At 41.3% G+C, this 72,089-nt stretch overlaps 3 protein-coding genes across 5 annotated transcripts in view; all 3 read right to left on the bottom strand.

The window, feature by feature from the left end:
* Nucleotides 1-11,622, bottom strand: part of RBM38 (RNA binding motif protein 38) — a 17,508-nt gene extending 5,886 nt beyond the window's left edge. The window contains exons 1-3 of the mRNA XM_072879262.1: nucleotides 11,240-11,622; nucleotides 10,349-10,472; nucleotides 9,686-9,740 (exon numbers count right to left, since the gene is read on the bottom strand). Of these exons, the coding sequence (XP_072735363.1) occupies nucleotides 9,686-9,740; nucleotides 10,349-10,472; nucleotides 11,240-11,407 (347 nt within the window). The 5' untranslated portion in view covers nucleotides 11,408-11,622. The remainder of the gene's footprint in view (nucleotides 1-9,685; nucleotides 9,741-10,348; nucleotides 10,473-11,239) is intronic.
* Nucleotides 11,623-26,494: 14,872 nt separating this feature from the next.
* On the bottom strand, nucleotides 26,495-35,987 carry RAE1 (ribonucleic acid export 1). Of its 3 annotated transcripts, none has more exons than XM_072879191.1 (13): nucleotides 35,850-35,987; nucleotides 35,109-35,205; nucleotides 34,854-34,958; nucleotides 33,928-34,020; nucleotides 33,412-33,498; nucleotides 32,369-32,455; nucleotides 32,032-32,103; nucleotides 31,341-31,448; nucleotides 30,882-30,988; nucleotides 30,721-30,796; nucleotides 29,986-30,180; nucleotides 28,278-28,363; nucleotides 26,502-27,706 (listed from the first exon to the last, which is right to left on the bottom strand). In XM_072879191.1, coding segments are annotated over exons 2-13 (1,107 nt in total). In that variant the 5' UTR covers nucleotides 35,199-35,205; nucleotides 35,850-35,987; the 3' UTR covers nucleotides 26,502-27,705. The 3 variants fall into 3 exon arrangements, with proteins under 3 accessions (XP_072735293.1, XP_072735292.1, XP_072735291.1); XM_072879190.1 differs by having other exon boundaries at nucleotides 26,509-27,373; XM_072879192.1 differs by having other exon boundaries at nucleotides 26,495-28,363; nucleotides 35,850-35,896.
* A 1,572-nt stretch (nucleotides 35,988-37,559) lies between these two features.
* SPO11 (SPO11 initiator of meiotic double strand breaks) lies at nucleotides 37,560-52,358 on the bottom strand. The gene is made up of 13 exons (XM_072879193.1): nucleotides 52,261-52,358; nucleotides 49,577-49,690; nucleotides 46,476-46,564; nucleotides 45,780-45,846; nucleotides 45,458-45,566; nucleotides 44,739-44,825; nucleotides 43,034-43,070; nucleotides 42,706-42,815; nucleotides 41,684-41,783; nucleotides 40,325-40,362; nucleotides 38,680-38,756; nucleotides 38,366-38,477; nucleotides 37,560-37,679 (listed from the first exon to the last, which is right to left on the bottom strand). Exons 1-13 carry the CDS (start codon nucleotides 52,356-52,358, stop codon nucleotides 37,560-37,562), a joined length of 1,158 nt encoding a protein of 385 aa, XP_072735294.1.
* Between the last annotated feature and the right edge of the window lie 19,731 nt (nucleotides 52,359-72,089).

Here is a 72,089-nt window from a genome sequence, read left to right on the forward strand (position 1 = left end):
GCAGCCCCAAGGGCAGCCAGGAAGAAGGGACCAGTCAGACGGCCATGTGTCCCATACCCCTTCCCAAACAGCAAGGAAGAGGAACAAGGTAGCGAGGCCCTATCCCTCGTTAGCAGCTCTATCTGGCAGAGCTCATCTCAGAGGCGTTTTATATATTTGATTATTTTAGGTCAGATTTACACCTAAAATGTGTTTGAGCTGCACCTTCTCAGCTCTCCCCCATCTTGCAGGACTTCCTACGCATGGGCCATGAGCAGCTCCTGCAAGCTGCAGGGGTCTGGGAGAGCAGCGAGCAGGAGTTCCTGACCCCTTGATCTCTGCCAGCCCTGGTGGGAGCTGGTTTTTCTGCTTCTGGGGAGGTGGGAGACAACTGCAACCCTCTTCAAGAGGGACACAGCATCGCCCAAACACTTGGGAAACAAGGAGGGGCACAGAGCTCTTGGCAGCCTCACAGAGATCAGCACACAAATGCCACCGCCACGACCAGCCTTTTATTCCTTGAAGAGTAAAAGAAACAGAGCCCTTTGTGTCTGCCAGTGAAGGCACAAATTCTGGCATTTGACCCCAGGAATTTGGCTTTCATTTCCACTACAGTTGACCCGTTAGCTGCTATAAGGGACACCCACACTCCCACAACACAGGATGGCAGGCGGTGCCGGGCTTCAGTGGGTAGGTGGTTCTGCAGAACAAGCTGAGCATAGCCACAGCTGTCCATGACAGCAACATGAAAACTGCCTCTGGTGAAGTAACACCTCCAACCACAGCCTGGATGACAGACTTGAATCATAGAATGGTTTGGATTGGAAGGCACCTTGAAGATCAGCTAGTTCCAACCCCCCTGCCACGGGCAGGGACACCTTCCACTAGACCAGGTTGCTCAAAGCCCCATCCAACCTGGCCTTGAACACTTCCAGGGATGGGGCATCCACAGCTTCTCTGGGCAGCCTGTTCCAGTGCCTCACCACCCTCATAGTGAAGAGTTTCTTCCTTATATCTAATCTAAATCTACGCTCTTTCAGCTTAAAGCCATTACCCTTGCCCTATCACTACATGCCCTTGTGAAGAGTCCCTCTCCAGCTTTCTTGTAGGGCCCTTCAGGTGCTGGAAGGCTGCTATAAGGTCTCCCCAGAGCCTTCCCTTTTCCAGGCTGAACATCCCCAACTCTCTCAGCCTGTCTTCATAGGAGAGGTGCTCCAGCCCCCTGATCATCTTCACAGCCCTCCTCTGGACTCGCTCCAACAGGTCCATGTCCTTCTTATGTTGGGGTCCCCAGGGCTGGACGCAGTACTGCAGGTGGGGTCTCACGAGAGTGGAGTAGATGGGCAGAATCACCTCCCTTGACCTGCTGGTCACGCTTTTGATGCAGCCCAGGATACTGTTGGCTTTCTGGGCTGCAAGCACACATTGCCGGCTCATGTTGAGCTTCTCATTAACCAACACCCCCAAGTCCTTCTCCTCGGGGCTGCTCTGAATCCATCCTCTGCCCAGCCTGTATTTGTGCTTGGGATTGCCCCAACCCATGTGCAGGACCTTGCACTTGGCCTTGTTGAACTTCATAGGTTTGCACAGGCCCACCTCTCAAGCCTGTCAAGGTCCCTCTGGATGGCATCCCTTCCCTCCAGCTTGTTGACCGCACCACACGGCTTGGTGTCGTCAGCAAACTTGCCGAGGGTGCACTCGATCCCGCTGTCTGTGTCACTGACAAAGATGTTAACCAGTGCTGGTCCCAATACCGACCCCTGAGGAACACCACTCGTCACTGGTTTCCATTTGGACATCACACCGTCAACCACAACTCTGAGTGCGAGCATCCAGCCAATTCCTTATCCACCGAGTGGCTCATCCATCAAATCCATGTCTCTCCAATGTAGAGACAAGGATGTCGCACGGGCCAGTGTCAGATGCTTTGCACAAGTCCAGGTAGATGACGTCAGCTGCTCTTCCCTCATCCACCAACGCTGTAACCCCATCGTAGGAGGCCACCAAGTTTGTCAGGCATGATTTGCCCTTAGAGAAGCCATGCTGGCTGTCACCAATCACCTCCTTATTTTCCATGTGCCTTAGCATAGTTTCCAGGAGGATCTGTGCCTGGCAAGATCATGGAGCAGAGGTGAGACTGACTGCTCTGTAGTTCCCCAGGTCTTCCTTTTTTCCCTTTTTAACAACAGGGGTTATGTTTCTCCTTTTCCAGTCAGTGGAAACTTCACTGGACTGCCATGACTTCTCAAATATGATGGATAGTGGCTTAGCAACTTCATCTGCCAGTTCTCGCAGGACCCATGGATGCATTTGAAGATGTATTTTGAAGTGGGTTCATGAGTGTAAGAGCACCAGACAGGAGCTGCTCTGGGAAGCACCCCAGCAACACCAAGGAAAGCAGCAGCAGTCCAGGAGCTCTACACTTGCATTAGCAGTGCTGCAATACCACCTCGGTGTTGGTGATGCACAGACACATCCTGATGTCACTCATGCCCCAAGAACATCATTCCTGAAGGACAATCCCAAGCCAGCAAGCACTCACCTTGTGGAGCCACTTTAAGCAAACCTGCAAGGAGTGGTGGCTGGCTTGGCAAGACGTATCATATGGGCCCCAGCCACAATGACAGGCTGTAGAAACAGGAGAAATTCAGGTCCTGTTCTCAAATCCAGATATAATGAGGGGGGGCTACAGGCTGGAGCACGGCCAGGGCAGTCCCTGCATGCCAAAAAGGACTCTTGCTCTGGGAGGAGATCACAGGGTTTATCCACCAACACTTTGGTGCAGATCATTCACTGTGCCCCGACCACTCCACCATCCATCAGCTTTCCCTGACACAGGCTGGGCTTCAACCACTGACATGACAAACCTCTGAGTCCTGAAACGTCCCTAACTAAAGCTGATTTAAACATGCATTGAAATGTCAATGGCTTCTGCCTCATCAGCCAGCTATCTCAGCCAGCTTGAAGTAAGACAAGGACGAACTCTGCTGCTCCGTGGTCCAGTACTTATCCTCACTGACACAAACACAAAATAGCAAACCAACCAACCCAATTTCTACTCATCTTGCAACTGATTTGCCTGTCTGTCTTCTACTCGTCCTCCTCTGGCCCTCTGGGAAGATGTACACAGTAGCCTGGGCAAACAGGGACATGACTGGGTTTCCTGCTTCCCTGTTGGGACCGGACATCACCACACCGGCAGCAGTGACCAAGGAACAACCTGCCGCAACAGACTGTCCCAGACTAGAATCAGTACAGGAGAAAAAGTGAGTATATTGCAGGATGCAGTGATAACCTCTGCTGGTTGCTGAGCCTACCAAAACCATTGCTTGAGAAATACAAATGCCAACTTAAGGGTACAAGAGCAATCCATGACTTCAATTTATTTTCATTTTGGCAGGAGAGAGAAAATTTAAGGAACAGGAGGCACCGCAGTAGCTGAGAACCTATCATAGCCCAGCAATGTCCTCATCTTACAGTGTTAGCACATCTTGACTTCCCGATGCAACAAACTAATGGCCCATAGCAGAGGAAGGTGGATCCCACAAAAACAAGTAAAAAGAAATGCCATCTACACCTTCCCCCATAGCCAGTGCAGAGGTGTGGGGAAAAAACCAAAATAAATAAATAAATAAGAGGTTGCAGACCAAAGATGAGAGTACATCTTCTCACAAAGATCTAATACTCTTGGTTAAGCTGAGAAAAAGTCTGAGATCAACGTGCTGAGCTCCACCACGAGTTAGCCAGGCTCAATAATTTACAGCTTTATCCTCTGCATCTTGCTTCCCCCACACCCAAAAGGAAAAAAAAAAAAATCCCAAACAAAGGCATGTTGAGCCAGACCAAAAATAGTTTTGGAGAAGCAGGCTGAAAAACACTCAGGTAGCAGGAGATAACATCTGCCTGAAACAAGAGCCATCTGGCACCAAGGAAAAAGCCACATGGAAGTTTATCCACAACCAGTCAGCTATCCAGAGAAGGACAAACCCCTCCCCTTTCGAGTTATCGGCACAGCCAAAACAGAAATGAACTGACAGCAGAAAAAGAAAATGCTTCACACCAGTGCACTACAGGAGCCCGAGTCCTTCAGCATCGGTGTGAGAAATCCAGGAGGACGCTAGATTCATCCTGTCCACACAGGAGGAGGAACAGAGGCTCTGACATTAACCCAGGCAGCCCCAGGAACTCTGCCTTTAACTAAGCTCTCCAATTTTCTTCTGCAATTTGGAGAAAACCAAAGGCTGCAGAAACAAATCTAAAGTCTTCTCAAGTAACTGACAAGTTTTGGCATAATATATATTGACTACTTTCAACTGGTTCCATTTTTTAACAGACTTTCTTTCTTTATACATGATCCCTTCCACTGACTTTTAATTAAAACCATCCACACAGTTGATTTATCAAAAACTCTTTCTTGGATAGATGAAGTATTTTGAAGCAGAATGCTTTAGCTATGGAAGAAGCCATGAAATATCTATTTTTGATAAAATAAAACCTACACTGATAAAACCAGTAATTTCTCAGCCAAGAAAGAAACCCCCTTTTAAGAGTTTTGGTGAGCTCTGCCACCAGTTGTACCTTCCTTGTCCCGGAGCGCCTAAGCCACCTCTCTCCACACCTCCCCGCAAGCCAGGACCACGTGGGGGCTGCGAGCCGGCCGCGGGATGGCTTTCCCAGCCTCCGCTGCTGCGGCTGGAGCAGAGCCAGCAGCAGCTCAGCTCTGACACAGGAGAGCTGAAATGCTCAAAGCCGGCAACAGGGAAATTGCAGGGGACAGCACGATCCTGTTTACAGGATTTGGAGATCGAGAAACAGGAGACTCAGTTTTAACTCGGAGGTCCGTGACTTTTCATCTTTTGTGATCATAGGGTATATTTAGCTCTGGTATGTAGCTTGCTCCCATCTGTGGGGAATGAGCTCTTCATATAAGTCATATTTAGAAGTGACCCAGTGTCCTTGCTACCAAATTATCAGCACAACAACTGTCTAGTTCCCTCGCTGGTGTCCTCAGCTCAGAGGCAGGCCAGTCAGAGCTGCATTTATCATTCAAATTACTGGGCATGTGTTTAATACTACAGAGTTAGGGACCAGTATGCCAACAGCTGCGCAAAGGAAAGATGAGATCAAGTACAAGCTGGACTGCTCTGAAAATTCAGACACAAGCATGAATCTGCCGCATTGGGACTAAGTGGCACCAGCCAGATCGGAATAGGAGAATTTTGCATCTGCCGCTCCCCAGCTCCTGCAACAAGGGGAAAGGACTTGGGTCTCTGCTGCTAAGGCGGCTGCTCTTGCGCTGGTGAGGATGAAGAGGAAATCCACTGAAGGCAATGGAATCACGCAGAGAAGACGGCACAACTCAAGTCATGTGCTGTAAAGACAAAGCTAGAGCCAGCTCAGCCTGGGTCTCCGTCACACACAGGCCTGTGCCCTGACTGCTCTGGAATGGCACAGGGCGTCCTTCACCAGGAGCCCGTCCCCTGCAAAAGGCCTAGTACTGCCTTGAGCTTAGCACAACATCTACGTAGCCAAGTGTAAGGTCAGCGTATCAGACCATGCTCACCTTTTGTATTGTTCTACAGGCCTATACTAGATGCAGGACATGAGCAAATTGTGCCCAAAACCAAAACAAATTGTATACCAAACCCTTGGGTCCGATATCTGCATTTGCCACCTTGAAGTAGATGTCTAAGAAAACTCACAAAGCCATCTGAGCTGCTTATAAATATATGTCTACTCTTAAAAAACAAGAAAAGGGAAGAGAAAAAAAAAAAAGGAGCACTCTCTGACTGGCACGCAGTAACCATGCCCGAGAACTAGCAGCTGAAGCCATTTGGAAAATGGATTTGAATGTTTCTTAGGAAATCCCTCCCCCCAAAGCTTTCATGTTATTGGCACACGATAAACAGCAGGTGCCGGGTGTGCCATCCCCATGGGAGCTGCTTGCGACCGGCAGAGCAGGCTGGGGTCCTGCAGCGGGCCAGCTTTTGGTACGTGGTGCGATAGGAAGTCGGAGCACGGGGGATGCCAGCTGACAGGGGCTGAGCAGAGCAAGGCCAGCGTGCGCCGTTTTATAAGCATAACCACAGAAAAGATGAAAGTTTGTTTCCTTTTATTTTTAACCCAATAGAGAAGTCTTAAGGATAAACAGCTGCAAGGGAGGGTGAGCTGACACAAAGAGGGACTTTCTTCACTTCCTAACTGCAGCAGCATCAATGCATGAAATTTCAAACTCAAAGAGATTTAACTCTTTCCAATGTTGCCCGAGACCAAACATGGGCCAGAGTCAGGGGGCCACCAAAATAAGCAACTACACAAGGATGGGCAACGGGGTCTCTGGAGCAACAACATCCAACTTGCAGATATGGAAAGAGCTGGATCCTGCTGCAAGAGACAGCTATATGTTTCCAAGAGCTCAGTCACTTACTCAGTCACTGGTAGATCTCCCACACAGATAGCTCCTTCGCTGAGGCACAGCCACAGGAATGCATCTGCCATACGCCGCTCGCGTCCAGAGCGGCAAGCACGGCTGCAAAGAGGAGAGCCAGGGAATCCCCGTTCCCTGCACAGGCTCAAGCCTGTCTCGAGCACTGGCATCCCAGAGGAGAGGACCAAAAGAGGGGCACTGAGCAGCTCTGCCACATCGCCATGGACTCCTGGTCAAGCGGTCTACACAGTTGCTCCTAGCAGCTTCCAAGAAGTTTCACATTTCTCAAAATGCCTTAAAAGGGACACTGCTGCAGTAAGAGACGGCTTCATGTGGAGAGAGAGGGTCTCCCCCTTCTCTGATGGCGTAAGCACAGCTCTGTGCTGGCTGGCAGCTGCAGGGACATGCTGTGGCATTGCCAGCTGCCTCCAAGCAAAGCGCAGTCTGTAAGCTCCGGGCTCAGCCCCCAGGCCTAATGCTGCTCCCCTAAACTCAGAAGCCAGACCTCTCCACAGTCACCCTGACAGAGGCACATCCTTTGCCTTGCGTTACTGTTAAGATCTCTGGTTACGACAATCTGGAAACTACTTTTCAAAACAGGATTTATTACCAACTCTGTGCTGTCTGCTGTGCGAGTGCCTCCCCTGCCAGGGCGGCAGGAGGAAGGAGAGGCTCTTCATGGTTTCTCTTTCTGTTCCGCATACCCCAGGGCAATATTTACAGCTGCATTTGGGTGCCTGGGGCCAGGGGGGGGGAAGCCTTCAGTTTATAAATAATCCTCACTGATGTTTGGGTAATTTTCATAGTTTCCATTCATTTCAGGTTTCACCAAAACCTGCATTTTGTGGCTTGACAGCTGGAACATGACTGGCTGGCTTTCTCTTATTTAACTGCCTAGCAGTTAATAGGTTGTTCATTCATTTCTTCCTTGCCAAGTCCAGCTCGCACACCTAGTACCCCATGTCCCATAACAATCGTCTTTTGGAAACCACATGCCAACCCCTGGGCACAAACGCTTTGCAGAGACAGGAACTGCAGCAGGGAGAACCAGGCAACCGTCTTACACCGTGGGCAAAGCAGATGAGCCCTGAGCTTCATTTGGGGAAGGTCAGGATCCACTCCACACAGTGCAGAGCAAATGGACCACAGCAATTTGATGAAGCTTCCAAGGACAGACAGACCTTGATAAATTCCTCATCTATCCTCAAGTCCCACAGAGGGCCAAGGAAATTGTGAGTTCAAGGGAATGTAAGAGTGGAGCCTGGCAGGCTCTTAATTTTCTTGGTCTCCTGACAAGACAAAGAGGGAACCAGCAGCCAAGCTCCGTTGCTTGACTGAGCACCTGATGCTTTGCTCAGAAGCCACAGAGCAGCCCCAGTCACGGTGCTCAGGTAAACGGCTCCACATTTTGCCAAACCCACATTTTTAGTGATTCCGCTCCAGCAACGACTGCATGCAACAAAATTCTTGTTTACTGATGCTTGCAAATAAAGATATATAATCCCCTTCCTCCAACCCTCCAGTCTCCTGGTTCCTGTCTCTTGGCAACTGATAAATAATTTATAGTGCTCTCTGCTGCACGTGCTAACTGCAGCTCTGCTGGTTTAATGATGAAACCAATGCCTAAGAACTGGAACAGTAACTGTCTAGATCACAAGGAACACGTAGTCAGTTGCTCCCACACTTCTCTGTATGTGAAACTAAAAGCAAACTGTTCAAAAAGAAAAACTACATTTTCCAGAGCTGCAGGGCTGCGGCTGCTGGGTAGGAACGGCACCCACAGGAACAGCAGTTATCTGCAAGAGGAACAGGCGTGCGCCGGCACTCCTGCCAACACGAGGAGTTTAACGTGCTTCACCATTTTGCTCTTTTCTGTTAGCATGCATGGAAAAACTCCTAGCAGGCTGTTTTTATTGTCAACTTCTCTTGTGCCCTCCTGTACAATTTAGAAAGCCTCTGAGGTTCACATCTTGAAGGTACTGCTGCTGCCTACTTTGGGGGCTAAGAAAGCTATTGTAGCTCCCGTGCAAGGAGAGCTATTAAAAAGCAGCATCTTGTCTACGTAGACTACTGTGGCTCTTGCACCAGAAAAAAAGAGACTCTCCATTTCATGACAGATGTTCTTCGAGTCTTTCCAACAGAGCCGTAACCGCTTATGAAAACTGACGTGTTTGAACCGTACACAACACACATACACTGGGTGTGCACTATTGTGGCAACACAGTCTCTTACATCCATAAACTCATTGGAATGAGATTACCCAGGCAGTTGGCAACTGCAGCCATGATGGGAGAGAAGTGAAAGTTTCTGTTTTGTTGTTAGCAGATTTTTTTCTTAAAAAAAAACCCACCCCAAAAAAAACACGAGCAGAGAGCAGGAAAGGGACGAAGTATTACTGTTGACAAAGGCCAAAATCCCATCTATTTATATTAGTCACACAAAACCCACAACAGAGCAGTGCTCAAAAGCTTTAAAAAATGCACCTACTTTCTTAATGCTCTTACAAAATAATAATAAAAAACCCCTATCAATATTCACTTTCTGAAATGGTGTAAAAAAAGAACTGCATCAATCATTAAACAGTTAAATGAAGGCAGTATGACAGTCACTATTGTTCTCGTGAAGCGCACTTGTCTTTTGCCGAGCAGCTGCCAGATCCTATTAGATGTATAAAAAGAGGACTTTTCTAACCGAGCAGGGATGGTATAAGCTATTGAAAACAGCAGACAAAAGCCCACTTTTGCAGACTATTCAAGCCTTGTATAACATCTGTCCAAAATCAATTTTTGACCTAATGTTACTTTCATTAAGTAACAGACTTTGTTTCCAACGCAATTTGTTTTCTAGGATAAAACTGTATCCTAAGCGTTATTACGTGGGAAACGGCACAGAGTAAGCAGAAGATCTTATTTGAGAAACACGAGAACAGAATTTGCTTAATTGTTTTGACACCTTAAGTACTATAATAGAGAAACTATTTTCCATTTATTTGAATTCTCGTGAATTCTTGAAGTTGGCAAAGCAGCAAGCAATGCATTGGGTTTATTATGACTAAGATTTACTGAGGATAAAGGAGGATCTTTGGGAATTACATTAAAGCTGACAGATGCACAAAACTTCTGAAATCTTCACCAGAAGTAAAGTACTCTGAACATTAACAACAGCTGTTGAAACTGTCCACTCTTGACGGCTAAGGCTTTTTTCACGCATTTTAAATAATGAGGAAGTTGATTCATGAATTTGATTTCAAACAGACTGTTAAGAAACATTTCCACTTACCCAAAGGGTCTCTGAATGAAGGCTGGATGTAGCTGCTGCACACCTATGGTAAAACCTAAGAAAGCATTCAGAAAAAAGAGGTATTAATGAATGGCATCCATTGTAACATTTGACTCGTAATATACATGCATAGTTACACCTCAGACCACACGTACACGCATTTCATCTGCTACACATGTGAGCAAATTCAGAGCCCCGTTTAGAAGCAAGTTAGTTTTAATACGCTTATGTGATATGCGCGAGGACCAGATGGGAATTCAGATTAAAGAACAGTGTGAAAGTGCTGTTATTGAACAGACAATGGGTATAATGCCTTATTTTACACACTGGATACTGTGGTCATTAAACCAAAGGGCAGAATGATGAAACGGATATTACTGTTAATAGCGATGTAACGAAGAGGATAACAGGAAAACAGATTAGCCGTGGAAGAAAACGGCTTTAACCCAGCTATACGAACTTAGGTGCATAACACTGGTGTAACAGGTACAAGTAAGAAGATATGGAAGAGAGGTAACCGGACTACAGTGTCCTCAGTCAACAACCAGAGCCATGAGGGGTAAGCACGCATCATCAGATCAGATGAATCCAGCCTGAGTAGCTTGCTTCCTCGTCTTACAAGTTATTCTAATAGCGAGAGACGGGATCTCCTGGATGCCTCACCAGTTTGAATACTCCTTGGTTTTGCTCCCAAATATGCCAGGTTCACATTTGCTTTCCTGCCATCAATGATGGGATTTGGGTCTTTGCATGCTCTTTCAGCTGCAGCTCTGTCTGCCATGGTCACCTGGAATTAAGCACAGCCTTGTTTGTAGCAACAGCACTTTGTAAACACTCCAGCAACAGGCACCAAGTGGAGTTTATTTATTGTTCTGTTTTGAATCGGGAGCTCAACTCCGCTTCATGCGGTCTCGCTTGCATGGCAAGACGGGAAGGGCTCCTGGGGACTTGACAGAAAAGAGGGCTCCCCCCTCGCCAAGTTACTCCGTTGGGCGTACGCCGGTCGTGCTCCCTTGCCTTTCCACCTCCTCCCCCCTGCTTTTTTACGGAGTTGGTGGGGCCGGTCCCCGAACGCCCCGCAGCACAGACAGCCCAGGGGGGCCCGCAGGCGAGGGTCCCAGCTCCCGAAACAGGCGCGGCGCGGAGACCGAGGGCAGCCCGCCGCGCCTCGCCGAAGCCCGCAAAGAAACGAGGCGGCGGGATCGGGGGCAGGAGGTGCTGAGGCGAACGGCGCGACCTCGGCCGGCACGGAGGGGGCCTTCCTCCCGGGGCCCCCCACCCCAGCCTTTGTCCTGCCCGAGCCACCCCCGCTCCCGCCCGCGCCGGGCGCAGCCTCCCCGGCCCCGGCAACCGACGCCAAGCGGCGGCGACGGGACGGGCGGCAGCACCGAGCCGCTCCGCCGCGGGGCAGCGCGCTGCCACCGGGGGTCCGCGGCCGCGGGCGCCGCTGCCCCCTTCCCTCCCTCTTCCCCGGCGCAGCCCCGCCGCCCGTCACCCGGCCCGTCGGGAAGCGGAGCGGGGCGCAGGGACGCAGACGCACGGAGCGGCACTTACAAAGCCGTATCCCCGGGATTTGCCGGTCTGCCGGTCGGTGATCACCACCGCCTCCTCGATGTCCCCGAAGACCTCGAAGTACTTCCTGAGGGAGGAGTCGGTGGTGTGGTAGGGCAGCCCCCCGACGAAGATCTTGGTGAAGGTGGTGTCCTTCTGCACGGTGTGCATGGTGCCGGGCGCGGCCGGCCCCAGCCGGCATCCACCCCGCGCCGCGGGCGACGAGAAGAACCGCCCCCCCCTCCGAGCCCCCGCGGCGGCCCAAGGGAGCGGAGCGGCGGCTGGGTCCCGGGGGCCTACAGCCGGCTCATGGCCGCGCTTTTGTCCCGGGAGCGCGGGCGGCGCCGCGCCCTCCCGCCGGTGCCGGTGAGTAGCGGCCGCCCGCCGCCGCCGCCGCCTTTGTAGGGCCGCGCCCGCCCCGCCCCGCCCCGCCCCGCCGCCGCGCAGGGGCGCTCGGGGCGCGTAGTCCGGCACCGCGCCCGCCCGGGCACCCGCCGCGGCCCTGCCGGCGGGCGGCCCGGCCCCGGGGCCGCGGGGCCCGGCGGGCCGGTGGCCAGTGCCCCTGCCCCTGCCCCTGCCCCTGCCCACGCCCCCGCGCGAGGGGCCCCGGGCGCTGCCGCCGGCCCCGCCGCGGAGCTGCCTCGAACCGCGGCCGCCTCGCCCCGCCGGCGGAGCGGGGCCGGCCCCCGGCGGGCATCGGGCCCCCCGCCGGGCGGGCCCTGCAGAGCCCCGGGGAGACGGGGTCCCCCTGCGGCCAGCCCCTCGGTCTGAGCCTGGCCCCGACTACGAGTCCCGGCGGCTCCCGGGGAGCAGCTACAGACCCCGCGGGCACGGGAGGCGCGGGCGGGGGAAGGCGAGGGGGCTGCTCCTGCCGGAGCCCGCCAAAGAAAACCGCCTCGAAAGAGGGTTGTTTTTCACCCCTCCTTCCCTCTTTTCAATTGCGTAATAATCTCAGCTGCAAGTGCTCGGTCCCCGGCGGGTTCGGACTCGGGGACAAAGCCGTCAAGCCGCTTGCCAGCCTTTGCGGCACGCCGGGGGGCAAAGGCACGTTAAGAAGGCGAGGCAGGAGGAAGGGATGGTCTTGAACCAAGTCAACAAGGAGGAATAGCCAGGGGTTTAAACACTGAACAGAGGTCCAAAAGTATCTTTCTTAAGCAGGTTCCTAAGCTTCCTGCTTCTCCGCTGGACACACGGACAACACCTCTCTCTGCAGCCTGCCTCTGGGGGACAGGGATGCATTATTCCCATTTCCACTGGTGGTCAGCAATGGGGTTCCTCTCCACTGTCCCCCTTTTGCATTGTCATAGAATCATAGAATACCAGCCTGGAAAGGACCTCAAGGATCATCTGGTCCAACCTGTCTTGGAAAAAGCATGGTCTAGACAAGATGGCCCAGCACGCCATCCATCCGAATCTTAAAAGTGTCCAATGTTCCCTCTAAGGACAGGCAGCTTATACAAGGGAGGCTGTGAAACACCACTGCCTTTGATCTGACCTGGGAAAGGTGTGATTCAAAGCTGGGAGTCTAGTTACTGTAGTGCAGCCCCATATTCAATTCATGTTCTCCTCCGTTCCATAACTGCAGGAAAACAAAAGCTGAAAAGCTATTTGGTTCCTCAAAATCCACCCTTGGAGAACACTCCAATGGTGGAGTGCTTGCAATGCTTTAATTCCTCCCCTCCAACATCAGTTAGAGTCTGGGTGTGGGAAGGGGTCCTAGAAATCCTTTTTCATTCACAGTTTTCATCACCCAGATATTCATCTCCCAGAACCTCAAGAACTGCCCCTGTGCCTTAGGTTTATCTTGCCTCTACAGGGTCATCATTTTGCAGAGAAAGAAGATTTTTTGCCACATGATAAATGCAGAGGTAACATTTTACCAAAAAGGCAGTGAAGTTTTAAATCACCATCTACTTTGGCTTCTATACAGCAGGTTCAGACTCTGCAGACATTTTTCTTTTTCGGAGCCCACAGAGAAAAGCCAGTTATTTCAAGAGAAAGGAATGCGTTAATGTCTGCACTCCATAGTTATTCATTAATATTTTTCTTGCACTGCTTCCATAGTTCTAAACACCCTATGCTTCATAAAAGAAGGAGAGAAAAAAAAAAAGCCAAGGAAAGACATTACGCTTTTCATTCCTAAAGCACCAGACTTCAAGACTAGGACACGTTTCCATTGATTACTGTGCAAGAAAGATGGAGCTGGGCCAGCAGCACCCAACATCACTGCAACATAACAGCCTTCTGCAAAAGGGACAGTCACGTGGGAATCCTTGGAGTCTTTGTGTTGTTTTATGCAGTGATGTGTGTATGGTGTATCTGCAGCCACTAGCTGTCCCTGGTCCATCCCAACAGCAAGCCCAGAATACACCTTTGGGGTCAGAATACAGCCAGAGGCCGGGGCCTCTCCACCACTGAGTCATACCCCTTCTGTCTGCATGACTTCCACCACAAACTGCACATCAGCTGCTTCCTGGGCAGCCTGAGGTAATGACAACCCAGTTGGCATTCAGTCGCTGTCCTTTTACAGAGCTTCATTCTGCTCCAAATGATGGCAAAGATTCAAATCATCCAAACAGACTCCGGCTCCTCTGCAAGGAAGGCAAGGCTCACAGAGTTCTCAAAAGCTACCAGAAGTATCTCAGTTCTCGAAGCTTACATGGTCAGGGAGAGAAATACATCGCATACTTTTTTCCTCTTCCAACATGAGCCCCCCATCTCTCAAAGGAGGAACCTCAGTTCCTCTTCTTCCCTAGAGGCAGGAACAGAAGTTCTTTTACAGGCAGAACAGAACAAGAAAGAAATTAGGGCTAAACCTGTACTTAGTGAACACTGCAAACCCCACAGTACCGCTGGCGTGGCTGGGGGGAGTGTGCATTTGTTTTGCCACACCCTGGAAAGCAGGACGGGAAATGAAATCTCCTGTCTCATGGCGCAGCTATTATAAGCACAGGGTCTAATGAGCTGTTACCACAAACACAGCGGGAAAGAGAAGAGAAAGCGAGTAAGGGTAACTTTATGCGAGTTAACTTTTTTTTTTACATTTTTTTCCCCTCGTTCTTGGGATAAGCAGTCATCCTCCCCAAAACACCTACAGATTAAATCCAGCCACCAGATCAAAATTGCAGGAGCTTGGCAGAGGTAGTTTGCTGACACCTTCCTGTGCTTTTATTACAATGGTGAGAGTACCTGAGAAGAGTATGTTTCGAGTTTCTCTGGTCAGAGAGAGCTCCTGCAGAGATAGGCGTATCTCAAACTACGAAGCTGCCTTGGGGAACGCTGGACAATGCTTAGCACAAATCCGAGAGCAGACTGCAAACAAAAAGGGGAACATGGATCTGATACGTGCTATTGTAGGGCTGTATTTAGTTCTTTGTATTTATTAAGAAATAAAACGACACTGGTCAATCAATGAAGAGGCTTGGAGAAAAGTCATCTTTAGCAGCGGTGTACAACCATCCATGTTCTTAATGTATGGGATTTGTATTGCAAATCCAGGGCATCCTATTCTCATACCGATTGGGAAGCTTAATTGTATGGTAATTCAACATAATTATGAGAACTCACTGGCTTTTTACTTACATGTTAATATATTCCTTGAGGCTTATGCAAAACTGATACCCAAAGGCTCCTTCTGGTGGACTTCAGCTGCATTATCCAAGATGTGAAATGGAGCAGCTGCAGATCACCAAACCAAGTGTCCTGGCTTCCACTGAAAATCTTAGAGAAGACAGCACCGCAAGACCAGCCAGATACAGAACCACGTAGAAATGGTCCCTGTCTAAAGGAAGAAAAACAAATTATGGCAGAGGGAGTTGTACTTCTGGGAGCACACGAACAGGATAGAGAGAGGGGAAAGAGTAGCAAATTCATTGCAGGGAAAAAGCTAGCCCTGTTCCTTGCCCTCTGCAAAGCTACCAAATCTTTTCTGCTCTTGTCCCTCCCTTGGCAGGGGGGTAGACTGAACGTCAGTGAAGCTCTGTGGTGCTGTCCTCCTATACTTGTCTGGGCATTTCCCTTTCTTCCCCTGGTGTCTTTGGGAGAATTGTGTTAAGACATCCCAGGTCTGATCTGAAAGCCATTGAAGAACCTCCCCCATTTCTTGTGAAAATGATGGGCTTTATTTTTAAAATGGAGCAGGACTACTGTGCAGCTCTGACCTTTTTCGGTTTCTGCTGCTGCTTAGCCAAGACTTCATTGCTGTAGGGCAGTGCCCTTGGGTTTTGTCATGGATACCCGCTTACTGGTTATTGCAACAACAGTAGATGAAACATCCCTCTTAGAAGCTCCGCAGTTAAATAAGTTAGCTGGAGAGCAAGGGACTTACTGTGGGAACTGTTTGGTTTGTTAGTTTTACTAATGCTCAGTCTGGATGCTGGCCACCAGCTAGGCTGTGAACAGTAGCGTAGCTGGGAGATCTTGAGGGAAGCTGCATTCAGTGGCATTTGGTTTAGGTTATAGCAGGAAATTCTGCATCTGGGCCCTTTGTCTCAGATTTTCTACTTTGATGCCCTGAACACACCACGACCATTGCTTAACTTAGAGCTGCTGCTGCAACAAGAATTAAAAAATAAAAATTCTTCCTCTTCAGGCCACTTGTAACAAAATATTTGAGTAGAGGGTGTTCCTAATCAGGACTCCTTTTTGAATAGGCTTTTGCTTCAGTAGGAATCTTCCAATAGGACTATTTCTGAAATATTTCAGAACTGGGGATGCTGAGTAAGCTCTATTTCCTTTGCTGGCTATGCTAGTTACATAGAAGCAGACCATCAGCTCTAGTGGTAACAGAATGATCGGTTTTAATGATGCAAGTAACCTGCAATAAAAGAACATAATAGGATGCCACATGGATATGGACATTGGTAACTCTGGGACTGAGAGAAGCAACAAATGGGACACCTGACTGGACCACAAACACATTTTAGAGAGAGAGTGGTGAAAGGAAAGGTCATTAAAAGTCTAGTTCTACTTCTCCAAACTTTCCTGCCCTCCCACTTGATAGCCCTTCACAAGATGAAAGTTGTGTGTCCGTGCCAAGACTAAGGACAAACTGAATCACGGTAATGGCTAACAAGATTCCCTAAAAATAAAACAGAGGCCAGGGAGAGAAATTGCAGGGCTCATAACTGCTTGGAGGATCTTGCCACAGGAAGGCAGAGCTGCAAAGCAAGCCTTGGATAAAAGTCTGGATTAAAATATAGGCATAAGAGGAATAATGGCCAATGAAACTAAGAGGCTGTGCCATCACATTGCTCATACACCTGCAACTACCAGCAAGGAGAACTTCTATATTCAGGAATGTTGTGCTTTGTCCTTTACTGATGGTATGTGTCCAGAGCTTGCTGTTTCTTGGAAAAAGAAATTAGTGCACATATTTCCACATGTGCACTTCCCAGGACCAATGCACAATGTTAGGAATCAAAGTCCACTGGATGGTAAATCCCTTGCAATTGCTATTGCTGCGTGCTGCCGCTGTCAGAGCTTCCTTTGCTGCTATCTACCAGGAGATGCGTTGTGGCAGTAAGACTCCCTGCAGCTCACGCCACCGCCAGCACCGTTTCCTACGAGTTTCTCAGAGGCTAGGCTCAGCTGCAACACAGTAGCTTGGCACTTTTTCTTCCATGTGCTCTTGTGCTGAGCATGCATGTCACAGCATGTCACGGGAAGAATGAACCACCTGCTTGGGACCAGGAAGGACTGGATCAGCAAGGAAAGGGTCAGCAAGGAAAGGTGCTTCATTGGACTAGTGGTGAACATGTGCTGCAGCGCACCTTGAGTGGTTAAACCTACATTTATCAGTGCTGGTATCAGCAAACTGGTACTGGTTACTCTGCTCTTGGGGAATCTCTTCCATGATCTACGATGTGTTGTTTATCACAGATAGCCTCCTGGGAGTTGTGTGTGTACATGTCCCAGTCAACCAGACTATACCCAGTCTTGGCAGAGCGTGCTGGGGAGCTGGAACGACAACGCATGGAGGATGCAGTAGAACTGGTTGGGCCTGCCAACTGGGGATTGTCACAGTCTGACAGCAGGGAGCTGCGCTGGCTTTCTGAGCGATGAAAATACTGCCCTTGATTAGGATGGTGACTTGTTTTCTGGCATCGTTGGCATCTATACCAAATAGTTTTGTCATTATCAGTATTGTAATGTCTTAGCCTAGAGCAATGGTAACCCTTGCCTTTCCTGTGACCTTGGGGATGATTCTCTTTGGCCTATTAGCGAATAAACTAATGAAAAGTGCTCTGATGTTCATATTGCAACTAAATTATGCAACAAATCCATGAAACCCCTCACTAGCTGATTTCAGTTTCTTCTTTACTTTGTAGGAAAAGACAGAAAAGGGATGATAAAGGTTAGAAACAGAAAAGGAACAGGACAAAGCAAACAACTCATGTCTGTTTCTGGACCAGAAGTTTCTATCTGGATTTTCTACCACAACTCATCCATTGATAGTAAGTAATGGTGAACAGAAGCTGTAAGATGGAGAGGTCCATTTTCCTGCTATTGACAGCATGAGGTGATATCAGAAGAACATTAAGTATGTAGGCCAAAATACTGCCCATTTCCGCAAGTTTACCTTTGGTGGAAGGAAGAAGAGGAAGGAAGACAGGAAGGAAGACTGTTTTCAGGAACAGGCTCAGGTATTCCCAAATCTGAAGGGCAGGACAGGGCATGGGGAGAAGGGAGAGAAAGATAAAAAGACAAAACCACTTGTCATCATCTGCTAAACACAACCTCCCAATAAAGATATCGTTCCTTTCCTGAATTTCTGCACAGAAATTCTGGCTCTTTTTAACGGAAATATTGTCCCAGCTCTCTCAGGCTGGGATTTAATTATTGAACAAAAGGGTTTTCCTCCCTGAAAAAGTTTTTTAGAAAAAACATTCCCTTTGAGTCAAACTGCAAAGATTACATCTCAAAATAGTTCAAGAAATGCTTTCACTATTTCAATTTTATGTTGTACTTTGGGAAATATTAGTTTTAACTTCATACTTTTGTTAGCATTTTGAAAACCATAAACTACACTTTAAAATGAGCATGAAATCATTTTGTGTTCTTAAAGGAAGGAAGCAGAAAATTTCAGGCATTTTGAAACAGCATTAATAATTTATTTTTATTTTCCAAATTTTTGTTGAGCTGTTATGTTAAAGCTAAGTGGTATTTTCTGATTTAAAAAAAGAAAACGCCAGAAGGTTCCTAACAATCTCTGCCTGAGCTGTCAGGGTCACATCCCATGACCTTTTCATGGGATTGCACGTGACACTGTGTGCTGGTTTTGGCTGCGACAGAGTTAATTTTCTTTATAGTGGCTGGTATGGGGCTGTGTTTTGGCTTTGTGCTGAAAACAGTGTTGATAATACAGGGATGTTTCAGTTGTTGCTAAGTAGTGCTTATACTAAATCAAGGACTTTTCAGCTTCCCATGCTCTGCCAGGTGCACAAGGAGCTGGGAGGGGACACGGCTGGGACAGCTGACCCCAACTGGCCCAAGGGCTATTCCACACCATAGGGCGTCATGCTCAGCATAGAAACTGGGGAAGAAGAAGGAAGGGGGACACATTCGGAGCGATGGCGTTTGTCTTCCCAAGTCACCGTTCCGCGTGATGGAGCCCTGCTTTCCTGGAGATGGCTGAACACCTGCCTGCCCATGGGAAGGAGTGAATGAATTCCTTGTTTTGCTTTGCTTGCGTGCGTGGCTTTTGCTTTCCCTATTAAACTGTCTTTATCTCAACCCATGAGTGTTCCCACTTTTACCCTTCCGATTCTCTCCCCCATCTCACCGGGGGAGAGTGAGCGAGCAGCTGGGGGGGGCTTAGTTGCCGGCTGGGGTGAAACCACGACAGACTGGTAGCACAAACTGAGCAGGAACCCTCCACCCACTCCAGCGAGGGAATGGTCAGGTCACAGAAGAACATTAAACAAGATGTCTCAGCTCTAGGACATACACCACCATTGTATGGACAAGACAGGCATTCTTAACAGCTAAAGAAAAGTGAATTCAGAGCTGGAACACATCGATAGCACTGGGTCAGACCTCAGGTGGGCCCTTTCTACCCAACTTCCCCCAGGCGAGCATACGCAGGTCTCACCCATCTGTATCGCCTCCTTAATCTGGTGGTGTCCTCTTCTGCAGGTTGCTGTATTTTAGACCTTACTGATACAGGCTTTCCTGTCTTGTCACATCCAATGAGATAAATAATCCATCTACTCTGGTATCACCCTTCCAATTTCCGATACTTTTAGAAGGTATTTAATGCCCACAACGAACCTGGCCAAGTGCAGAATACCATACACACACACACACAAAAAAGATGATCGGCATGGTATGTAATTAACCTTCTTTAACTCTCAGAGCCTTCTAGTTACCATGTCTACTCTATTCAAACACAAAGCAGCAAAGATTCGTTGCAGTAGCTCTGAACAGGATATGAACACAATTGAACTGTCAAGACATCAAAACAACATATCAGCACTGGATACAAAAGCTATATCCATGGAGCCTCTAAAGGTTATTAAAAAGAAAAACATAGTTACCTGGACTGAAATCTTGCAGAATGATTCCAGCTTCTACCTGATCTCAAGAGGCCTAAAATGTGCCTTTTACAAAAAACCTCAGTTACCCCACTGCCACAGAAGGGCAGCACAGTCACAGACTGCAAGGGTCAAAGCTCACTCAGGTGATGCCATCTCGTTCCTTAGAGTACAACACCCACATCCAATCGGCTGGAGCATCGCAGTCATTGCTCACGGGGAAAAGCCATCAATAGCTCAACAGGCAATTGCCAGCAACATGATGTCCCCAGCATTGCAGCAGGACAATGACATCAGCTGAACGTGACAAGTGAAACACAGGCAGGCCATCTGCTGCTCCATCACACGGACCAGTTACTACATCATGCTTTTAGTTAGTGGATAAGCACATAGAGAAGAGCGTAAGAGAATAAAGAGGGTATATATCACATGCATTCTCAGAAAGACAGAAAAAGGTTGATAGATCAGTTGATCTGTATTTCTGAAGTAAAGTCAAGCTTGTGAATGAAGCGTATGGATTGGTACTAAATCAGGAAATCCATTCTGCTTCTTGGAGTGTTGTTTTCCTTTTGACAGCCTGGGGGTGCCAAGGCCAGTCCTACCTCAAAGGACATTTTCATCAGCCTACAAGAAGAAAAAACAACTCTTCTGTTTCCTTACCAGAAGGGCAGCTTTGACAGCACTGTCCATGAAGATAAGAGGCCTAGTAGGAGCAAGATAGGAGCAAGTAGGTTCTCAGATGACTCTGTGATAGGAAAGTTATTATTGGGGAACTTTTCCCTGGGCCAAGCCATGTTCAGAATAGTTTGGAGAGTTCAATCATCTTCTCTTTCATTTCCTCACTGCTGCTGGCAGGACCACCAAAGAAAGGTGCTCAGATGATGAACTGGATGACCTAAGCCATTGTGAAAGACATAGGTCAGCACTGCAGAATGACTCAAACTGCATCATGCAGCCTATGGTTGAACAAAAGCTTGACAGGAGAAGGGTTCAATGAAAAAGGTTTTGCTAAGCTGTTCTCTTTTAACAGACATTTCCCATCTTTCTGTGTTTTTGTGAAAAGCTGTTTCAGTCCAGTGAATGTGTTTCTGAAATGCTACATACTAATGTTTGAAGTCTGACAACATTCAACAGATGTAAAAGTTGTTCTTCACAAATATATAGGTACTGTTCCATAAATTAAACATTAATGCATGAACAACCAATTACTGTCTGCAACCCTGCTGCTTTAGACCATGAATGAACATTATGTAGAAAAAGGAGACCTCCAAGGAAGAGTCAGATGTCTACAGAAAGCAATTACCTGTCAGAAAGTGGTATCTGTCCTTTTAAGTCGATATAAATCCCACTCTATTACAGCAGGAGCATGGCAGACAGCTGCCCTTCCAAAGAAAAAAAGATTGTATTTTAACTCTCGTTTTAGTCATTTGGGAGTAGTTTGAGCTACTGCATGAATTCTGCACTTTACTGAGTACAATAATCATGGTCTATTCTAAACAAAATGTATCTCCCTTTGTTGTAGACCAGTTGTTGTATTGTAGGCTAGCAGAGAAAGATGACTGAACCGGCTGACAGTGGCTCAGAAAAGGACATTAGAACTGACACCTTTCTGGGGGATGGCACAACTGTGATTAAATACCTTGGGAGGGCTTGAAGAAAATCCATTACTTGAGTTTTGCTTCATAGTGTTCCCAGGAACTGAACGTTATCATTTTCCTTATCTGATCCAGCAAATCAAGGAATGCAGCACTGCTAGTGATTTGCATTTAAGAAATATTAATGACAGAAAGCATTCAGTATCAAACTACAAAGCATTTGTTAATACACCGTAAAGTAAGAATGAGAGACTTAACTGACCCGGGTATTTAACAGGCAGTTTCCAGCATTTTTCTATTACTACAACAAACTCATTATTGGATCTCAACATATACATACTTCACCTGTACAAAGCAGTTATTGCCTGCAAAAGATATATGGGACTGTAAAGGGTAAACTTTCCCTATTCACAGTTAAGAGCATTACCTTAATCTTTTATCTAGGCCTGCTTTTCAGTAGCACTTGATACAGGAGCTATACGAAACACTTCCTTGAATACATAAAGCCAGAGATTGAATTACACGATTGAAGATCTAAGCTGCTAGTAAGACAAAAGCTCCTATATTACCTGGCACATGCCTGCTAAATTATTGAAGTGTCTCTTCAAACTGAATATATTCACTGGATAATTAGTCAACAGAAGAAAATGGTCTCTCTTTACAAAGCTAACGTTGACAGGTATTGTATTTTTCATGCACTGTAACAAAAAGTATTTGCAGAACTGATGCAACACAAACATTTGGAATTGCTCTGTCAATGCCCAAGTGTTCCCGAGGCACATGGCCCCCTTTGTGGTATTGCCCCAGTCTCGTATTACCTTACAAGCAAGTCCTAAACAGTGTGAATTTCTTTTACCTAATGTAGCACTATCCCCATTTCAGAAGCAGGTAAACGGTACAAATAAACGGAGGCTTGCTTTGCATTTGAGGAATGAGTCTGATCAAACTGAAATAGATACCTTTAAGCTGACTCCAGCCCTGCACTGTGCTAGCCTCTGCTGCTGTGTCAAGCGGGACCTACCGAGGGCAGTGCAGACAGATCACTGCCACTTTTAATTCATAACGCTTGTAGCTGTGATATCCCAGTGTGCCACTCCGGCGGCTGTATTCTCACGAGCTTGTTTCCTGCTGCAGATTCTTGGGAACACAGGCTCCTCCATGTGTACACAGAACATACCGCACAATGGAAGTACTAGCATCTGTCTGCCGAAACCATCACAGCCAGCCAGCTGATGTTATTTCGTTTATTCTGACCTGGCAAGGAAAGAACAGTAGCAGTTTCCACACTTAAAATGGCTGTCCTATTGCTGAGAGCAGTAGGATGGTCTCCGTACTGCCTGTATATAAACATAAGCTTACCTGGAAATAAGAATAGATGGCTTTCAGCTGTTTGAACATGAGCTGTAGGATGAAATACACAGTTCTACCAACCCCAACTCACAGCCTGAGGTGTGCAAAGATGACATTCTGTCAATGCAGATATTACTGGGTTTTCTTCTTTTAAACTATGCCTGTCACCCAACACTAAGGGGACAGACAGGTTCTTTTAGGGATCCTTGGCAGAATGATGATGGCACTAAATTGTAGTTACAGTTAAAGCTTTATTTTCTTAACAGGACATTATGATCAGTATAGCACAGAATTTACCATTAAAATGGCACAGGATTTCTACAAGCAGAATCAGTGTAGTACAATCTATAAGTAGCGTAATACATAATTTATAATACAACTTAACTTATAATTTCTAATCACCTGGACCCTCTGCAGATTGGGTCAGATCTTAATACGTGGTTTGCTGTATCAACATACAATCATAATCTAGACTTGAAAATCATATAAAAGAATATGAGTCACTCAGTCCTCAGAGGAAGCCGATGAGGATGGAGGCATCCCTGGCCATCAGGAGGTCTTACCATCCAGCAGCAGTTTGGGTCCAAGCTCCCCACTTAGGGCTTCTATCTGCTTGATTTTATAGACAGTGCTGTGTGTGCTGTTACCCTGCCCTGTTCCGTGACAGGGTCATCAAACCACCAGGCTGGCCGGGTGCCTGGGACCTTCACGGCCAGCAAGGAAGGGAGTAATCAGCCTGGCACCCAGGAATCTTCAGACCGGCAGGGAGGGGAAGAAGAATCCGTTTGGTTTGTCTACTTGGTTCACAGGACCGTCAGGGTCTGATAATGAGGGAAAGGAAACAAATACATGACCTGCTCGGTCACAGAGAATGGCTGCTTGCCTTATAAAATGGCATTAGTCATGCTAACCATGTTACCGGAGGTTGGGAGCAGGGGCTACCAGTCACATATGCCCCAGGGACAAAACAGCTACCGGGGGTAAATAAGCAATTTAAAACCATATTCAAATCTCATAATTTAAGACCATTTCTCCCTTTCATTATCTGGTGCATTTCCCAACTTTGAAAATGAAAACAAAAAAGACATTACATTTCAAATTTTTGGGAAAATGTGCCCTTGTGTTTAGTAGCTTATCACTGAGCTTACCTGTTTGTTTTTAGTGAAGTATTTTTATTGGCTTTTTTCTTTCTTCCTTCAAAAAATCCAGTTTAGAAAAAACACCCTAGAGTTGCTTACCAGTTTTAAACCTAGTCTCCTACGACAGCAGTATGAAAACTGGTCTGTTATTAAGATTTGTCTTAGAAACGGAAGTTAATTATAACGCTAGTAGCCAATAGTCCAGCTCATACGCTAACTCACTCAACTCCACCCTCACCTAATTCTAAACTCTTAAAATGTCTGGTCCCCAAACACGCTACCAACACCTTTAACAGTACCTAGGTCCCCAAAACTCAGGCAGCCATACACATGTGTCTCTGAGCAGCTAAAAGAGCATCTCAGTTTGTTCTAAAAAGGCCTTGGTTTACATTCACAGATAGGTATCACGTACGCTCCTGTAGAACTCAAATTAAAAAGTATTTCCATCTTGTATGTCTCTTCATCCTTCTCTGAGTATTTTGGGATAGCTTGATATTACAAATAACTGTATCTTGTATTTTAGCACACGTGCAGTAGCTCTGCATGGCACTGCTAGCTCTATGGAGAACTTCAGTGGAGCCAAGCGTGCAGCAGGCCATGCTGCAGGGAAAGCTTCCCGAAAGAAGCCATCAATGCTGCCATCTCCTGGCACAAAGGAGATTTACACCAACAGCTTTAACTAGCGCATTCAGAGCATTTTGTGCGCACTGCAACTGCTAGTGTAGAAAATTTTATTAGGGAATTGTTTTTATTCTGAATTTGTTCCATTCATTATTTTGTGTTGCAGCACTAGATGATGATTCTCACCTGGCTGGTAAGCTGAACAACCTAGGGGAAATGTTACACGTAGTGAATCTCCATCAAAAACTTTTGGAAGAAGGTAAGTTAGTCTTACCCCAGACTGCAAGTGACACTTAGCTAGCAAATCTGGAGATGTAAAGATGTAATAGCATAAAACTTAACATTTCATTTTGCCCTGGTTCACCTCTACAAACAGAAACAGCAGGAAAGCAAACGAGAAATAAGCGGCTTCTATAATTTCAAAAGCCAGATAAGTGTAAACCTTTTGAGACTGGTTTGACACAATTCCTTATAGTGGACAGTTGCCCAAACACCTCATCTGCAAACAGCACTTAAATCACAATTAAACTGAACCAGGCCTAAGCAATAGTTTTATTGACATTTCCCACAGACACCTAACCCCACCTCTATCCCAAATCCATAATTCTCTGGAGAATGACTCTAACCTGTTTTCCTAGCCTAGGAGCTAGGCTGGAGTACCCAACAGTTCAGCTATTGCCTTTCATCTGACAGATGGTAAATTAAGATACTCTGCCTGACTGCTTGCCATTGTGCAAACACGTCTTGCTTTCATTTGTGAAAGGCTTTAGCAGACAAACTTTTTGTCAACTGCTTCGTTTTCCAAAATACACTTTATTAAACCAACATGCAAGACCACTGACATGTGAGACTAGCAGGAGGAAGGCTAAGATAGCTTATCTGAAAATTTTTATAATATGTCCCCATTCTGGGGGGCTTAACTGAGTTGCTCTTTATGCCAAAGATTATTTTTCTGCAGTAAGACACAAACATTGACAGCAAACTTTCAAAAAATTAATGAAAATGAGTTATTTTATAAACCTAGCAATTCCTATGATTAGCTTTGTGTACACACATTAGAATCTTACATTCTGCTTCATTTGGACAGGTAACTGCCATAGAATAGCAAGTTAATACATTTCCAGAACATGTGCCAACACCTATTTGTGTGTGAATAAGCTCTCACTACACATTTGATGCTTGGAGGGATACAGCTGTGTATACTTTACAAGAGAACCTTGCAACAATTCCAGGGAGGAGTAAATTGCCAGTGCATTCTCTCAACTTGGGTAATGGAAAACAAATCAGCTCAGGGTTTGACTCTGTCCTCCCAAAGGAATGTATCTAATGTGCACAGCAACATAAGAGAAAATAATGTCCTTCTAAAATTAGTCTGAACAATTAATGTGATGACCAAGTAATTCTGAAACCTCGCTGACAGATTAAAAAAAATTGATTCCAACAGGAGAATAAGGACTCAATATATAAATACAGAACTGTATTACCAAACAAGAGAGACTTACCAGTACTGGCTTCATAATGAAAACATATTTTGGCCAAACTCAGTATCCACTTAAGTAGGTGCAACCCCATTGGATCCAGTAGAAATGTACCTGCTGAACTAGAGTGAATCTATTTTCTCATCACTCATTCACATTGTTAAACATTTAAACAAAAAACCAGATTTTTTTTAAACAAGAAACAGATGATACATTCCATTCTTCCCTGTTTACACCAGTGGGAGTTCTGCACACATTAGATTTTTTTTTTTGCCATCACACACACTTAACCTTTAGCCTGCAATTGCTTGGTGGCATTCATTTGACTGGGAAGACTGGAAAAATGTGCTAACAACCAAAGATTACACCATAACAATCACAACCTTTAAAAATAAAATTCAACAAAAAGAAAAGACATGTTTGCACAAATGACCAGCTATTGATGTAACTGCTAGGAACTCTTTCCTATCTTAAAGAAAAATAGTCCACGAATGTGAAATCTAAACCCATGTAAAACACAGAAGTAGTGGGGGGGATGGGACGGGAGCAACCTAACCTGAGAAATAAAACCCAGAAAAGAGCATCTCTAAACAACAGCAGAATATATTTCATGGACTTTCCTCAACTATACCAAACAAGAAATACACACCCAACAAAAACTGATAAACACTGTGAAGAGAAGAGTCTGAAGTTAAAGGACCAGTAGGCTATAGAGAGTTTGAAGACAGAATGATTCATTTGTACTGAAGATGAATCGGCAGGTGTTTGGCTGTTGAGATAGCAAGGAGCTTGATTCATTCTCATGAAACAAAAGGCCTTTCACACTACTCCTTTTAATTCTTTGACAGAAAACCACAGGAATCATTCATAATGAAATAGCAACTGGAAAAAGCATTAGATTTCCAGCTCAAGCAGCTGAGGAAAAGTACTTTACTTTCAGAAGATGTATCTGAGTTACAGTGAAAGGACAAGAAGCTGCTTTTAGAAGTGAAGCACACCACCTTGCCCACGTTATTATAATAGAACTTTGGAATATAAAAAAAGCATTTAGTAAAAATTTTATTTGAAATGTAGCATGAATCCATAACCATAAGTGTTACAACATACAGTTTTACAGAGAATTTATACAATATGACAGGTACAATATGACATTTCTATACATGCGCCCCCCCCCCCCATTTTTATTTAGTCGTTGTCAAACAAACAATAGTTAAACAGGAATAAGCATTCACTTCTAAAAGAAAACTTTGGCATGTATACAACTGGCTAGTTAAAAGTAAACAGTGGTAGATTCAAGTCAGAAAGAGACCCACTTGTTTTGTTTCACAGCATTTTTGATCAGGATGAAACTCACCAGCATTATTTTCTAGTTAATACAAAAATGAGTTGGTTTTTTTTTTTTTTTTCAGTCCAGAAACCCCTGTTAAGGGACAAAAACATGTTAAGAGAGATGCAAAAGAACCAACTTTCAACTGTAGAAGGTGTCAGTTTTAAAGCAGTTTAGGCCACAAGTATTTTGCACACATTGGTTTGGTCATGAACAAAACAAACCCTTTAATGGTTTGCTCGTATTACTGAACTATATATCACTTGGCACAACTGACAATTTCTCCTGTGGATTAGAATAAGCATGAGTATCGTTGGCTCAAAAGTCATGTCCATTGCTAGAGTGTAAGAAAAAACTGAAGTAGAATTTGCACTGTGCCCATCTTCTGCCTCGAGTTTCTGTCACTGCTGTTGGCCACTTACATACCTACCAAATTCATCCAAAAAATGAGGGAAAACAATTTGCAAGGTATTTCTTCCGAGCATACAGTAGACAGTATTTCCATTTTAAAAATCAGAAAGCAATGAAAGAACCCCTGAATAAGTAATAACAAGCCTCCTTTGAGAAGAATTATTTGCAATTCTTCAAGTACTTACAAAAAATACAGTATTTATACAACTTCTCCATAACTATTATAATTAACGTATTTTAATGTAGTACTAATAAAATAAATCCATAGATCCATAGATACAAGCAGGAATATCTAACCCAGATTTAGATTTTGCTGCAATTTCATTATTGCTGTGGAACAGACAGTGGTTAAGTCACGTGAATACTAGCCTCTCTTTCTTATACACATTGGAATATCTAATTTGAAAAAATGTTCTCCAGCAAGTCAGAATACATTTCATGTAATTTTTACAGTTCCTGCTAAATGTTAGCGATCCAAAGTTGACTGAACCGTGGTGCAATAGGGCACAAATGGCAGAAGAGCAGTGGAGCAGAGGCAGGAATGGCAGAAAAACAGTAGAGTAACGCAAGTCAGACTCATACTCACTACTTCTTATTCCTAGGCTTTAATTCTTCTGCTGCATTTCGCAGAAAAATGTAGTTTTTCTTTTGTGGATTATAAAATTCATGACCCTAAAAAGAAAAATCATCTGTGTTTACTCTCTTCAGAGAAGAAATATCAGCATTACTTTAAAATGTAAGAATATGAATATTCCATTAGTTTGTTTATTAAGATTTAATCTTAAACTCTTGAAGACCAGATATTGGACAACATTGGTGAATTAGAAACAGCTTACTATAACAAGTAATTACAAGAACTGTACGTATAAAGTAAAATTTAAGTGACGTTTATCCATTTTTAAGATATACAGAAACTGTTCTTAAAAAAAATAACCACGTACCTCTAAGCTCTACTTTATAAATGCAGCATAAGAGCTCAATATGATTTTTTTTTTTTTTTTAAACACGTCATTCTAGGCAGAGAAGAAACTAAAACTTTAATGGCCACCCAGTTTCACTTTACATTTTCTATCTTCTAAATGAAATAGGTCACATTTTTTCAAAGTGAAGCCCCAGTTCTACAGGCAACTGCAAAAATCTCTCTGTTCCCCAACTGCAGATGCAAATATACTATTTTGCATATTGACATTATTTGCATACACATTACTGACTCAATACGCAAGTATTCAAATCAGGGAGAGTAAACACTAATAAAGCTATTAAAGTCCAACGCACAACTTGAAAATTACCAACTCCACTTGACAGAAATGGCTCTAGAAAGGAAGTTTAGTACCTACCGGTTTTACTACTTAATATTGGTTTACAGATCTGAAAGATACCTTGGTACGTATCTACCATTGCAGTCTACCCAAGCATTTAGAACAGAAGAATTCCATCTGCCCTAGCATCTAACAAAGTTATCTTACTTCGGACAGCATCCAGAAAACTAGATACAATGCAGTAAATTAAAATTTTGCTCTCTTTGTGGCATGCAATCAAGTTCATCTGTGTGATTTCTGCATTCATTTCAGTCAAAACTGCAAGGAATTTTATCCTCAAATTTAAAAGCAGTAGTTATAACAGGAGAGTTATACTTTTAATGGAAGTTGACATTCCATTAAAATCAGTTACATTTCAACCTTGCTACCCCCTTCTTCAACTATTAAGAAGTATTGATTCTCCACATACTATGGTTCATTGTGATTCTCTTGCATCTATAGCATTTATTGTTGAGTCAATTTTGGAAGAGAAATACATAAGTTAAGGGCCACCAGCAAGGTGCACTGAATGGTACTAGAAATTTAGTACGTGGCATTCGAACACTGCTTTAAGTGTTTATAACCACAGTCACAGCTTTTTTTAGAGAGAAACTGCAGAAGAAGCAGAGATGTGCATTTCGAAGAGATTTGTGAGAACCTGTTAGGGTGCCACATTGTCCCATGACACTCCCCACAGCAGAATGTGTGTGAGCAACCAGAATAACTTCTGCATCATGTAGTTTACATTTTGCTCATCCACATTTGCAAAATATCATTGTTTAGCAATCTTATACAACTGAAGCTCAAAATCAAAGAATGCACTACTTCAGTGTTAAATTTCATCAGATGCTACAACGACCATTGTGAGTTCTCTTGCATGCTTGTGAAACTAGAAAGACTCAGCTACTATTTATAAAGAACAGTGAAAGCCTCATGGGAAAAGAATAGTCTTAGTTGTCAACTGCAAGTATGAATAGGAGTCTAAACCTTTCTTACCTTTGACCAATCATAACTGGAAGCATATGCAAATATATTGCCATTATGGTTGAAACAACAAGCAGATATCGGCTGGTCGAGTTGTTCTGATGTTTTTAGCTTTGTTCGTGCATCTTTATCCCAAAAGCTGAATCTACCATCAGATCCTACCGTTGCAAGAGTACCATGGACAGGGTGAAATGCTATTCCATTTACCTGCAGAATCATAAAAAATACTATGTAAAACACCACACATGGGAACACTCACAACACATGTGCTGAATCCTGAGAGAGAAAATACACAAGAAAGATTTTTTTCAACTAGATATAGTTTTTTGTTTTGTTTGTTTGTTTTTAATGTTTTCAGATATGTTCTCTGGAAAAACAAAACAAAAACAAAACGGAAAACCCCACCAAAGCAACAAGGAAAGCACCATCTTTTTTGTAGTACCTAAAAATTCAATGCATAATCCCATTACACAAATATATTAAGTATTCCTTCAGTATCAACAAAATTAACAAGCGTCATCTCCACCAACATGATTTAATGAATGGTTGATCCGGTGCTTGTTTTAAGGGAAGTACAAAAATTTGTCTTTCCTCTTCATGTATGACTATGACTGGCCTTTAAAGATACGTCTAAAATAACTTTAGGCAAGATAAAGGTCAAGGAGAACAAACAATTCATAGCCATTTTACGTTAAGAGTATATATTGCCCTGTATAAATGATCTAGTGGTATATGCTGAATACTTACAGCATAGATATCCTGAGGTGCTGATGTGTTTGTTCCATTGGAGCGATGACATTTAAAAGTGAAATTATCTTTTGCACTAGGAGGGGGAAAAAAAAGTCATTTTACTTTCCTCATTGTAAACCGAGCGATAAAGAAAGGATGTTTTATTAAAAGATACTTACGGGTTTGGGGGGTTGATATAATGAATAGCTACTCTTCCTTCAATACTTCCAAGAGCAAATCCAGTAGGTTTGTTCACTTTGTCTTTAAAAATAGCAACACAGCGATGCTAAATTTAAGAAAGATATAGAGGATTTTAGACAGAGGCCTGAGAGCCAGATTTTCTGAATGCTGTCTGTTTTCCATGGGGACACAAAACATCACAAACATCAGTGCAAAGTAAAGCAAAAACACAAACAAGGTCAAGAGATAGGTCAAATTCTGTTGAGAATTTGGGACACAGTATTTACATTTCCAAATCCTTATGAAGATCAGCAATAGATCAATGGCAAACGAGGACATCTGCCATAGCAAGATAAAGTACCTTGGTTTTGAAACACTGTTTGTTTTTACCAAAAAATGGCAAGCCCAGAATTTCAACAATCTGTATAAATACGCTTGTAATAAATATAATCATTTACCTGATGTTTAAGAGGAGATTCTATTCTTCTAAATTCAGAAGGTTGATTCTCTAACTGATAAACTATCAAACCCCTTTCTGCCGTGGCCACAGCAGCCATAGGATGAACCTGGATAAGGTTGTAAAATGTTGGAAGAGAGACACTTGTGTTAATAGCATGGCAGATAATTCTATTTATTATTTTGCAGAAATCCCTGAAGAAGTTAAAGGAATTAGACTATTTTGTGGGGGGAAGAGAAGGAGGGAAAGGGGAAGAAGAGAAAGAACAAAGTTCATTTGTAGACATATCTTGAAACAAAACAAATCAGTTCTTCTGTGCCATTGAGAAATTAAACATACCAAAAAATCTTCTAATTATTAGCTGACCCCTTCCAACGTGAATTGCGACAGCGGTAATGCAAACTCATCCAGAAATGACGGTAGGTCAGTCCAGGTGCTGATTTGTTTTTGTGATGTTAAAAGGACACTAAGCGTGTTTTGTATGATGCACATACCTGTTTTCCAGAGCTTGATCAAGAAGATCAATTTATGTTCTATTGCTAAAATCACAGAGATCGAATACTATTCTATAATTCTATACTAACAGTCGGTATTTAGTGCTAACCTACAGAAGCCTCAAAGACTGCCAGTTTATTCATACCCCCAGTCACCTAGCTGACCGTTTATCTAGTTTACCATGTATCATGGCTTACCACATCTGCACAATAACATCTTTCAGGAAGCTGCAATGTCATCATAGGTGTTGGTGAACGGGTATCCCAGAACTGATGGAAACAGAGAAATGAACAAACTTACACTTGGAGTCGAGGATACACCATTTAAATTACTTTAGTAAAGAGAATGCAGTTGGTACCAAGTTGTTTCATTCTTGTCTACAGTCAGCATACTGCAACTCTCTGTGAAGTGAGGCCATTTAATTAATCTGTTTTTTGTATTGGTGTTTAATAAAATATTTTCATTTCACATTAATATTTTCATACACAGATTACTAGCACGCTTTGTGTCCATTTGTTCAGGTAAAAATAATACCTTCAAAGTTTTATCCCAGCTTCCTGTCATCACACAGCTATAATTTGGTGCTTTAATCCAATGGATAGTCTTCACAGGAGCATCATGCTGAAGAAAAAAAGGACAACACACATACATGTACTAAGATAACAGTCCACACTTCTTGTTTATGCTTCTCATTTTTTTTGTATGTATTTACACCTTTTATCCATTCAAGAAAAATGATTATTTCAGTCACAGCAGTTAGGATAAAGGTTGGTCATGACCTTATCATGTTGTTTAGTGCTGTAAAATCACCCACGTAAGAAAAAAATGGTTCCTGACACAAAAAACTACAATCAAGTCACCCTATAGAGGAAGATGGTCACAGCAGAAATACAAAATTATCAACACCAGGACTTCTATTTATTTATAAATGATATTATCCATCATACTAAAAATCGACACTTTAATATAGTACGTTATTTACTACAAACTAATATAAAAACCAACTTCTGACAAGAGCTACAGAAGGAAGGCCTATGTTAACTACACCAACAAGATTTTAAAATCAAGGCTGAGAATATGAATTTTATCATCTCAAATAAGATACAAGAAACAATCATTAAAAGCACTAACTCTGGTAACTCATTTTAGTCACCATAACTACATATTCTATGAACAGACACTCACTTCTAAATTGAGAATGTAAATTATAATCCCTGTTACTGCTGCAGCAGAAAACTGGTATTTGTGAAAGTGAATTCAATGATTTCTTAAAATGTCTTCCCCCCTATAATGCAGCAGGGTGACTTAGTGAGATCACAGCAGCAATGGAAAGAGCTCTCTCAAGTAAAATAGAGCAAACAGCTGCACAGGTTATTCAAATCACTTTGATTGCTGGTCTCCCTATTCACGTGCACTCCATTATCTCAAAAACATAAAAAGCACCCTACAACCTCTTCTTCATATAGCAGTATCTACTTCAGAAGCACTAACATTAGCTTAATTTGCTAATAAAGGTAGCTTTTAATAAAAATAGAAAATGAAAAAAAAACCTAATAGCTTGGGGCTTGCTTACTTACTTGTGCTATCTGAATGGCTTGATTACTGTTGAGATCCCACATTTTGGCAGTTTTATCACAGGAAGCAGTAAATACTTTACTCCCATCCTAAAAAACAAAAAAAGAATAAGGCCAAGAGATAAATAGCTCTATCATGCAGCATCTATCAGAACACTGTCAAGTCTTATTCTCTTCTAGTAACAGGGTAACATTAATGTACCACATACAGGGATTGCAAGACAAGGAAGAAACAAAAAAATGGAAATTTATGTACAACTATGTCATAAAAGAGAAAACTGTGCTGGCTATTATCTAGCTTTAAATACATTCTTACTTTTATACTCACTTTTACCCTTCTTACGCCCATGTTAGTCTATTCTATTAGGACATGCTTAGCACATATTTACAGTAACATAAGTCTATACAATAATCATGGCCTGCATCTACATGCGGCACTCGTGTCTGTCTGGAAACTGCATGCCAACTTATTTAGGGTTTTGGTAAAAATTGTTTATTTATTTTTAAATAGGAACATACATCACTCCAGCAGCCATCTAGTACAGGCCCTGTGTGCATCTGCTGAGCCTTTGGAATTGTCTGTCCATTATCTTGAACTTCCCAGCAGCGAACCTGTAACAGAAGCGTATAGAGACATAACATATCAACACTAAGAACTTAAAAGACTTCTCTTCTTGAAGATCCCAGCCTTAATTTATCCAAAGAAAAGTATGATTATAAACACCAAGCTTTTTTCAGAACTAGTGAAACCTTATTTTCTCTGATTATGTTCCTTTTATCGGTACAGCCACAACTCAACCCCACAACTTCAAACCCACCTCAGAAGTACCTTACCATGACATAACACCTCCCAGTGCTCTCCTGGAGAACCCTTAACCTCAGCTAGGAAGGAGCTGCCTGCTGCAGGCTACCGACCAACAGACCAAAGAGAACAGTTAAAAAATGTGCTCACGTTTGTCTTCCCCTCCCTGTTTGTGCCCGTTGGGATCTCACCCTTCAATCCAAACAAACTTCAGTAAGGTTGTAGGGACCTAATCTTTTTGAGACTACACTGTCAAACTGGATGATTTACCATTGTGTTCACGGTTCTTTCACCAGGCAAAGCATAACTCTGTTAGCCTAATTGTATAAGAAAACGAAGCTAAAACCCAAACAAGTAGGAAAAAGAAAAATCAAAGTAATAAAAATCTAACAGGGAAAACATTGACTACATATTCCGAGCTGAAGCTTAAAACACAGAGGCAGAAGAATAACTTATCTGAAGATCACAACTGAACTTCTCAGCTACGTCAAACTTAGTGCCTTGGTACCAGACACAAATTTTGCAGTTCTGCAAAGAGGAAGATTTTCAGGTGCCCTGGCACAAGCTTTTAGGATCACATTTTGCAGTTTAGGCACCAATGCTTCCACTTTATTCATCCGTAGGTCTGATTGTGAGTACTTACATCATTTGCCCATGATCCTGCAATGAGGAAATTACCCGGCAACGTTGGTGGACTAAATGCTAAACAAGATATGCTGTCATCAGGTGGAGATGTTACTTCAATATCCTATAAACGACAGAAGACAAAACAAAACTAGCCACATTTGAAAACTGTGTGCTGAGATCCTATTACTTCTATAGGCTGAGTTAGTAAGTACTGCTGCGACACATTAAAACATAGAAGAACAGTGGTTCCCATGGGGGCTAACGCACATACCTTCATTGGATTATGGTTATCCGCAGTCGTACTGCCAAACATGCCGGTACCTCCAGTACCAAACCCTGATGTTGATCCAAACAGACTCATCCTTGCCCTGCAAACAAGGAAGAGGCTTACTGAGAACTGCAAGGCCCTCAAGCATCCCTACAGTGTCTCACCACAGCCACCACACCAGCACTCCCCTCACCCAGCCTGCGAGGCACCCAGGGATATAAAAACACACGAAATTAAAAAAAAAAAAAAAAAGTCACTTTTCGTTGCAGTTAGATCCCTGACATTTCGCGGTCAGCCACCCGGCCACCGCTATAAGGGACCACTCTCCGGTCGTCACCTGGCGAGAGCTAACCCCCCCTTCCCTTCCCTCCCCCATCCCCACCCCTCAACCCTCCCCCGCCACCGCCGGGCTGCGGGAGCAAGGCCGCCTCGGGGAGCCCCGCGCCCGGCCCAGCCCGCCCCGGAGGCGTTCCCGCCCCGGCACACGCCCCAGCCTCGTGTCTCTGCCTACGGCCCGCCCGGCAGGGCAGCGAGGATGCCCGGCAGGCGAGGACGCGCCATTTCGCGGGGGTCCCGCTCCCCTGCCGGCGGAACCGGCCAGCGGCCGGCGCGCGGAGCGGCCGTTCGCGGGGGGCCCGTCGGAGCGGGGCCGAGGGCGCCCGCAAGCCGCGGCGCTGCCGCAGGCGAGGCGGGGCGGGGCCGTCCGGGAGCACGGTGCGGACGCCGGCGCCGACCCGCACTCACCCGTGTGGCGGGCCCGCTCCGGCCCGCTGCCTCCAGCGACGCGGCCCAGCAGCTGACGCGGCCCAGCAGCTAACGCGGCCCAGCAGCTAACGCGGCGGCGGCGCGGGGGCAGGCCGCGCCTCTCTGCGCAGGCGCCGCGGCCAGCGGGGCGGTGGCGGCGCCTGCGCCCTGGCCAGGCGGGGCGGGCAGGGGCCGGGCGCGACAGGCCTGGGGAGCACGGCACGGCGCGGGGGTGCCGCGGCCCCGCTCCGTCCAGGCCGGGAAGAGCCCAGCCCGGCGGGGCCGTGCCCGCTCCCGCCCCGCTCGGCCCGCAGGGGGGCTCCCTGGCGCTGCCGCTACGGAAAGACAACAAGAATTAATCACTTTTTCTTTCCCTGCGCCGTGAGGAGGGCTCAGCTGAGCCGTGATGTGCGTAGCGCTGCCGCCGGCGTTGGAAGTAAGGTGGTTTGTTCGACGTCGAGGGAGTTCAAGTGGCCAGACGGGCCCAAGCGCGGTCGGCTCCCCGGTGGTGGCACTAAATGCAGCTACTGCAGCGTGGGGAAGCGTCACCGATTTAAATCCGAGTAGCGTTCGCCTTTGGTAGAATACTGCTCCAGGCGTTTCGGGAGCTAGCTCGCTCTCGTGAAGGTAAAGCCTGCCTTAGGCCAGCCGTCGAACAGCTCTGTGCTGCTGAACCGTACGCTCGGCCCGTTGCCGTGTTGATCTGACCCTGTTGCGGTAAGGCCTGTCCCACCGCCATTACACCTGCTGGTGGAACAGCCTCGTATTCCTTCGGCGTCTAGGCGGTCTGTGCGCCTGCACACGAGAACGTACTAGCAGGTGGTGACCCTGCCACTGTGCAGTAAATAAAAAGGAATTTTAATTCCTTTTGAATTGAATACTGGTGGAACAGTAGCAGAACCCAACTAGATAAGTCTGCTGAAAATATTATCTGTAAGATCCACGCTGATGACTGTGTAGATCAATTTTGGAAGTAATTTCCATGCAATTTGGTTTCTTCACATAAAAATTATTGTACACTTTAATCACCATAGTTTCCTGCTCCTTCTTACTGTTTTAGAGCCAACTAAATAAAGAAAATGAACAAGGGATTCTCTTATGATGTGCATCATTAACAGGATTGTTTATTAAATTCTTATTCGGTAACATCTGCTTGCTTACTTGTTCACTGAAGACAAATAGTAATTTGGTTGCTGGAACATTTATAGCTGCTTGAGATACACATTAATGAAGAATTATCTTGGACTTCGGTCTGAATTCACCGTGAACACAAAATGCCACAATGCTGTACTTACTTAAAACAATTTGTAAAAGGAGGCATGTGCACTAAATTGTTAACAAAGTCTCTTACTCTTCAAAAATAAAAAGGTTGGTATGGCGTCATCCTGCGCTTTAAGACAGAAGGCAAAGCAATTCCTTGATACCTTTTTGAATTTAACGTTTTCTGGCCAGAAATAACATATCTCATTATCTTTTAATGTATGTTGCACTGCAGAAGCCACAGAATGGAAGCAACAGTATTCTGTAAAGAATCGTAATTTCTCTTATGGTTGGAAGGAGGAAAAAGAGAGAAAGATAATCTAGATACAGTGATGAAGAAAACTAACAAGAAGCTGAAGCATACTCCTCTGCCTCTGCATTTTTTCTAAGAGCAGTCAACAAAATAAATCAATCTATCTCAAGCAAAATGTTTCATTTGCAAACAAGCATTTATAGCCATCCACCAAATTGCAGTTTGTTTGGTAAATAGACTCTGGAAAGGTAATCTGATGAAAGAGAAGTTAAAACTTGAATTTCAGCCTTGAGTTTAGATGCTGCCATAATTTCCAGCTGAAAAAAAGAACAAATTAATGTGTGATGCTGTAGCAGCCTGATCCAGGGTTAGGTAATTATTTAAATAAGAATTACACTTGTTGGATGTGCATGTAGAACTGTAACATTAGCTTCACTGGAAATGGTGCTGCAAAATCCCTGTCACTGAGCTGAGGTTCATTTTACTGTGTGTTCATGTGTTCTCTAGCGCGTACCTCACAGTAACACAAACGATTTATGAGCATAAACAGGAAGGAGAAGGTACACAATACCTTTTCTTCCTTTCGGACCATTTCAGACAATACATGCCTGAATTGAGATATATGGTTTAAAAGCTACAGGCAAGATGAGAGGTCTCATACTGAATGAGTAACTGCTGTAAGCATTCCCCAACTTGTAAAGACATAATATATTCTGTAATATTTAAGAAAGCAGTAAGCCCCCCTGTACAGCATATGGTCATCAGATGACTAAGGGCAGGAAAGCTTAAAGTGCTGCCACTTCTGGCCTGTGAGCCACTGAGGCCCGCCGATTCAGAGAGACAGTGGGCATGGGCTTTCTCAATCTCGCCGCCTTTTAGGGCTGCAAAACCTTCCTGGTTCTGCTGTACCAAAGGTTTGTCATCACAAAGAGGAACAGGATTGCAGACGACAGGATTTGTCCTGTGGGGAGTAAGAAATAGGAAACAGCAGGTTTATACATACTTCTTTTTTCCACATTGGCTGACAAGCAATGTAAGGTCTCTTTTGTATACTTGCTAACTTATTTTGATCTTGCTTTGTAAATGGAATGAGGACATCTTTGCGTATATTTAATCTGAAAAGCAAATAAAGTTGTTAAATTTTCTCATATACTTAAAAAATATTTATTCCAACTTATTTCTTTATATTAAGCCAAAATAACATATGAAAATATAATGGATTTAAATGTCAGTTGTCTTTTTGTGCGTTAAGTCAGATTGCATTTCCTGTCTATGAAACAGAAGAATACTTCTGTTTCTTTTGGGGAAATAACTAACCTCTCAAGATCAGATGGAAGGAGACCAAGCCACTTTATAGATGGAACGGTGAGGTGATGGGCCTCAAAAGACATTGACTAAAATAAGAAAGGTCAGCTATAACATTCAGTGACTTTTAGTTTAAGTTAATTTGAGATACATGCCTTCCAAGGTCGTGGTCAGATTTTATTACAAAGATCGTTAGGTATTTTCACTACCAGAATGGTATAGGAGAAAATACTGCAACTGCAGTTTACCATATCCCCTTGCTGGAAACCGTTCCTTCAGAAAGACTCGCACCCTTCAGCCTATGACAGATTCTAGACTAGTCCAATTTAGGCTGGTCTAGCCTGAATAGTTTTGTTTTTTTACAGTCAATATGAGTCTGATTGATTGCCAAAAAAAAAAAAAATTAAGCCAGGATGAGCAATGACAATCAAATCTGGAAATTTCTGATATTTTCTGCTGGAAAGTACCACATCATATAAAAATAGCCCAAACAAAGGTTCATCTGGTCCAGTATCATGGCTACAGTAAATATCTCAGGGAAAACTGTAAAAACAAATACGCAATTAATGATACTTCTCAGAATACTCCCCCTGCTCCCAACGGTTTGTGACTCCAACTTTCTGAGCCAGAAGTGGTGGTGGTGTAATACTTGATTTTGTGAAGTTGCTTTTAGAATCCATGAAAACTTTTGTCATCTACAGCACCCTACATCAAAGGGTCACAGTTAAATGACATGTTGTATAAAGGAATACTTCCATTGTTTGTAAGGAACTTGACATATTCTGGTTTCATTTGATAACCTATTGCTTTGTAATTGAACAAAATAAACTTTCAAAGGAACCTGACAATTTAATTTAATCCTGGATGATGGTGTTTTATCAGTTTACACACCTTTGTAGGAGAACGGAAAGCGTGACAGCTCACCTGAAAACTTGGGAGTTCTGTCTCCCTGGATGTCCTTGAGGCTTGTTATGACATATATTTGAACTCTGACATCATCGATGTCTGACAGTTTTCTGAAGTTTGTGGTTGGTTGTTTTTTTTTTTTACTTTGGATGTTCCTCCTCCATTGCTTTACTGAACGGTTCACCCATCTGCTCCTGCCCTCTGCCTTCACCTTAGTCTACCTGCCTTCCATATTTTCTTCCTGTACCTCGTCTTTTAGCAGTGTAATATAATAATGCCTTAGTTTCCCTTTGCCTCTTCTTCCACAGTGTTCCACACTAACACATGTATCCATAAGCGAATATCCCCAAAACAAAATCTTTACCAACATAACATGATTTTGTGGCGAGTCACCCATCTCACAAGTTATGTCCTCCTCCTCCCAAGGTCCCTCCAGCCTTCATTTCTCTTCTAAGGCAGAAACAAAGCAAAATGGAGAACTTTTCTATTTGGACTTCCTGAAAACTGCCTGTGCAGCAGGGAAAAACTGAAATATAGTTAAATGAAACACCTGGCATTGTTATCCAGTCTCTTTTTGCTGCAGGAAGAAGCCATTTCTGTAGATACACAAGGCCTAAAAACTGTGTCTTTGTGTTGAAACAAAACAATAAAAGGCAGTAGCCATTCTAACAAAAGCTATAACATTTCATACATTCCAGCTTCAAGGCTGGGCTACAAAACAATATATTTGAAGTGGAAAAATTATACTCACCACAGATCCGTATTTGTAGATGCACATTATTTCTACACCTAGGTTGCAGAATACCAAATGTCAAGTGTCTGTTTATCTGCACTCTGGGCATGTTTAAGAAGACTGCATTAAGAATTCAATTTTATGGCATAACAATTATGGCTTTATGATTAGTGAGGTTCTTTATGGTTTACAATTATTTTTAGAATATGTCAAAATAATCAGAATTTGAGCTTAATATGTCACCTTTATATAGTTAAATGTTTCATGCTGTCTGTGCATAGCCATTTCAAAACCAAGGATAATCAGCTCTTTTACACGTTGTCCAACATCTGTCACAAAAAGTGTCTGTCTTTTATCCTGTATAATCTGTATCTTAATACTATTGCTTTGAGCGGTTGCTTCTCATTTTGCAGTAATCTCCCTAATTTCAGGTGGTATCAGTGTAGATACAGAAGAGATTTTCTACATTTTGTGTATGTGAATTCAGATTCTGAATTCAAACAAAGGCGTACACACTCACATACACAGAAACCCTCAGGAAATGAGGCAAATTTCAGACCTGCCACTCATGTAACAGAACAGCACATCCAGAATGTGATGGACTTGTTTTAGGATCAACTTTATTCCTGCTGGCATCAGACTTGTAGTTTCTAGCTTTCACTACTGTAAACTATTGACATGAGTTTACATGAATTATTAATATAAGTGTATGTGAACTACTTTAAAATGAATAAAAGACTCACTTTGCTCAAACATGCTATTTTCTTCATGCCTGTCTGGCCTAAGGTTCATAACATAGCTAAAAATTTTGCTTTATACCAAACTGAGCAACGTGTACAAAAGTTCCTGTTCTTTCCTTTTATTTTACAAAAGGAATAGTATCGCCAACAGCTGGAAATCTTGACAGAGCAACATTTTCAACAGTATTGAACTCTGTAGAGATAGAGCTAGGACCTCCTGAGACTTTTAGAAGTAGTCAAGTGCCTGACTCCCATTAAGATCAGCGGAATCACGCAATAAAATTCCGTTATCCTTATCCTCATTTTTAGGCCCACAGGCACTTTCAAAATCTAGCTCTATTCTGAGTTATGAATTCTATTAAAAAATGTTTTTCTTTTTTAGGTACAAGGTAAGATTCTTATTAATACCTCAAAGCACAACAAATCATCACAGAGGGTAAGGGTATATTCACTGGGGATGCAAAGCCAGCACTGACTTTTCAGTTAAACTCCTTCTGTATTCCTAGATATATTCTCATAAATCAGGAACCTTCTGACTGTGTTGGATCTCTATGCTCTGCATACCTTCCCATAAAAGTGAGAAAAGACATTTGAAAAATTTTGCTTTCCTTTTGTCATTGAACCTCTACAGATTTACCGTGTGGATCTGCATCCATCAGGGTGAAAATAGGAATTTGAAAAGTATCCCACAGCTTTCTGACCAAAAGTCGTGTGTTAAGATCTGGTATGCCTCTTCCCTAAGGAAATAAAATAAAAGCAGACAGTTTTAAATTAATTAAAACAACATCTGGCTACGTATGTGTTTACATTTGTCATTTAAAAGCAAGCAAACAAACAAAATGCTGGCAGAAATATTTTTCCAGCAGCTATTTTGCAGGGAAAGTTGTATGCTCCTATTTTGGCTCTGTGAGGAGGGAAGCAGAAACGGGCTGGGGAGCAGCACGGCAGATGTCCTGGACTACAGGCACTATAGACGTATCATGCATTCCTCTATTTAAGGAGCTCATTTGTAAGGTCTGGGAGTTCCTGTATAGCTGTACCCTGGTATCTGTATAAGCTGGTGTAAAAAGGCCACTTTTTTCTTCTCAAAAATATTTATGGCACTAATGAAACAATATAGAACAAGTTCTTGCTATGACTGACTATAACTGGACAGTATGCTGCATAGTATAAATGCGTCTCTCTCTTAGGTACGGGGATATGTTTTTTCCTCATGGTGGGCCAAATTTGTCCCAGAAAAAGTAAGTATGCATATTCCATTTACACATTCCTATTAATTCGCCAGGCTCCATAGCTCTTTCAGTACAATCCAAAATCAACCAATTCTGTTTCGTTTGGGTTTGCTAAACCTAGGATCCTGAAGGACAAAAGGTTACTCAACAGTTAAGCCTTTCTGAGATTGAGTGGGGCAGCTACTTTGCAGCAGCACATCAAGTTGATAAGCTACCAAGCTCTAAGAAGACGTTTGGAGGAAATAAGTCTTTAGAATACGTATTTGGTATTTCTACCAGGATAATAACATTTTTTAAAAATATCATTAGACATGTATCATATTAATTTTATTATGGTCTTTTGACCAAATTTGAGCACCACTACAATGCTAAAGTATCATTTAAATTCTTACGTCTAGCTAGACGAAATGAACTGTAAGATGCATACCGTAATCATTATACATGGGGACAATTTATTGCAGAAGTCATCATCCAGGAGTCTCTGAAAAGTTGCATCTTTTTCTACAATTAACATAAATTTGGCATGTGAGATTAAATCTTTTCTGTTAAGGCTAGCTGCATGTAAAATGATCCATCATACCAATCAATTAAAACTAAATGCTCTAAAATACCTGTTCTGGAGCCAAAGTGTTCATGACTCCATTTCAGAGCCAACAAGCAAAGAAAAAATTACCAGAACATTGTTTAACTTGGAATATTCTTTGTTTTTACTTTATTTTTTCAGTCTACAACAAGTATTCTTGCTCAAAGGATACTTTTAATTCCTTGAACATTAGATGGCACAGTGACTGCCTAAAACAACAAAAATGAGATTAATCATTTTAAATAGAGAAAATTATATATTTTAAAATAACAACATTAGGTAATGAAGGACACAATCACATCCTGAAACAACCATTCGTCTTCTATATACGAGATCAATCTTGACATTTTCACCTCTTTATAAGCATATTCAACCATTCATATCCTGCTCTATTCTACGGTTGCGTACGAGTCCTCCTGTTGTAACAAGATGCTTTTCAAAAGTGTTTGTGCTACTGTCACAGAAGATTGTTCATCATATGGGCATCACAGAGATAACAATGTCCTGATTAATCTTTTATCTATCTTAGCCAGGAAAAATGTCAGCTTGGTGTGAAGATTGCAAATTTAATACAGGCTTAAAACATTTAAGTATTCTTTTTGGAAGACCATTAACTCCTTTCTTTTATTAACCTATAACCTGATTTTGTAACTATTTTGGAGCAACAATTTTAAGACATAGTTATGTTTTCTTTACATCTCATATTAGGATTGGCTCAATCTGGCAAGCACATGGATGAGAAAACAGGAACTGGAGGAAGAATTTGGCAAAACAGTATGTATATATTGAGGTGTGTGGTCTGTTTTTACTTCTGACTGCTAAATCACCTCTGGTGCCAGGGTATAACAACTCAACAAATAAAAATACGATGAGCTGTAGACCAGCATTAGTAATAGGGGTCTTTACGCTCTGTTTAAAAACAAAGTATAGCAGGCAGCTAAGGTTATCTTGCCATTTTGAAATTACCGACTTAGGCTTACAATGAACACATTTTCCAGGAAATTATGTCAATAGTCAGCAAGTCTGAGTTCTGTTCCTGCTTTCATATTCTGCACGGCTATAGGAAAACTTTTAGGACTAGATTAGTTGAATCTCATCTCCTCAAAACTACTTTTGGCTCTTGACTCTTAGGAAGCCGTGGTTATAAACTTCTCTTTAGCTCAGTGCCACCTTTGATAAAATTAGTTGACAATACAAACCCTTCTAATGTCTGCAATTCCTGTATAAGTGATAATCCTGAGACCAAACAGCCTGATCTTATATACCTTTGGTTGTACAGTGCTGGGCACATGAAGACAATATCAACTCTTATGGAGTATCATCATTAAACTTCTGTAAATGAGAATGTAATTTGGGTCCAGAAGGAGAATGCTAATTACAGAGGCTCAGTTCAGTCTCTCATCTGTGCTGTTGCTACTAGAGGAGTCTGCCCAGTGTGGTAGAAGCAGCTCACTGAGGACCATGTGAGTATGTTAACTTATGCTGCAAGGCGTATTTTCTTACCCTGCCAGAAATCAATATTGTGACAGAAACGAAGTATGTTCTGAGTGCTCAGGATTCTTTGATTCAGAGCACTTATTTGACAGAACATTGTAATATATACGCCTTCCTCTGCAAGGCTCCCGTGGTAGGAGGTAGTGCTAAAAACCATATCCACAGGATGTATTCCTGGTGAGTATACAGCTGAGCTTCAGAATTGCAATACAGTTGGGCAATGCTTTTTAGCTCTCTTTTTTTCACCCAGGTTGTAATGTCTCAATTTACCACAAGCACAAGTCTGTGTAATAAATGTATACAGTAATGTGAGCTACAAGAAGTGCAGGGTGTCATGCAAAGGTAGATGCTATGAATTACTGTTAATGTTTTATAATACATACTGTTGCACCGCAGGTACAATTCACTTTTGTACCATCTTCCTCAGTGTAACTTAAATTACCGGCAACAAAACCTTTAGTTGTAGACAGCTGAAAAAAACAGTGAGTTGTATACAGTAAATTGGAAGTTACATGCTGTTATGTTACTATATTGCACAAGCAAAACAAGAAACTTCTGAAAATAATTCTGACCAGTAATAAGCAGTTATCGACTGCCATCAACCTTTTAAACACTAAGCAATGTTGTTGTCATTGTGGATATAAAGGCATATTACAGTAAGTAATGCTAACTGCATTTATAGATACAAAGCGATTCTTGTAAGGCATGAGATACAAGTAAATTTCAAAGGTTGTTACATTTCTGACTTTAAATTTTCACTTAACCCCCAAGTTAGCAAATCATTTGAGTATGAATTGCTGAACAGATGTCTTGCACTCTGAAGAGTAAGCACTGCCTTCACTAGATAATAGCACAAGGCCCTGTGATTTTAGCTGGCAGTTAGTCCCAAACTCTTTGGAGCAAGCAAACTCTATGAATTTTCTCTGAAGAAATAAACCTTTCGAGGGCTATGATAAACCATAATTAGGTTTCATTTGCACAAATGACACTTTTAATTTTAACTACGTATTTCCTACTGATAACTTTTCTTTGTATTTCAGCTTTCAGTTCAATCTGTATGATTTGGAAATAATGATATATACAGTCATAATAAGCCACTTACTATATGTAGACTTCTCCGAGGTATCCTAAGCATGCAAGAAATGTCATTGATTATATTGTCCACAACACTTTGGCTACCAAACAGTAGTGTATCTGAGTAATATATATCTCTATCAAGACAAAATATTGTATCTGTAGTTACAATACTGAAACAGCTGTAGGCTTGTGAGAATTTTATAGAGGGCATGGATAATCAGATCAACCTAAAGCATTTTATGTACAGGAATCCATTATCATACAGGTTTGCATCCTACAGGCTGCTTTTCACAGTAACATTCTTAAAATACAATTTTATTTGAAATTACAGAAATGTAGTATCTTACCTTTTAGTTGCATAAGTATTGCTCTGCACCATCTTATAGATCATAGATAATATTTTGAGCATCAGAGCTGAAAAGATAAATTTAAAAAAATTTCATCCATTTTCAGAAGTGCATATACAATAATTTGTCTTTATTTTTACCCATACTTGTGTCTCATAAAATAAAACTGAAACATATATTTTAATGTGCTGAGAAAATACAGAGAGACTGTACTAATCAATAGACTCAATAATTTCTAGCATAATTAGAAAAAATATGATGGAGTTAAGTGAGGGAATGTATGCCCTGCTGTCCAGGCCAAGAAATTAAATGACTGAGTTAGAAAAAGAAATAAGCATATTGTCAATATTCCAAGATTCCTTTACTAGCTAGCTTTTTGAAGAAGGGTGATGTTTTTACATTAAGACCTTTTGAATATGCCTTCAGCTGATATGCATTCAGGGAGGGCAGAAACTGTAAGAACGCTGTAAGAACACTGTATTCATTTCACTGTCACTCACTATAATCTAATAGAGAAGAGAAAAGCTGAAGGGCTGGTCGTAATATCAGGCTATATTAGCCATACACTTCTAAATCACAGTGCATAATATGTTGTTGGTTTTGTTGTTTTTTTTGTTTCTTTGTTTGTTTTAACAAAGTTTTGAACTAAAATACAAGAAAAAACAAGAATTCTGCTTTTGGACTTTTTTGTCTTACCAAATTTTGGTGCTGATCTAGGGCAGTCACTTCTTACTTGTTTTGTAGTACAACGTGGTATCATCTGTAGACCTACAGAATCTTTAAATCTGATACATTGCAAACAAATACAGTAAAACTGTAAACTTATTGAGTATAGGTAAATTGTTCTCTGCAAGGTAATTCAGACTCCGACCCCTTTCCTATAGTCAAATATGCTAGTGCTATTTTCATACTCAGTACAGAAACCAGCAACTTGGGTGGAGGTGGAGTGGCTGAAGGACAAAGGCAGGCAGTAGTCATCATCTGCCAAAATGACCCATTCGGAATGTTACTGAACTGCCCCCCATCTGATCATTGGCTTCAAAACATGAAAGTTTCTCAAGAAGATACTTTAAGACTGAATTTAAGCCTAAAATACATGTTTCCAGACAAAAATAGAGACAAGAAAAATATTTTATACATGTTTATAGCTGTTAATATATCAGCATCAGTGATTATTTAGCATGAAAACAAAGGAATAATCAACACAGGAAAAAATGTGAATCATTATTGGAATACAAATAAAGTCTGACACAGTGACTTTCTGATGTAGAATGTATGAAAAACTGTTATTATTTTATATTACAAGAATATAATCTGATTTATGCCCTTAAATTATTATCAGAATAACTCAATTATATTCCATTATTAACTTTTGGCAACAAAAATGTGGTCCATCCTATTCTCTAGACAGTTGTTTAATCTAAATGAGCTCCATTTTGTGTTTCACCATTTCATGTCTGGAGGCACACATTTCACCAAAAGAATCAGTTATTTTCTTAATGACACTTCATTATTTTACTTAAAATTATTTTAGTGCCTTATGATGTGACAGTCCTGTCTTTAAAGAATTCTTTTTCATTTCAGAGTTTTGCATGTACTTTTAAAAAGTCTTGGTGGTAAAATGGCCATAATTTTATCTAAACTCACATAATGTTGCTACATTTCTTTGTCAAAGGTTTTGCTCCATGCATCCTTTGGGTGGCAGAACACACACGATGCACGTACGTAAAGTGACAACGATAACAAGCAGCAGAGTGTAGCATCTGCCTGCCAGCTTTAAAGTAACTTTCTTGCCTTTGCGCTGCAACATTTACAAGATATTTGTGCGTTTCACTTGCATGCTCCCTACAATGTAACTGCACGGGAGGAAAACGGTACTCAAAACCTTTCTGGACTGCGCTCTCAGGTGAAATAAGGAACACTCCTTCCAGAAAACAGTATGCTGAAGGACCTGTCGGTGTGGCTCCCACAGATACTTCATAAAGGCAACTGCAAACTGCCATTAGATCGGACATCCAGCAATTCTTCGTAGGATTGTGTTTACCCTGGCAGAGTAGTTTCCTATAAAAATCGTCTTTCCACTAATGGGATATCTAGTCTCTTTTTTCTTTTTCTTTTTCTTTTTTTTTTTCCCCCTGGAAAGGTACAGCTGGACAATGGAAACTGATTGCACTGCTTTAGGCCTGGCATTCTCACTGATTGACACCATTCTCAGGTAAATACCTCTCTGGGCATCTACAAATGTTTACAAGGAACATTTCAAACATGAAATCATTCTCTCATTCTACTAGTCCCTTCCCAGCAGATTCCAGTTGTGTAGATTAGGTATGAAAAGGCTGCCTAAAAAAGAAAAAAAAAATGCCCCACTGACTAGATTTTATTCCATTCATATTGTATTTTGGCATTCTGTTTCTATTTTTATTTGTCGATTTTTATTTTAATCCTCTTCAACTGCTGTATTAAAGTGAGATATGGGTCACTATTCAATGGAAATGCATATCTGAGATTACATTTCTCCACCATAAATAATAGTTCAGCTTTTAAAAATGTGATTGATGAGTCTTATTTTTAACGTACTGTGATGTTAACTTGTTTTCATTTGAACCTTTTTCCCCCATGTGTTCTGATGGCAAATAACATCTCACATTTGTTTTCCTAGCTTGGAATGCCATTTCCTGAAAGATTGTCAAAAATTGCAAAACTTGTTATAGTATTTTAATTTTACAGACATATGAGTGAAACATTTTTGTCAAACTATCAAGACACAAACCATTAAATTCCCTGGAACATACAAGCCTTTCAGTTAACTGATTACCCTCAGGTTTTCTGATTGACAGAAATGTATTGTGCTCATTAAATGAGTATTCCACCAAAGTGTTAGGCGTGGAACGTTTGCTATGCTTTCTCAACCTCAAATGTTTGTCATGTGTCCACTTACAAGCACCTCTGCAATCTTATCAATCTAAATATCCTTTAACCTACTGATGTCCAAAGCTATTACAGGGCAAGAAATAGATTTGTGTTTTCCTTTATCCTTTTGCTTCTGTATTATAGAAAGCAATTAATCTCTCAGTTTCAGGTATTTTCAGTTTAAATGAGCTCCTTGGAAAAATACTGTTGCACAAGCAACTTCTGCAAATCACAAAGAGTGTTACAAAGGAGGACAGTTGCTTTTTCTCTGATCCTGTCAGATAAGATCTGAAATTTAGATAACACATTAGAAACTTGGTTTTCTCTATTTGGCTGGTAATGAAATTAGAACACAACACAGAGGCAAGAAATACAACAGGAAGAGGTGAGATGCATCTTCTCTGAAGAACAAAAAGATAAGTTTATCACTATCATTTTAAGAAATAAGATACCATGGGCAAAAGCAGAGAAAAAGAAAAGATGAAGCACAGAAAAGGCAGTGGAGGATGAAATTGCTAGTAATTGTTTCCAGTCTAAAACAGATTTTTTTCACTCAAACACAACTTACCATTTCTGGTTTCTACTGCTTCCAGAAAATGATTGTTAATAGGATCTCCCTTTCCTTTCTAACCCCTATTGCAAGTAGTTTTACATTCCCCTTTATGCTATGGTCTGCTCTCACTTAATACATGATGCCTGTTCATGCAGAGTGATTACTAAGCATTACTTTTTATTTGTCCATTACTTTTTAAGATGTAAAATTATTTATAGATTGTAATACTTATAGAATTATGTAACATTAACTTTTCTGGAAGTTACATAACCAAAGTTATATTCATGGCATTCATATTAATATAAGGCAGGACTTCAAAATATATAATACTTACTCTATATTCCTCCAATCTGATCTGTTAGCCAGTGTGAGAACAGGTGCTTTTTTTTGGGCCAAGCTTTTAAGTACATCTTGAATAACATTTTCTATTGCTTCAAGAACTTCAGAACTGAAACAAAGAAAATTAATGATACAGTTCCTATGATAAAATCTACTCCTACTTTGAGTTTTGATCATCTATTCCCACTCCCACAAAAATCATGTAATCCAAAACTGCTTCAAGGATATATTTGTTTCAAAAATGTGGAGGAACTCTTTTGTTTTTTAATTTTGTTTTGTTCAGTTTCCCTAAAATCTTTGACTTTCCATTCCAGATGCATGACTGAGGACACAATTAAAAGTTCATTTCTATTCAATCCTGAAACTATCGAATTTTTCACCAGCTGAACTTTTAGACCAACTGGCTGGTTTGTGACTAATGATTAATGTTTTACTATAAATGATGTAATATTGGCTTTGGCTATGATTTGGGCTAAATAGTTTTTAAATGCTGTAAATTTAAAAAATGTTCAAGAGTACAAATACTTCCTGTTGTACCCTTGCATGTTAACCTTTTGATCTGCTGCCCTGAACAAACTGTTAAGGGTTTTAATTATATGAAGGCTTAGTCTCAACAGATGTACTGTGAAAAGAATAAAATCCATATCTTTCACCTAAAAAGACAAAGTAAGCTTGCAGCAGATCCCTTACAGCAAAACTGTAGGCTGGTTTGAGTGTTATGACAGATGCTTTTTATTTTCATAAGCAACCTGACTCCAACATTTCAGCTGTCCTTAAAATTACAAGTGTACTATGTACCATCATAAGTCTAGGTAGGAATTAAAAGAATAGACAAAACTTATTTTAGCTCAAAGTTTTATCAGCAAAGTCCAATTTGGTCATTAAGTAATATACTAAGAAAAGATGAGTCAATTCCAGTGCACACCACACAAAATGAATTATCCCACTGTTACAAAATCAGCAAGAATGATTTTTAAAACCTAGCTGTGAGTCTCCTTAAACAATAATGAAGTGTCATTAAAGCTTTCTTCTCTCAGCTGAATATGTTTCTTCCATTTTGTAGCTCAGCTTCCACTTACTCCTCATTCTGCTGAAACTAGATCATCATTTTTTGAAAGCAATTTCTGGAAAGTATTAACCTTTTATTTTAAAATGTTATTCGTAATAGTATCTGTATAAAAAACCCCTACTAGTATTACTAACATTTTTGTCCAATAATATTAAACCACTCAATAAACACAATGCAAGATTTTTTTCTGTTTTTCAGATGAATAAACTTGGAAACCAAGAGACTAATGGCTTTCCAACAGTGAAACAGTGAAGCATTTGCAGTGCTAATAATACAAGAAGGCCTGGTCATGCAGCCAATACATAAATTCATTTTCTACTGTATAATAGTTTCATAATCAAGTCCAAGATTCCCTAACTTTCAGACTCATAGTCTCTTCCTCCTAATCAAAATCCTACATCTCACTGCCATATCCAAAATAGAAATTCTAGTAACCACAGAGGAAATGGTTGGCTAGTGAGCTAAATGTGTAATGCAGCACATGTAAGAGCAAAATAGGTAAGCTAAGGTGACTATGGTGCATACCTCCAACATAACAAAAATTAGTGTTGAAGACAATAAAAATATGTATGGGCAGATGGATGAAAGAACAGATAGGTAGATAGGAAATCTAAACCATGTCATTGCTTTGATACTCATAAATATTTTACTTATTCATTTGTTTCTGTCCACTGTAACTGTCTTTAATATTCCAGAGGTACTTCAAAGTTTGCTGCAGAATTTGAAAGTCCAGGTTTCTGTTCCAATCCCAATTTCCTGATTTATTGGCCAACAGAAGTTGTAAATGTGGCAAAATAGGAGGAAGAGGACAGCAATTCTCTGTGCACCCCCTGCTGAAATTCTGTCTCCTTTTGCAGAGACTAACTGAATTGTAAAAAGCAAACACACAATACTGGCCAAGTATGCCTACTTAAAATTCACTCTGGTTTAGTTAACGGCAAAATCTGAGCAGAGAGGGGGCAGGCACTGTATATCTCACAGGGTTTGCCTCATCATTTCTAACATACCTGTTTCTGCATAGCACAAGAAATGATCTTCAACATTAATAACATAAAAGATTAATATTATAGCACCTTTAGCAAGCAAACAATATAAATACGCAAGAGAAACAGTTACAAATAAAAATCTGCAATGTAATAAACCAACACACTCCAAAACCCAGAACTGTACTTCGCTAAAGCCATACAGTTCCCATACCCTGCCACAAAGACTAAGAACTCTCCAAGTCATTATTATTATTATTATTATTATTATTATTATCCTTTTCCTTTTAAAATACTTTGAAGATACTCCCAGTCTGTTCTAGCCTCTGAGGCTGATATACTGTGTATGGAAAGAGTCTTAAAAAAAGATGAGAGGTTTTTGTTAGTGAAATTCATTATGCTTGTTTTGTCACAGTTTTCTGTATTTCTGTCTGTACCTATGGACTTTTTGGAGAGGTCTGAGGGAACGGAGATGCTGTTTGCAGTGTGAGGGCCCCTTCTCCCCTGTGTTTTTGTAGGGGAGTATGTTTTTCACTTTTGCACAAGCCGATTAGGTGGAATGGTGCACTACCTACTTAAGTATAAGCACAGAAAGAGAGTATGGGTGCTATTTTTCACATCTTTTACCTAGGGATGTGGCTATCATGACCAGACAGACTTGTTTCCCTGAAGCTGGCTTTGTTCCCAGCTGGCACTTCAGTGGAACACACACTGTGGTTCTCCATTAAGGTTGCTGCAGACCAATCCAACTTCTCTGGAAGGGATGAAGCCATGTTAAAAAGAGGCAAAAGAGATTACCAAAGAAATTAGAAAAGGCTATTCTGCATGCTAGACTTAAAACTCATGATCTGAGGTCAAACTGTAGGGCCAGAGAGAAAAAGCAGAACATTTCTGTAGAAACAAAAGTCAAGATTTTCCTGCCCTTACTGACTGACTGACCAAGGGCTTTTCCCGCCCTTTCTAACAGGCAGGAGCTGCCCCTGCCCTTCCTGACTGACCGAGGGCTTTTCCCGCTCTTCCTGACTGACCAATGGCTTTTCCCGCTCTTCCTGACTGACCAATGGCTTTTCCTGCTCTTGCTAACAGATAGGAGATGGCCCCGCCCGCCCTCACTGACAGGGACCTTCTCCCACCCTTCCTGACCGACCACATCCTCCGCTGGGAACTGAACCTCAAAACTGTCTCTGGAGCTGCTGTGCGTAATCAGATATTTAAGCACAAACTTCATAGCACCCAGATCTCAGGGTTACCGGAATAAATCCGGCTGAAGTGTCCAAATGGCTCATATCAATATTTTTCTCTTCCTTTCTGAATGACCAGCAATTATTTTCTTCCCTCAGTATCAAATGTCTTTTCCTGACTGTTCTCAGTGGCTGGAAGAAAGCCAAAAAAGCTGAATGCTCCAGTGCAACTCCAAGTGTTGAAAAAATCAGCTTCCTTCTCCAAAATGGAATTCAACTTCTATTGAGATTAAATATTTAATACTATTTTTATAATTTGCCTTCAGCATTCAGAAGTTTTAGAATAGACTTGGAATATGTTTTCAAATCTTTCTCAATACACTGTTAAAAACCTGTGTTCTGAACAAACAATAAACCCGCAATTCTGAGAGTCATGAATCACTGGCTTCCAAGGAAGCCAAGATTTAAGAAAAAAATGCTACATTTTGTAAGGCTTATGGCTGAACCAAGAATTTTATGATTCATGTGGCATCCTCGGCCAGAGGGCATCACTTCAAAATGGACGACACACAGCCAGAGACAGACTGCAAATTTGAAAAGAGAACCCCCATGCAATTATCATTTTGGTGCATTTCGTACCTGTTGTCTTTAAGTGTTCACCTTTTCCTACAAAAATTCCAGTCTTTTCTTTCACTTCAGAAAGTTTAAACTCTTTGTAATTTTAAAAAGAAAACCCGGTACTTCTGGGAGACCTTGTGAAGGCCAGAAGAGTGCACCAGTGCGTGGCCAGTTCCTCGTCATTGCTGGAACAGCCCCCCTGCAGCCCCGGGTGCTCCCGGAGAAGAACCACGCGCTTGGTTTCTTCAGTGGGTTTTGAGTGCAGAGATCAGGGCTCCTTCACTGGCAGCTCGATGGTGAAAAAAAGCAAATCCTAGGAATTTAAATTGTTCTTACCTTTGCAGTTATGATATGCCGAAGTGTATTTTCAACTCCTAACTACATCATCGTAATTGACTGCCTGATAGTGGTCATTCTGAGAGTGTTAGCAGTTACTTAGGAGATAAATATCTTAAAGGCTTGTCCTTTCTAGAGAAAATTTTTTAAAGCCCGCTGTTGATAACATCATCTTTTATGCACAGCAGTCAGTAATATTGGAAGCTGTGCTTTATCTAGCTTGTTGCCAACAGCATTTCAAATGTTGTGATGCTTAGACTTGTTGTTAGCAAATTAGATGACGTAGTGTTTAAAATGTTGGAGGCAGCTTTTTTCTCCTGCTGTTCCATTAGCTGCTACCCCTGAACCTTTCTTCTTCAGTACTCATAAAGAGTAAGCAGTCCAAATCCAGCTTGGGTAGGTAATTAAAAAATTCGTGCATTGATTTATTAAAGGAAAACCTCAGGCTATGATGATATAAACACAAGGTGCTTCAATTAACAGAGGGGGAGCAAAAGAAAGAGGAATTAATAAATTGAAATTTTCAGACCTTTCATCTTAAGTCTTTGGCCTTTGGGTACCTTGAGATCACTCTGGAAATATTTATGTAAAATCCCTGTAGCTCTTTCCAACAATTCAACATCAAAATCACAGATTTTTGTTTGATATAGAACTAACAAAATTATATCATGCCCCTAGCAACAGATTGCAAACAAAACTATATACATCAACTTGTGAGAAGCTAATTTAATGACTTGTCTCTTCTTCATAGCAGCCAGCAGTAACTATAAAAAAGCACAACCTCCATGCTTATACCTGAGTTAACAAAACAGAGATTGAAAAACAAGCAACAATAATAAAAATTTCCATGCCTCAACCTTAATATTGCACACATACATGTAAATATATATACACGTATGTACAACCACATAAATTAGTATCCAGAATATGACCAGTAAATGAACTACAATCAATAAATGAACTAGCAGGTTCATTTCCTAAAGCCTTCTTTCTTTCTTTCTTTATTTCCCCTTTTTAAATTCTTCTCGGGAAAAAAAAAATTCAATTGCAAATACTGACTGCATTTTTTATATATTAGAAGGAAAATTATTAGGAAAACAAATAATGAACCATTATTAAATGTTAAGATGGAAAGAAAAATGTGAAAAAAGCAGTGTAACCGATGCAGTTATCTCAATGTTTGTCTTGCTTCTACAAAGATGTGCAGTAGAGGGCACCACAGATGGCAGAGAAAAGAAGATTACTACTTTGAAGCTGTTAAATTTAACACCATGATTTCACTAATCCTTGATAAAACCAGTACAATAGGTAATGAAACACTTTCAGACTTGTTTGCTTTAAAAGATACCTTGTTACAAAAAAGTTCCCTTAGGATTGTCTCCTGTTATAAACATAAGCTCTTATCAGGATACTTTTGGAGGAAGCTGTGCTATGAAATAGTCTGTATGAGCTGTCTGATGCCAATTTCAAAGTCTGTCTGTAACTGCTGAAGTTACCTGTCTGGATCAAAAACTGTTGCTGTCACTACATAGTACACAATAAAAGAGCTATACAGAACAAAAATGTGCATTTATCTTAGTGCCAAGATTTTAAACTGCTTGTTACTCATTTCTCATATCTAAATAACTGCATCAGTAGAATAAATAATATATAAAATATGTAAAAGCATATGTATGCTTTTTCCTTTTCTTCACTGCATACCTTATCAAAAGGTGTTTCCTCTTTTCATATGTAGTTAGTCTCTTACATTAGGTTTTCATGATTGCTGTGGCAAGTATTTCTCACCAAATGGTCTGTCCTTAATTCTTTTAATAGACTGGTAGACACACCAGTGGACCTGATATGCTTATTTTCAACGAATGTCAAATAGCATGTGAAATACAGTCTTCCACTCAAGCCTAAAAAAAAGGGAGACCTCTGTAAATCGTAGTGATTCAGAAGTATTTGGACCAGATAGGAGTGTTAAGGTGGTAGATGATGTCTCAAAAACTACAGTAAGAACAGGAAAAAAACCCCTCCACCAGCCATTTAAGAGCTTCTTGGGAATATGGCTACTGTGTTTCAGCAAGCTTCAATTTCTTTCCAGCTTCCTTGGTTGTGATCTGGTGATCCTTGGAAGGACAGACATTTTGTGAGCCAACAGATTTTACTGTGAATAAGTTAGGACGAAACAGGAGACAGATCTATCACCTGCCACTTACATGAAAAGTTACTGATCTTTTTTCTAATGAGCAAAGCCCAGAGAAACAGGACATGAAAAGTCATTCACTGCTAACAGCTAACAACTTCAAATGGGATATCTCCTTCCAACTAACATGGCTGGCTAAAAAATACCCACAAAACTAATACCTGTTTTCAGCTTACCTAGCTCTGGAGTGAGAAACACCTGTAAAATATTTATTCTGTGGTGAGCCAAATCACCATAAGAGGAAGTGGCTTTTTGTTACCATCCCTTCTTTTTGTGTTTTATCTTTCAGCCAGAAATAAACTCTTAACAGGCCTTTCTTAAAAGGAAAAGTAACTTTCATCTAACCTCTGTCACAGTGATTTTCAGATCCAACATTTTATAATGCTTTTAGGGGCACTAATGAATTTTGGGTGGCAGGGCAAGACAGGTATTTGAGACAAAGAAACACAAAGTAAATTAAATAAAAGAATGCTTTTTCCCAGCTTAGCATAAATGCCACATGCACTCTGGTTCATTGACAATAATTAAGCTGCAAACAGGCAGCATTATGTGGCTGAACATCTGAAGGCGTAATTTTTATGTGCTGAGAAGTTTGAGCTTGCCCAGTACTATCGTAGCCACTATTTCTCATTCCTAAACTGGTCTCACACTAAGACAGGACACTCCTTCAGCCTGATTCTCCCTCTGTAGTCCCAGTTACTGTATCAATTTCTCACACTTGCTGCGGTATTAAAACAGGAACTGCAGGCTGTAGGCATATACCTTGCCTGGAAAAAAAAAATCATTTGTAGCAGCTCTAAGGCTTGGAAAAGTTAGATGAAAATGAGAATTGGATTTTGTACGGGGAAGTTGGGCATTCTACTACTTTTATTATTCTTTTGAAGGGCATGTTGTGGAGGAACATAGAGAAAATATTTTGAAACATCCAAGTCTCCATGTATCATGGAATCATAGAATGGTTTGGGTTGGAAGGGACCTTCAATGGTGATCTAGTCCAACCCCCCTGCAATGAGCAGGGACATCTCCAACGAGATCAGCTTGCTCAGAGCCCCATCCAACCCGGCCTTGAATGTTTCCAGGGACGGGGCATCTACCACCTCTCTGGGCAACCTGTGCCAGTGTTTCACCACCCTCACTGTAAAAAATTTCTTCCCTATATCTAGTCTGAATCTGCCCTCTTTTAGTTTAAAACCATTGCCCCTTGTCCTATCGCAACAGGCCCTACCAGAAAGTCTGTCCCCATCTTTCTTATAATGCCCCTTCAGGTACTGGAAGGCTCCAATAAGGTCTCCCCACAGCCTTCTCTTCTCCAGGCTGAACAACTCCAACTCTCTCAGCCTTTCTTCATAGCAGAGGTGTTCCACCCCTCTGATCATTTTTGTGGCCCTCCTCTGGACCTGCTCCAACAGGGCCATGTCTCTCTTGTACTGAGTGTAAGTGACTGCTGAAAAAACAAAGAGATTGTCTTGCTGTTGAAGAACCCACAGGTCTGTCACATACAAGTAATATCATTGTCTATATTATGGACAAAATGTTAAACTCTTTGTCTGCTGTCTTCTATATCAAAATTCCATGACAGCTGAATAATAAAAGAGATCACGCAAATACATGGCACCACTCTGTGCACCTAATGCCCGTCTGTTTCTAAGAGAGACAAACACCTACCATTTACCTATTACCCCATTTTTCATTGCTAGGAATGGGAATCAAATTAAAGTCTGGGCTGAAGTGCTTATATAGCAGCTAAATAAATAATAAGGCTAGGGGACTATGGGTGAGTTACAGCCAATTCCCTCCACTCTCTCTGGCAACTCCCATAAATCAGCTGCTCTTATTGTCTGTATGGTAAAAATCTAACCAAACCCACTTGTCAACAGCGGTAAGTTCTCAGGTAGCTGCATGTCATACCATAGAAGCAGTCATAATATCTAGTGAATTGATTTGTAAACATCTATATACTTGTAAAAATCCAAATCTGGTTTTAACTGAACATTGAATAAACATGTTATTAGGAAAAATTCTGATTAAAAAAATGTGTTAAAGGGAAAATATGTTGAAACAAACAAATGGAAGACATTTGTGCTAAAACGTAACTGGAAAGCAAGAATGTCTTCTATTCCAGGTTCATGTGACAGCTTGAACATAGTGGTCTTGGGAACAGCTGCACCATTTCTTCTAGCTTTCAAAAGGTAAAATGTCTTGTTTATTTTCTATTTTCCTTTTGTTGGCAAAATCCTAGAAAGCATGAAAACTCAGGTGTGATTTTGCTCTTTAAACCCAAAAATGCCAGCTGCTGTACATTAAAAATACTTGAGCCAAAATCTGTTCTTTCATTTATATGAATGCTACACCAGTGCTGTCATGGCCCCAGATCTATGCCAACAGGTAAAACTCGGGATGGACTTTAGAACTTTGTTATTAACTATTTAATAATGCCTGGGGAAAGTGAAGTAAGAGGATGACGTAGGAGTCTATTCTGACACTGTGGGCCATATAAATAATGAAAAGGGTGGGGCAGTTGATTAACAGACTTCTACTTCATTTTTGGAAGCCTAGATCAGAATCAACTTTATGTCATCCTTTAAAATGCATTTGGTGACTTTAATTAAACTACTAATGTTAATTGGTCCACACCACAAAAATGCCAGGGGCACTGTGATGTAATTTTTGATAAATGGCAACCTTTGCTTTTGAGGGTCCAAAGGCTCAGTAAAAAGTATATCAAACAAAAAAATAGCAAAGATGCTTATCTTGGTTTGCTGGGTTTTTTTACTGGAGGAGAAGAGAAAAACCATGACTCAAATATAAACATGAATCCAGCCCAAAATGTGTCTTACCGAGTTGTTGTATAAGTAGTTCTGGATCCAGTGAGATTGTTAACTGGCCTTCAGTGAAGACTTCTCTGCGCTGCCTTTCCAGGTTACATTTTTAGTCCCTTCAAACATTTTGCAGTCTTTCTGTATATTTATAGACCACTCTTTTCTCTGTACTCAGAGCACACTCAAATGTGTCAGCTGGATGTCACTGCTGTAAACCATCTTCTGTATTCGGGCATGGAGGAAGGTATGACGTTTTGCTCTGTTTTGCCTTGTTTCACTGCCGTTGGCGATGAAAGCTACCAACCGTCTTAAGTCTGCCTTGATGGATCTTCTTTCAGGCAACTTTCTGTCTTCTGGTTTAGGACTGGGCTCTAGAAGGTACTGGACCAGAAGAATCACAAGGATGCCCCTCAGCCAAAAATGTATACAGCTCACAGCTACAAGAAGGTGTTAATTAAATGTTTGGTTTATAAAACTACGGAGGCCATGCACATGAATACCAGCTTCTACAATATAAAGCTCTCCCTGGCTGATCTCAAGTATTGATCCCAAAGGGAGTTCAGTGCTGAATTTGGGCCTTAAAAATTGGATAGAACAAATTTATACTATTCTCTAAAGACAAAATCTTCTGGCACAAACAGAAGTTTGGAGCTGTGGACTAAGGGATTTTCTACACTGGCAAATTGACTGGAATTGCTATTGCAGAATAATCTATTCTGCAACAATTTACTGTCTGACCCATGACTTTTCCAGACTAGAATATTCACACAGGGAGCTATTATGGATAGTTTATTCAGAAATAGCTATTGCGGTCACTTTTCCCACACAGATAAATGCACAGTGCATATCTATAGTAAGGAAAAAGCTTGCTTTTTTTATGAAGACTACTTTTTTTCTGATATATAATGTGGCAAAATGGTAAAGTAGACAGGGAACTTTCAATCAGATCCTGATGCAATTGATTAAGAACCTTTATCAAATTTACTAATATAAGATATATTATAATAATTTACTCTGCTTACTTACAGGCTAAGAACATCTCTACATCTGCAAGGCTATGTCCATTACAGGATGTTGCATCAGCTTAACTAAATCATTTTAAAAAAACATATCTAATTAAGCCAGTACAAAAATATTAACAAAATTACTTGCTGCAGTCTCTGATTGACAGATCTCACATCTCAGTCATCAGCCTTCTGATAACATCATACACATTGTTAGAAAGAAATATACAACAGTTCCACACCTCTGCAAAAGCCAAGCTTTTTTGGTGTTAGCTCATTAATTTTAATAAACAATAAATAAACAATAAATAGCCACTTGCTGTCAGTAGTACCTCTTCTAGGTTAAGAATTCCTGTTTCTGTCTTAGGCGCAGGTGGATGACTAGTGGGTCTAGCACTTGTTACCAGAGAGAGAGTTCCTTTCTAAAAATCTGATGTAGTGGTAATTCATTATTTCAATATTCTTCTGCATGTCCTCTACTCTGTAATGTTAAAGGGTCTCTCATGCATTGTGCTGGAAGGCATCCATGTTTGGATCCACTCACTAGGAGTTTTGAGTGCCAGGAATGCAAGTAGGGATCCTACCATGTCAAGGAGAAGAAATAAAAAATAACTGGTGTAGAAATGGCATTGCTGAAGATGCTATCGTCCATCCATTAGTTCTAAGAAAATGATATTTAAAGCTTTCTCTATAAATTAAGCTGAAGGTTTTCTTTCAGCCATTTAATAAAATTTGATACTTCATCAGAAGGAAAACTAACATGCTCATCAACCAATCCAGATTCTTATTTGGTGTGGAGAGCTGGATGAGATCATATCCTCAGCAAAATTATAGAATGCTAAGAAGCGAATCAGGAGAGCCAATTCCTAACTCTCATTTTAACGACAGGGTGCCTCACATTAGTGATGTAATGTAAGCAAATAATAGGTGTTGCTGAACAGCTGCTATTACACTATATTGGCTCTTCTCTCTTAAAGATTCAAGCAGGAGAGAACTGTTCCTTTAAGTTTTAAGTAAATTGATTTTCTAGATATTTCAGCCATATTATGATGGCCAATACATCAAAATCTTCATTTTCACTTAAAATAATTTAAAGAATTAGTCCATTAAAATTAGTTAATTCCTGTAGAACATGCTTATTCTATAAAGACTACATTTGCTGAAATGTAAATTTACTTCCAGAAAACTGGATTCGCCAAACAAATTGTATTGTGACATGTAAGGAGAGTAGTAAGAAAAACAAAATGTTGCCTCTTGGATACTTTAAAAATATTTTTGTCTTTCTATAGTTTTTCAAGGACTCTTCATTATAAAGATTTACAATCTAAAATACATATTCATATATATATTCATCCTTATTATATATTCTGACAGAGAAAGGCAAAACTTTATATAAAGCCAATTTTGCCAACAAACGAAAAAAAAAATAGTTGCCACAGGGAAATAAATACTCAGATTCACACAAACATATTAGCGATAAAATGGTAATTTGAATAGTTAATAGGAGGAAGACAATTACACCACATCAATTGTCTGGAAGGATCCAAATCTCTACAGATTTGTGTATGTGTTGGGATTACTGACACACTACTGAAATATAGGCACTTCTGGCCTGGCATTTGGAAGTAATTCTAAGAGTTCTAAGAAGTGCTGTGCTGATGGTATGTTTTCTGGGAATCGTGGCTCTACCCATGGGAACTGATGGGAATCAGATTGTCCACTCAGACTGACAGAATGAATGGCCACAAGAACAACTTTGTATAATCTCCTTGGGGAGAAAAAGGCTGTGGCAAAAGGATTCCCAGGGAGTCCTGGGAAAAAAGAAATGAGGTTTCATTCTGGTGCAGCAATCCATTACAAGATTATTACCTAAACCCTTTCATGTCACTGTTACACTGGAAAGAACCAAAAGAGTGGCTGGTAGGATGAAAATGATAAATAGAAGTTGGAAAGCCAAACTAGACATCTCCCAGGCTAGAAATGGAAGTAACAGGACAAAGAAAGGCCAAAATAGGATAAATCAGTTAAACAAACAGGCAGAATTATGGAAGAAAATATTATCTTTTTTTCTGTTGGAATGTATTTTGAAAAACCAGGGCATAACCTTCAAACTCAGAGACTGGAGGTCTGAAAGGTGAGTGACCAAAAGGTTTTTTTAACACTCTGTACTCATCTTTTGATTTCGGTAGTGTGTGTCTCTTGGGAACTTATTCCGCATTCATATTGTACTTACTCTCCTTGTGCGGAGGGAAAAACAACACAACACAAACCAAAGAGGTCACTGTACTCATATGAGATGGATTTAGTCACTGGTAATGTAGAATTAAAAAAAAACCCACAAAAAAAACCCTAAAATCAATCAGGTACATGACGCAAAAGCCAATATTTATGGAAACTCAAACTGATTTCCACCCCTAGTGGAAAACTTCTCATTTCATAAATTACATATTGCCTGTTTCACAAGATAAGTTCTTGCAGAATATATCATCACCATCCTCATTCATACTGATTTTCTACTATTATGGGGTAACAATAACACAGTCTTTATTTTTTTTCTGTGTTATAGATCATTCAGTCTTTTGCTGGAGAGTTAAACTGAGAGAAAACTTTTACTTTGAAATTATACATTTGTTTCAGTGTTTTATATTACAGACTTGTAATAAATATATTAATATACTGAGGTCAGTCATGCTAAAACACTGTAATAAACATACTTCATGCTGAGTGTTCGAGAAATGATTATCAATAACTGTTTTCAAGTTTTCATAATTGTAAAATCCCAAAATGGACTTGATATTTGAGGAACATATCTCTGCAGCACAAAAGCATATTTTTATTGTAATTTTAAAAAGAAAAAACAATTCTGTATGTTTCGCAAATTGAATTCCTAGGTAAGAGCCTTGCCTATAAATGCAGTGAGGCAGATTGGTGCTAATGAGATGTAAAGTTCATCTTTGTATTCCATTCATTCTCATATCATTACTGGCAAGATTAGTAATAGCGTATTTGCATTGATTTATACTAGCTATTTACAGTCCCCAGGGCACAGACGCAGAAGTGATTCATCCATGGAAAAAACGGTCATACTCTCCTTTTTTCTAGTCATGCCCCCATCTATGTGGTAATAGAGAGATGGAGTGTCTGTCACTGGAGTATCCTGCCCAAAAGTCAACTTCTCTAAAGCCAAGCATAATGGAAAAATATGGCTTTGCTAATAGTTGGGGAAGGTGACCTAAAGATGACAATAAGGAAAAGGCTGAAGTTCTTAAACCCTTTCTTGCACTGATTTGCACAGGCACAACGTGCTCCCAGACATCTGTGTGTACCAGCACAATTTGGCAAGGAAAAGGGCAGTCAGCAGTGGTGGAGCAACGCAGGGGCTCCGTGGTGAAGTTGGGCGTATTCAAATAGATGGGGCTGGTTATCCTGCGCCCAGTTTAGGCTCCCCCAATTCAAGAGCAGCGTGGAGAATCTAAAGGACATTCAGCAGAGGGTTACTCAGATGCTCAGGGCCAAGAGCACATGCCCTAAACAGAGAGACTGAAGGTGCTGGGCTTGCTTATCCTGGCGAAAAAGAGGCCAAGGAGTGATCTCTGCCTGAATGGTAGTTACAGAGATGATAGCCAAGTTCTTCTTGGTAGGTAGTGTCATATGACAGAACAAGGAGCAATGACCATAAACTTCAGCGTGGAAGGTTCAGTTGAAAATTGGGAAAAAACATTACTCATTTTTCAGGCATTCTTTGAAAAACAAAAACAAAAAAACCCTCAACAACTACTAAAACAACACCCCAGTACGACTACAATTGAATAACCTAATATAAAATAAAAAATCACCACCCTCTGGTTTCCTACTGTTTCAGATATCTCCTGGCTTCAATATTACACATGTTTTATCCCACATGTATGTTACATACATGTTACCTGTATACTACATTTTTGTTTAAAATTCTTTTTATGCAATTAGTAGTTGACAGAATGCCATTTTTTGGTGAGGAATGAGTTCTTTTTGTACAAGTGAAAACCAGAAGTGCTTAATTTGCAATGTAATATTGACTATCATCTCCTTGAATCAAAAATTAGCTTTTTGTAATGAATTCATTGAATTGTGTGGGCACTATTGCATCACTTTGTCCAACGGGATAAAGAAAAAAGTTGGAAAGAAAAGAAAAACTATTGAAAGAAAACTGCAAAAATCCATTGGCCCAAACAATGTGAGCATGCTAATTAACTAGTAGCAGTTACTTGAATAGTCAAGACAGGTTATTTCTTGTATTTATTACAGGCACTTTCAGGTATTTATTACATCAGCTGTGATATTTATCTAATCATCTGTTTCGAACACCACATTGGAACGTGTATGCTAGAGTAAAAGGGTTAATTTTGATCATGTAAACTGCAGATATTCTATTTAAGGTACTTTGTGACACCAACAAGTTTTCACCTTTCCCTTAGGATTTTAAATCTACTAGCACTTTTCAGACAGCTTATACTAATTTTAGTGCTTCCCAAATCCAGTTCCAACCATTCAGCTTTTCAGTATTCAGTGAGAAAATTGGTTTCCTTTCCTTTGCATCTTTTCAGTTTCCACAGACCAGCAGTTAATATTTTCAATACAGACTCTCTATTCAAGAAACACAAAGAGTTTACAACACGGGTGACATAATTATCTCTACAATGTTAAAACCTGAGGCATGGACTTGCCTACAGGCAAAACAAGGCTTTCTGACCATTTCATTTCTGCCTCTACAGAAAATTTGCAATGGTAAAGATAATGATTGGAGGTATATAAATATTGACTTATGCTTTATCAGATCAAGTAGTGTTTGCAACTTTTTTCTTTTTGAAAGTCAGCCCTGAGAGTTCACTCCCATTATACTGAATTCATCAGTTTGAATCTGATTTAATAATGTTTCTGTGCTTCAACATACTGCTGAAAGGACTCATGAATCGCCACATAAATTTTCTTGATGAGAGGAGCTTTCATATGAACTTTTTAGAGCAGCTGGCAACAAAATGTAAGAAACATCTACCATGCTTCCCTGGATTGGTCTAAGAGATGGAAAAGTAGGAGAGCAAACACCACAACGCTTTGTAGTCCTGTTTGACAGCTAGGGGCTAAATTGCCTTCTGCCTTCTATTCTTAATAAAAAGCATAAGACACATTATACTTGTTAATCCAAAGTCCACCTAGCCTAATATTCTGCTTCTGACAGCTGGCAATACTGGACATCATGAGAAGAGTATAAGAAAAGCGTCTAGTGATGCTTTCCCAGCATACTCTCCCAGTCTCCTTCTGCTTATGACTCAAGGACTTCTGGAACCAGAGGTGGTGTCTTTGTATTCATCAAATTTTTCTTCTATGGATTTGCATATGCACATTTTTAACATAAAAAATGTCCTGTGACAGGGAGTTCCACAGATTAGCTACTCCCTGTCAAAGATGCGTCTCCTTGAACCTGCTGTCTGCTAGTTAGTTATGATGCCCCTTACCGTGTTGAACGAGAGAGTGAACAACCAGCCTGTGTCCACCTTTCCCATGACACTCAGTTGGGGTGGTTTTTTTTAGATTTTTAACATATCCCCACACTGCTTCCCCTGACTCCTTGTCACAGACTAGGGGGAAAAAAAAAAAAAAAGAGGTGCAGAGGAAAATGGGAAAAAGCAAAGACAGAACCACTTAGGAGGCTGAACCAAGGAGAAGGGAACACAGTGCTCAGGAGGTTTGCAGGACGGTACCTGGGGCAGAGAGTAAGAGCAGGAAAATAGGCTGGGAACAAACGCACAGGAAGGAGAGTGGAAATCCCTAAATGACAGGAAGAGGTGAGAATTCCAGGCAAGACCCTCTGTCTTGTTTTGGATGATAGAGGTATCGAGATTCAGAAGGAATTTTGGCCATCTGAACTTGGCTAGAAGCTACACGCTCCCTCTATTCCTTCGTTCCCCCATACATGTCAGCTCTGCAATCAAATGAAAAAATCAGTTTTTAAATTCCTTAACATTTGGATGTACATAGGCAGGTTTTACCTCCCTTATACTCCCTGAAGTTCCACTGATTTCAGTCCATGGGAATCTGAGATCATAGTTTGGCTCCAAGGAAATTCAATGTACAGATGTACATTAAGGAGATATACCATCTTTTCTCACCACTGGAGGGAACTTTTTTGCCCTTGCTTGAAAAAGAGCTTGAGTGTGATTAAGATAAAATAGCTTATAGAGAATTTGATACATGTGTAAATATCTCCGGATATTTAATCAATGGGGAAGCAGTGGAACAGGTTTGGGCAGCCTACAGGTTGATGACCTGTTCTGATAAAACCTGGCTGGACTATAGAAGTCATTCAATATCCATCCTTGTTGCAGTTTCTCATGGCCAGCTAGCCACATGGAGCACAGATTCCTGATTTTATGAGAATTTAACTTGCCACCCTCATACAGGTTATTGCATTAGGATATAAGAAAGTAATCTGGAAGGAATATTGAAGTTTTACCTACCAAAAAAAAAAGTATACATTATGTATCCAGATTGGGATGGAGAGGAGGAGACTGTAAGAAATATTGGCTAGGAGTCCTACTATATGCATAGACATGAAATCTTGGCTGCCCACTGTATGAGCTAAAATGTTGGATAGTAACAGTGCTCTAGAAAAGATTGAACCCTGGGGCTTACTGCTAGGCATGATGGATTTAATTAGCAGGGTGTGTCTAGAGGGAATGAAGGAGATTCTTCTCAGGACATGCCTCCACTTGAAACTGTGGGTTTTGTGCATCTCTGTTAAATGATTTGAAAAAACTATTGTATGATCAATGCACACATACCTCCTCATGCTACTGTCCTGCACATAAGAAATTCTTATCTTCTGTCACTGCAGTTCTTCATGCAATAACAACATATTCTTTATGAGCTTAGTTTAATTTCTCATCTTATTCAAAATCCTTTAGTGTTTTGTGCTATTTCCCACATGTTCGGTAGTGAACTGTTTCACACCTTTTCAGTTACAAATAGAAAAAAAACTGGCAGATTAGTGTGCAACTGAAACAAAAATACCCAGTGAAAATGCTAATGCTAGGTTTTCCCTCTGATCAGCAGACTACATTAAATAGCACATTTCCATTTATGCAACAGAAGATTTTGTTAGTCAATAAATCCATGCAATCTTAGAGGAAATAATTAATCTTACATAACTGGAGTTTTGTTTCAGGAAATTAATTTATACTAAGAGATTCAGTCTCTTAATTGAAAAGATTTAGTGTATTTGCATTCCACTTAGCAGTTTTATTTGTTCTTTAATTTGCAGGAGTCCATACTAGGAAATAATTTAACAGAAATGCCAAGAGGAAAGGGATGTACATATCAGGTTTGTGTGCAGACAAGAAACAGGGTCTCTTGAGCTATGCTACTAGTTGTGACCCTTAAAGACCTCAGAAAATCTCTGAACATTTACATGGTAGTTGCTTTGTCTGTAAAATGGAAATTGAGTACTTGGTTATCTCACGCAAGTGCAGTTAGTGTTGGTATCCATAGAACGTGCAGTTGGTAAGTGCACTACTAGTATTACGAATGTAACAAAATCAAAGAAAGCAGGATAAGATTTCATGGATGGGAAACACTGCCTTAACAAGAGCCTTTTTCAAATGTCTTTCTCTCCTGACAAAAGATGAGGAAATTACTAGTAAATGCATTAAATTGTATTACAGGAGGAAAAAAAGCTGCCATCTTTATAGTCTGCCAAGAGGAGAAAACCAGCATTGAGCTGTACTACATACAAAAATGTTTGTATATTGAGAGTGATCCTGTATCACGCTTGTGTCCCAGTGTGGGAATTTCGTTTGCAAAAGAACTGCAGGGATTGTTCTGCAAAGAGCATATAAGCCTATGGACCCCCCTGCCTTTCCCAGGAACTCTTGCTGCTTAGCTTACTCTTTCTGGCTGGGAAGTCTGAAAAGAGTTCACAGAGGAGCAACAGGATCAGACTTCCTCTCCCACCTTTTGTTGCAGAAGAAGAAAAGGGTTTGATCCAGTCCTCTAAGAACACTTCAGACTGAATTAGACCACAAACAAACCCATATTGCACACAAAATATACACTCACTAAAAATGTCACCTTCCTAACTCCTGGAATTAAAAATATTTAAAGCTGCTATTTACAACCAAATATAGCCAAATATCTTTAAGACCTAATACAAATGATACTGAAACTATCATTTGCTATGACTTAAATAAGCATTCCACAGGTCTGATTTTAGCTTCCACTGAAAACGGATGTAAGGAACCAGCACCCATGGACGCGCAGGCATATACACACGCACATATTTCATCCAACCCACCACTACCAGTCCAGGTCACACTGATTAACACTTTTCACATAAACACACTTTTTCTTATTTGAAATGTTAATGCCTGCTTAGTGCAAGGTGAAAGTCTATCCAACGATAGAATCCCCCCTTAAGAGTGTTAATTAAACAGGACAATAATAATCCACTGGTGATTTATAGTGAGGTGGATTACTAGACCGTAGTGGTTGGTCTGATAGGCATTTATTGCCTACTTAACCATTTAAGTATAACAAAAAAAAATCATTGTGGTACAAAAGGTGATGAATGTTTCTGCTAAACCAGTCCATTAAGATGATTCATTAACATTACAAAGAGGTCTGCAGCCTGTGTGCCACTTGGAGCCTGTAAAAGTCTGGGAAAGTGAGAGGCATTACCATAGGAAATGCTTTATGCTAAATGTGCGCTGATAGAATCTAAAGTCCACTTGCTGCAGATAACATCACTCTTTACATTTTGCACTACAAGGTCTGAGGATGCTTTGTACTTCTCAGTTCTCCAGCTAGAGAATGTATCTTCCTAACAGAGGAGTGCGGGAGGAGAGGAGTAATAAAAGTCACAATGCTCTGGCATACATTTGAGTCCCTCACACTTCCCTTTGAACTGATGCTGTTACTGGAATGCCGAATCGCTGGTTACACCACTGCAGAATGACATGGGAGTCATGAGTTATAGTCACAACAGCTACGACTTTATTAAATGCACATCAAATAAAGCTAGTATAACGATCTTTTCAGGTCAAATAAGAGCAGATTCCTGCTGCGTAACAGCAAGGAGGGATACCAGCTACAACTGATACACGGAATTGTAGAAGGGTTAAATCAGCGTGCAAATGTATCCAAAACACCAAAATTAAGACCTCGATATTTTCCTAACAAATTATTCCCTGAAAAGTGGAACTAATGAAGCTTGATTCTTTATGGATTTATGTTACATCTCCTACACCTCCCTATTGGAATAACCCCAGCTGTCCTCCTGTCCTCTACCATATCACACTGCAATGCCTCGCGCCCCCTTCATCCTTCCAGACTCTCCCCCCGCCAAGAACATGCAGTATCTCTTACTCTGGGGTGTACCCTAGCATGCCTTGGCATCTTCCCCCTAGCTATCCCCTGACTTTTTTTGATTTGGCAGCCGAATAAAGCAGTGCTTTCGCCGAGGAGTATCAGAGCAATGTGCAAATCAGCCAAATGGCTTGCTGTGGTCAAACACAATGAATAATTGCTGAATTCTCCCTTCTTCCTCAATGGGAGCATTAATAAGGATTCCTTCCTCTACTTAGGTGCTAATTCTTGCAAAAATGGTAAGGACGTAGTGTATCTCGAAACTTCTAAGTAACCTGTGGCAAACGTGTCAGCATATTGGAAACTGGGTCAGACAAATAATAGATTGTGTAAGTAGTTTCCCTAGGGAACCAGACTGAGAGGCGTGATAGGATCTCCACTGACCAGGAGTCAGTAGAATCTTGTTTATATATTTCATCTGAAGTAGAGCATCACCCAGCGCTTCCTAAATTACAGGAAGTGTGTACAGCACCTGTTCAGACAACCTGCGTTAGCTCAAAACAAGCCAGGCCAGGTTCTAGGAGCAGAACAAGAAACTCGCACCAGAGCGAATAAAGTCTGCTTCTCAGTAGGTAATTAGACTACTTATTTCTCAGTAGGTGAATTAGCACAGCTATACCAAATCCTGGGCTGGAGATGACTTAGATAGTTTTGCTGTCCCTGCATGGTGTTCATTTTCCCTCCTAGAGACTTCGGTTGTTCAGAAGTGAATGTGAAAAGTGAAACATTACAGATATTGAATCTGTACAAAGGAATGGAGCTGAGAGGCACATGTGACATCAAACATAGCTACCCCCAATATTGTTCAGCATCATTTAACTGCTTGGGGAATTTGGCAAGCCACATTTAATATCTGACGCAAAATATATGTCCAGTTTGCTCTTCTAGGAAAACAAGGCATTGACCACAGACCTAATCTGTAACAATGCTTTATTACAAGGCATGCTGAACTGGATTGACTTCATCTACAGTAATGGGACAACTGTTTTCAAGTAGGGCCATTAACCCAGTAATCAGCTTTCCAATAAGCAGTTGCAGAAATGGTAAACGTCTTTAAAATTAACTAGCTGATTAATGAATTGAGAGTGCTGAGGCACGGAGAGAGTGTGCTGTTGAAATGCATGCTCTCCACCTCTACATACGCCTTTAGATTCCCCTGGGACACTTGCAAGTCTCAGTTCTTAGTCAATAATGCCCAAGGGTGCACAGCGCTCGGGAAGTGCATTTATGGTAGGATCAGGCCTGGGTGTAAGACAGACAGCAAGCAGGAAGGAATACAAAAGAGTGGGAGGTTGGCAGGAGCACAGGCTAAACCAGAAAGAGAAGCTGAACATGTGTGTCCAGTGGAGCTTGATGAGATTCAGAGTGGGACTGGGAACAAGGATGAAAGGCTTGTATTGAAAGATCCATGTTTGCAAAGGAGAAGAGCTGAAATTTCAACCCAATAAATTTTCTGATTATTTTTCCCTACGTACTGAATTTAACTTAATTTCAGTACTAGCTGAGAGACAGTCAACAGCTTTTGGTATTGTACTCTACATATTCCTTACGAAGTTCCCACAAATTTACACACACAGGTTTTATCATCCCAGACCACACTTCACTTGCGATCTCTTCTTAAACCTACAAAAATACTGAAGGTAAATGCCTCACATTTGTACAATAGAGAGGTAGGTCTCAGCTCAGAAAAGGTGGTTGGCAATTTTTGGACAAAGTGCTTTTTGCCATCAGAAGATGCCAACCTGCCAAAAATATAATTTTTAAAAGTAATATATTGATTTCCATGGAAATATAGTTAGGCAGGTTCAGGTATTTCCATGAGAAAAAACGGTTCTGAATGAGAACGGAGTAGAAATGTGGATGTTACTTTATTCACCCCCGAAGTCAGAAAAATACCCAAATATATGATAGCACCCTACCAAATGCAACAGAATAATTGTCTGTCTATTATCTATACAGCTACTTTACTTTGTTTAAAAAAATAAAAATAAAATTCCCTAGGCCAAAGAGAGACTGAGTGATGAAAACAGCCTGGTGACTAAGTCTCACCTATGAAGTACAGGACTCCAAGCAAGCTCTTTTTCAACCCACTTCAGAGCCCAAATTTGACTCTGACAAAAATAATGTTGAAAACATTATGTCAAATGTCTGCTCCAAATCCCATAAAGCACTACTTGGATGTGGCTCAAGTAAATAACCTAGCCACTGGATGTTGGCTATTCTGGGATGTCTCATTCTTTCTATTCATGTTTTGTTTTTTAAATCATTCTGTGACAAATCTAAAACAAATGTCAAAACCGTTAATTTTTTTATATACTAGAGGTTTTTTGTTTCTGGACAACTCTAATTCTCAGTGCACCACCCTTAACTCTTCAATTCATTTTTTCTCTTATAACTTGATCCAAGTTGCTGGCCTTTAGCAGAGTGAGAGACATTTCGCTCTTGCATAGGGAAAATTAATTTGATTTGTGCATTCTGTGTTGTCCTATATCACTGATTTTTAAAGTGTGCTTCACAAGCATTTGGGGCCCATGAGCTGCTTTTACAGGGATCCAAAAAGGTAAATAAGACAGATTGCTTTGATATGACATAAAGAATTGGCTGCTGCCCAAGCCTGCAAATAAGAACATTTTGAAGATCACTGCTTTATACCAATATACCTGTGTCCTACTGTTGTTAGTATAGGTTGAAAGCTTGCAATAAGCTTTTATTTGCACTGGGATGAATAACTACTAACATTATTAAAATCTAAGAGAATCACAAGATTGTTTGAAAGGCAGTAAGAAGAATACTTTGGCTCAGGAGATTCATGTATAAACAGATTAATCACTTTCAAGAGAAAGCAATTTTACATCAGTCAAAGTTAATATAAAGTTCATGTTGTTGCTTTTTCCTCATCTTTATCCTAATGTAA

The sequence above is a fragment of the Ciconia boyciana genome, chromosome 14, assembly GCF_034638445.1.
Source record: "Ciconia boyciana chromosome 14, ASM3463844v1, whole genome shotgun sequence".
NCBI lineage: Eukaryota > Metazoa > Chordata > Aves > Ciconiiformes > Ciconiidae > Ciconia > Ciconia boyciana.

Bases quoted from the DNA above. Each gene is read 5' to 3' on its own strand.
- RAE1 (XM_072879192.1), bottom strand. From the start codon at position 35,198: ATGAGTCTGTTTGGATCAACATCAGGGTTTGGTACTGGAGGTACCGGC. The intron at 32,456-33,411 runs GTAAGTAAGCAA...TTTTTTCTTCAG, and splicing joins AAGCCATTCAGATAGCACAA to CATGATGCTCCTGTGAAGAC. The intron at 30,797-30,881 runs GTAAGTATCTTT...TCCCCCTCCTAG, and splicing joins TATATCAACCCCCCAAACCC to TGCAAAAGATAATTTCACTT.
- SPO11 (XM_072879193.1), bottom strand. From the start codon at position 52,358: ATGGAGAACCACAGTGTGTGTTCCACTGAAGTGCCAGCTGGGAACAAA. The intron at 45,567-45,779 runs GTAAGATACTAC...TTGTCTTGATAG, and splicing joins AATACTTATGCAACTAAAAG to AGATATATATTACTCAGATA. The intron at 44,826-45,457 runs GTAAGTGGCTTA...TGTTTTTTTCAG, and splicing joins CTCGGAGAAGTCTACATATA to CTGTCTACAACTAAAGGTTT.